Below are 72,089 nucleotides of genomic sequence, written 5' to 3' on the forward strand. Positions count from 1 at the left end.
CAAGTTTTTTTTATTGTTTTTTCCTTCTGTTTTCCTTTTTTAGGAAGTTAAATCCTTTAAGTTGACAGGTTTACCACGTTGTAAGTGTTACCTTAGATTCTATAATAGTTGTTTGCTCTATTAGGATATTATTGTATACCCCAAATATGTCTCATTCATTTTTTTATTTTTGGCCCAATTTTCTATACCCTATAAATGGGACTAAACCAAGGGCCTTCATTTATTTTGATTAATCCCAACCCTTCATCTAAACCTTAAGCCCCATTTCTCTTCCTTTCCTCTTCTTCCACTATCACAGTTGTTCCATCATCTCCTTCATTTTTCTTTTCTTTTTTTCTTATTTTATTTTTCCCATTTATCCCATATCCAGAGGAATTGCTCATACCCACACTTTCTTCCTTCATTTCCTTTTCTTTCTTTTATTCTCTCCCCTTTATTTTCTTTTTCCCTCTCACGGCCAACATTACCGCCCTCTGAAACCATCATTTTCACATCCAATGACCCCATTTCATCCTAGATTGGCACAATCGTTGTGACGGGGTTACTGCCCTTTACCACTGGCACTGCCTTTGACCATCGTCGTCCCACTCTAACAGGCGCCGATCCCATACCTCCTCACTTTCTCATGTGACTACCACATTTATTCATTTTGAGATTGAAATGAAATAAAATTCTCATGTTGATTTACACAGTGCTTAGTTTTCTTTTTAGTTTGGGTTGTTTGTGGGTTTCAGGTTTGTAATATTTTTGTGCTTGAGATATTAGTTCTATTGGGCGGTACATGTGATTAGCTTAGGCTTGGTTGCAAATTTGATTTGGGTTGATATTATTGTATTTATGCTTTCATTTTTATATTTATTAGGCTTGCACATTGTTGTGACATATATTCTACTTATCCCTTTGGATTTTTTTGTATTGGGTTATGTTTTGGCACTGTTTTGAGAGCAAGAAAAGTAACATGGGAGCAGTTGAAAACAAGGTATGGGGCATGGACAGAAGGCTGACTGAGGACTAGAATGTTAAGATTAAAAAGGAATATGGAAGCAAAAAGGAGTAAGGGGATGACTCGGAATTCTCTCGATATCTCTATATTTTTTTGAGTTTCTCTATGTAATGAGATTGAAATATTTTGGTTTGTATTTTTTGAGGGAAGCTATGGAAAGTCAATGCTAACGAGATTATAGTGTAACGTTGTATATTTATCCCCATCATCCTCTTTATTTATTTATTTATTCTTTATATATTGATTTTTATTTCTATTTATCATTTTTGTATATATAGTTTTTTGTTAGTCAATGTAAATATCAGTTGTTTTTTTTAATTGTGTATATCCAATTTCTATTTATCCTATAAATATCTCACTTTTATCTTTTATTTTGGTATTTATCTGTGTTTATTTGGTAAGTATGAATTTTTATTATTGTTGTGCATATCATCGTTCTTATTTATTTATTTTATGTTAGGAAAATCTGTTAGAAAAAATATAATCTTTTTGCTTGTTTAATATTTTGAGAGAACTGTTTTTATTTAATTTTATTAATAATAACAAAATTGAAGTTTTTTTTTTTTTTTAAAAAATAAGTTTTAAAATTTTATAATATTTTATTAAAAATAAATAAATGGAAATTCATATTTTGAATTAATTGTTTTTCTTAATGAACCGATCTTTTTCTTTTTCTTTTTTTCTCTAAATTTCTTTTTTAGTAAATACTTAACATTTCCCCTAAATATAAAAATTTTCTTAGATAAAATAGGATTAATATTTCTTTTGTTAACATGTTTTTTCTTTTTTTCTCTAAATTTCTTTTTTAGTAAATACTTAACATTTCCCCTAAATATAAAAATTTTCTTAGATAAAATAGGATTAATATTTCTTTTGTTAATATGTTGAAAATATTTTTTTTTATTATTTGAAATTATTATTACTTTTTTATTTATAATAAATTTGGAGATCAGGTTAAAGTAGGAAATTGTTTTTTATTTAATAAATAAAATCATTTTTATTTTTATTTTTACAAATTCCAAACATAAATAAATATATATATATATATATATATATATATATATATATATATATATATATATATATATATATATATATATATATATATATATATATAGATAGATAGATCAATCAATTGAAGTAACTTTTTTTTGTAAAATTGAAATTTATGCTTTTTAATATGAAATCTTGTATTTGGGGAAATTGATATCACTCTTTTTATATACAAGTTTCAAATATTCTTTTAAAAAAAAAATTCAAACTTTTTTTATTTTTTTTATTTTACAATGATACAAAGAATTGAAATCATTTCTTTTAGAAACTTTATTTTATTTTATTTATTTATTTATTATTATTATTATTATTATTTACAAAATTACAAAAAATAAAAATAAAAATTGATCAAGATATCTTTTGTAAATAAATGTAATTGGAATAGAATTCTTTTGTAAATAAAATTGTGAAAATTCCTTTTTTTTTTTTAAGATAAACTTGCTTCTCTTTGAAAGGTAAAAAAATTCAACTTTTTAGGTAAGGTTATTATTATTTTTAAATAATAATTAAATCAAAATTGTAGAGATTCTGTTTTTAGAAAAATAAAAAATAACAAAAACAAGATTGAAACACCTTTTGGTGGATAAAATATGAAAAATTGGTCTTTTTAAATAAAATTGGGTAATTTTTTTTAAAATGATTATTTATTTATTTATTATAAATTCCAAATCTTTGAAGATAAGTAACATATTCGAAATCTCATTTTATAAAATCAAGGGTAATTTTTCTCCTAAATTCTAAAAAAATTAAATAAACCTTTTTTTTTTCAAATCAAACAAAGGTAAAATCTTGTATTTATTATTATTTTTTATTTGGTTGTTGAATTAATAAATTTGGATTGATTTTTTAATATTTTCATAAATAAAGCTATAATAATAATAATAATAATAATAATAATAATAATAATAATAATAATAATAGATGAACAAAAAAAAGACTATGGATTCGCAATAATCATTGAAGACCTATTTTGGTGCATTGTGGGGGTGGAGGTGTGCTTAGTACATGTATAACAATACCAAAGGTTTATAAATGAGAAATATTTAGTCATTGACTAAATACAAGTTTTAGGAGAGAGTATTAATGATAAGTAGTAGTGTAAATGTGACTTAAGACCACAACATGTAGAGTACCATGCCCCTAGGTTGAAGTAGTTAGTTTTGTTTTTATAAACAAGGGTTAGACTATCAATTGCAAACATTTAACTATTAATGATTCTATCAAACCATTTTGGAGGTGAGGATGAGTAATTGGATGCTCAATATCAATCCAGACATATAATAGTGGATGAATGATTGAGAAATAAATAATAGTTAGTGAAACATTATCAAGATGTATTGTGTTGGTGGGGTCTTACTTGGATATGTGGAAATTAGGTTCATAATTGGATTGTTTAAGCAGGGATCCTAACTAAGGCAACATACGTGTAGAAAGGATATAAACAGTTGACCACCTAGTATTATAGACATTTATTAACACCATAAAGTTATGGAATGGTCCATATGATGGGTAGATAGGTCCACATATGTCCTTATATACTCTTTTTAAAATGTTTGATGACTCAACATCTACTTGGGTTGAGAATGATCTAACCAACAATACGTCTTATGAGTAACACATGAATATTCAATGGGTAAAAGATAATGAACAATCAATATAAGTGTTCTAATATTCAAAACATCATTAAGGACCTCAAATGACCTAAAAAATTATACTAAAGCATAAAAATCTTTAGATCGCTGAACTTCTAATTTACAACAACATATGACTTGATAAGTCTTATGGTTACATGGTACAACCTTGAGGTGAAGGTTGAGAGACTTCTAATATATGCTTTTAGCCACGAATAATAGGTGCAAAGATATTCAAAATTACTTTCGTTTGTAGTTTCAATATGATATCGATTCTTACAAATATTTTTAAAACTTCACATGTTGTTTTTTTTTTTGTTTTTTTACATTTGCTAGAATATAATATTAAAGGAAATATTCAAAGAGGTGTTAAATCAAGGATATAAAGGGCAAGAAGTGCTTAAAGGATAAGAAGCACATAATAGGCAAGAAGCACATAAAGGGTAGAAAGTGCATAACATACAAGAAGCGTATAAGCAAAACACATAAAAGATAGGAAGACACTCCCATCAATATTTCCATAAATCTATAAAAATCAATTTGTGCTAATAATGTGTTGTAAAACAAGGATACATGCAATGCAAATCAAAGTAGTAGAGATAAAATATATTTTACTTCGATAATAATATATAATAGGGAAGAAGGAATCAGAGAAGAGAGTTGAAAAAGTTGAGAGAATGAAAGACAGAGAGAATGAGATAAAGTAATAAATTTCTTTCTTGCTTAGGGATGCATATTATAGGGGATGAGAAACCCTTTTATAAGCTTTCCAAATGACTTCCATTAATATTTTCATTAATGAAACTCATAAATAACATTAATGGTTTCCATTAATGAGTGTTAATGGAAGTCATAAATAATACTTAATTAACATTTATTATGATTAATGTAGTGACATTCATTACTTCAGTTATAAGAATAATTTTTATATTTGAAAATCAAATATTAACAATATTTGGAAAACAAATATCGTTTTAAGATATTTTTGAGTATGTTAGAAATATTGTTTATTTCTTTCCTTATATAATTCATCTATATTTTTTTTTGAAAGTTATAAAAAGAAGTAAAATAAAATATAGTTTTTATTTTCAAATTATCAAACTTTACACCATAGTATTGTGGTTTTCTATTTTACCTTTTTGCTATTTGCTGATTTGATAATTTTTTTTAATATTTTTTTTTGTAATATAAAATAAAAGAGAAATATATATTTCTTATAAAAATCTGCATTTCATATTTTATACTAGTTAAAAGCTAAATATTAAATTAAGAAAATAGTTGTAAATGAATAATAAATAAAACAATTTAAAAGCATAACCGTTGATGACAAGTGAAAATTTAGTATAGGAATATGAAAAATTTTGTTTGCAAGTAAAATGAAGAGAAAACTAGCATAAATATAATACAAAATCTTTTATAAGAAATACATATTTTCTCCTCTATTTTATATTACAAAAAATTTAAAATTTTAACAAATAAAAAAATAGCAAAAAAACTACGATGGTTTTGACATGGAATCATGATCATTGACATTTTAAACTTGGAGCGGTTTTATATGAAATATATATATATAAAAGGATGTTGATAAATTTTTTTTTTAATAAATATTTGGAGAAAATATTAAGATTTATGGTATGTTTGGTGATTGTGTTCAAGACACAATCGAATTGTTTTATGTTTTTAGTTTTTAAGAATAAAAAATAATATCTTTAAAGAATATTTTTTAATTATTTTTACTTGTATTTTAATGATTGTTTTAAAAAAATAATTATATAAATATGTAAAATGATTGAAAATAAGATATTAGATATAAAAATTATTTTTAAAGCATATTTAAAATTTTTTAAAATAGATTAAAAATGTTTTTAAGTTTTCAAACGGAATTTTGTTTTACAAAATATTGAAGAATAATGTTTAAAAACTATTTTTAAAAACTATTATTCAAAATTGTTTTCGAAAACAGTTATCCCTTGATTTTTGTTTTATAAAAAATACATTATTTTTGTGAAAAAATATGTCTTTTACCATATAGTTGGAGTTCACATAAAATAAGGTTATATATAAATATTTTGAAAATTACAACTATTTTAATAAAAAAGATTATATTCAGTGCTGACACAAAATAAAGTAATTTTATAAATATTTTTGAAAACTTTATTATTTTAATAATAATTAATTAAAATAATAGTAATTTTGAAAAAATCCGATAAAAATGTAGCATTAGATAAAGATATTTTTCTCAAGCATCCTCCTTTTTTTGGAGTGGGAGTGGTCCTCTATTTTCAGACATCAAGGGCCCAACTAATAACACCATAATTTAATATACCAAACACCGTGTGGGTTTTGTATTACGAAGGAACGGCGACACTGCCTGCGACAGGAAAAAATAAAAATAAATAAAGGCGGCAGAAACACAAGACAAACTAAAGGTTAAAGGTCACAACAATCCAAAGCCGGAAATGTCGAGAATGCCCCTGAGAGCGATGAACGATAGTCAAGACGGGAAATAAATGGGAGTTGGAGGACCATCAGGTGGGTCTTCTTTGCATTGTGTATCTGGTTTGTTTGCAGAGAGAAGAGAGAAGAGAGAAGAGAGAAGAGAGAGAGAGAGAGGGGTGGTGAGATCGATCTTGGATATTCGATCCATGCGACCTACGCTATTATCATCGAAACGGCGTCGTGGGCTGTTCGCGCGTAAAACCGTCGTGAAGCAGTGGTGTAATACCACCGCCCCCTCCATTACCACCATATGAGCTGGTTTGATAAGCTGCGTTCTTCTCACTTCAGCCGCTTCATTGCCGGCCTTCTCATCTTCATTCTTTATCATTCCTTCCAGTTAGTCTCCAACTTCTTGATTCCTATACAGCCTTAATTTCAGAAGTACTCGTTTCCATGGATTCCAAACAATCTCTTCAAGGTTAGTCTCTCTCTATATATTCCTCATATAAGTGCGTTTTTATTGTTCGATTTTCCTTTTTTCCTTTTGTTGTTTGGATCTTTGGTAAGGAATGAGGGAAAAGGGGAAGGAACTTGTGGGTTTTTCACCTTTTTGTTCCCTTTCCATTTTTTTTTTCCTATGATTCAATGGATGCGATTTGAAAAGATAAATGATGCGTTTGCTTCCGGGAAAATGCTTGGAAAAAAAAAATAGGGAGAAAATCAAAAGGAAGGAGAAAAAAAAAAAAAGGAAAAAAGAAAGAGTAATGTAAAATAAAAAATAGATTTAAATTTAATAAATTATTTGTAAATAATATTTCAAATTTTTTTATATAAATATAAAAATTAAATAATTTTAAAATGTATAACTTTTTACCTAATTTTAATTGTATTTAATTTTTGTTTGGTATTTTTCATGGTATGATCAAGAAAAAATAGTTGTCCTTAATATTTTTTTTCTTTCCTATTACTTTTTGGAACCAAACATACTCAAAATAAAAAAACGACAACAGGGCGTGTGATTGTGAATTTTTAGCTTGTTTCTTTTCCTGAATTCCAAAGCATTTTCAGATTGTTGTCTATGGCAGCTGCAGATAGTGTGGGAGAGAAGGTTGAATGGCCTTTTCAGGATTTTATGGCACAGCAATGATGATTTCGGTGCTGATTTTGTATTAGTAATGATCAATGAACTGGAATTAGATGTTTTGTGAAGTTAATATGGTCAAATCTTAAGTTTTTGCCCCACATTTATGCTACTAGCACTATAGGAAGGAAAGAGAGGCTGTCGGTTTGTTTATAGAGGCACTGCCAGTAAGTGAATAATTCCACACAATTGGAATTTTAGGTGTTTGACTGGTTGCATTTCTTGAGGGAGAAGGAGAGATAATTGAATAAGTGAGGTAACAGAAAAGACATGGAGAACTAGGGGTATCAATAATGTGAAGTTATATGATATGCCACTTCAATAAGGCAAGAAGTTGCTGCCACGATATGTGGAGACAATATCTACATGGGAGGGGGTGCATTGCTACAGGCTATTTCAAGGAAGGTAATGTAGGCCGTTTAATGTAGGCAGTTTAATGGGAAAGAGGGAGACAGATATAGTGAGGCAAGTAGTGTCTGAGATTTAGTAAATTGATATGTAGGTGAGAGATATATAGTGAGGCAAGTACTGTCTGAGATATAGTAAATGGATATAGATAGCCCGATTATGTCCAGATTTTTTGCTGAGTAAGTTGGAGTGATTGGCTTTTCTATGCCTGTTAATATATCAAATTGTTATCCAGTTTTGAGTTTTTCATTGATTGAGTAGTTGGAGCATTACACTGCATCTTATCAGGTGAAAGTTTTCTTTTCAGACACCATCCTCTTCTTTTGTGGACTTGGAATTAAATGGGTAATCATGAATAGGGCTTGGAATTAAGATGATATAAGCCTCTTGGATGACATTATGTTTCATGAAAGGCAGATTCACTGAAAGCTTCAAACTTTTGCCCTGGTTAGGTTCTGGGCTATGAAATATTTGGATCCCTACAGGGTGCTAGCTTAGAAGAGCCTTTCAGAGATAGTTGAGTCAAAAGACTGGTAAGTTGGAAGAAAGGTTTTGCATTCCTGGGTGGTAGGACTAATTTTGTAGTTGGTACTGTTACCAATTCTCTTATATATCTGACTGAAAATCTCATTAATGCTGTAAACAGACAGGTTTGGCTGGGGGCTGGGCAAAAAGATGTAGCTCATGCTTGTAGAGATTCTTTAGAAAGGAAGCTCCTTTTGGTGCTTGCCTTTTGGTCCTGACTCAAGTAGCAAGAGGTTGGGGTGGGGATGTGGGAGGTTCAGGTTCAGTTCCTAGAATAAGAAAATAATAATACTGTTGACTATCACAAAAAAAAAAAGGCTCCCTTTGCCATTTGATAAAACAGAGAAACTAGGGCTTCCAAAATATTGGGTGGCATTGCCCATGAATGGGTAAAATCACCAGTGTCCCCTGAAGTTCATTGCTCAATGGTATGGTGGTTACCTTCCCTATTTTAGGTGCAGTATGGTTAATGGGTTGAAAAATCAAATTCTTTAACTTTTGATCTGTGATGGCTTTTCTTTGCCTTTATCGTGGTTTACACACACACACACACACACGCACACGCGCATACATACATACATAAGATATTGATTAAAAAAGAGACTTACCTAGGATTTACCATCAACCTAGATATCAAAATTGTCAGATTCCCTTGTAACCTGAACAGTTGTACCAAAGATGTTTATATCCCATTTTTGTTTAATCTTTTGAACCTGAAATTTCTCAGTTTGCCTTTGTGATTTCTTTTGTCTGATGATTAGGTGCTTTTGTCTCATTCATTGAGAGGCGACGTAGGTTACTCTCTTCAATCCCTTCAGTCATTGTGATTGGTGGTGGTATTTCAGGGATAGCTGCTGCCCATACTCTTCATAATGCATCTTTTCAGGTGGTTATATTGTTAAGGCTAAATGCCTTTTACTTGTGTGATAGATTTTGTGCTTCTTTCATCAATGGATTATTGTTATAATCTTGTCCAGGTGGTCTTGTTGGAATCACGGGATAGACTTGGTGGCCGCATTCATACTGATTACTCACTTGGTTGTCCAGTAGATATGGGAGCATCATGGTGAGTTGATGCTTTGTTATCTGGATTCCTTTTGCTACTCTTTGTTGTCTATGCGAAATTGGATTTGGTATACAAATGGATTTCTTGGTACTCGAATGTGCTTGTTCACATAGGTCACTACTCTTGGTTTACTGCCTGAATTAGCTAAATCTTCAGTCAAGATTATCTTTCACAATCAAGTAGTGCATGCTAAAAGCTTGCTATGCAAATTTAGCAAGATACCATGCACTCAGTGTTTGTTAGCATTTTGCATACTTGCCCTGTTATCTAAGTTTGTTTATTTATTCTAAAATTATAAATTGCATCTGGCTTGAGACATAATCATGTCACTTCTAGTTTTTATTCTTGGATGTATATCAGCTATGCATATGTGGAAGCAATTATGAACTGTCACGTGCAAATATCATTTGAATGATTTTCTTTTGGACTTTATTCAGGCTTCATGGTGCTTGCAATGAGAATCCCTTGGCTCCATTGATATGTCGTCTGGGCCTTACATTATATCGTACTAGTGGGGATGATTCTGTGTTGTATGACCATGATTTGGAAAGGTAATTCATTTGCTTTCTATGTGTTTGTGTTTGAGATCCAGTCGGGAGGTATATTGTACTCTAATTTAGTCGTTGAGGGTGATGTTCTCACTTCAAAAATGAGATTAGATTGCTTCATACTAACTCTATGCATGTTGTAGCCTTAAAGCTTTTTCTTGGCTAGTGCTGCATTGGGCTGCATGTCTGGGTGAAGAATATTGTCAGAGGATAAGGATTGTCACTCTTGGCAATATTCTTCTGTGTGACTTGCAGATCTATATTTAGCTTGTATTAAATCAATGAATGACGCAATAATTTTTTATGACAAATAATATAATAGATTGGACTGGCTGCTGTATATATACAAAATTTGAGCTATCATTGTGCTCTGAGGTAGTGGATGAATTCAGCCAGGTCTAGTTCTTTGCATTGATCATAGTCATGGTATCATACCACACACGAACATATAATATTTTCTCCCTTGGGAGTATGGTTTCTTGTGTGTTCAGTTGAACTATTATTTTGAGGATCTGGATTTGGTCCTTTCAGTTGCACACTTTTTGATATGGATGGTCATCAAGTTCCTCAGAAGATGGTTGTTGAAGTTGGAGAGACATTCAAGAAAATTCTGAAAGAGGTATACTTCTTTTGGAAAAGTTCTGCGAAACTTTTCATTTTTAGTTAAGAATTTTATCATGGGGAACACCAGCATATGATTTATTTATTTATTTTCACTCCTGTAGACAGAGAATATAAGGATTGAACATTGTGATGATATGTCTGTTCTACAAGCAATTTCTATTGTGCTGGATAGGCACCCAGAGTTGAGGTAGAAGAATTTGGAACAAAAATTATTGCATTAGTTTTTTTGAGCATGGGATCTGTTTGCACCACTAATATAACTCCCATATTGTAGACAAGAAGGGCTTGCCAATGAAGTGTTGCAATGGTATATTTGTAGAATGGAGGCTTGGTTTGCTGTTGATGCAGATATGATATCACTGAAAAGTTGGGATCAGGCAAGTGAAACATCTGTTACTTAACAGTGTTATTGTCTTTAATTCCATTATACTTCTGTTTAGTCATGTATCTGTTACTGTTTTGGTGATTCATATGGTGTAGCTCGCTATAAGACCCCTTATGTTTTATGTTGTAGTAATATCATACATATTTAAAATAAAAAGTACTATTGAATTGAGACCCAAGTGTAAATCTAAGAAATTTCAGTAAGAAATTTTCTAATGGCATAGAGCTTCTTAGATGGGCAACTGTTATTAAAAGCCAAGTACATGAAGGCTGAATAAACCAATGTAGAACACTGAAAATAAACTGGAATGAAAAAGATTTATTGAATTAATTGGCTGAGGCGTGTTTGATGTCATTAAGGTAGATTTTCCCCTCTAAAACTGTCGACTTCCACCATTGTACCATTGCCTGCTGGTGATGGTGCACTCCAATTACATGTAGCAACACGGCTCTCCTGAGAATTCCTCCAGGCTTGTGATAAAGTAACAAAGAAGCAAAAGCAGATTACAGAGCACTCTCTTCTTACAGTTTTTTACAGGAGAATGGAAATAAGTCTGTTTTTTCTTTGGGTGGGGGGAGATGGACAAGATTTATTCAACCAAGGCTGTGATGGGAAAAGGGAAATTGTTGCTTGTTTTTGGGCAGAAAATCAGCAACTGAACTGACTTTTAACAGGCGCTAACTCCACTAATTAAGCTACAGATATAAATAACCTCCATCAACCATGGTTTGGGCCAAAATCCAAAATAACAATTTGGGCCAAAATTAGGTGTAAGGGAATGGAGCAAAAAGTGGCCCAATTTGTACACACCTCCCAGGCCCCACCCCAACTCTCTGGGCATGTGTGGATGGGTAAAAGTTCTCTGGTTTGTTGAAATCCCAGTAGGTTGGCTTCAGCCTTATGTGCGGATGTAGGCCTACACCATCTTTCTACAAAACAATGAAACTTAGATAGTGGTTTTAAATATAGACCACTTTTTGACTCTTACCCTTTTCAATGTGTGATAAAGAAATTACACCAAATCATGCAATCCTCCTACAGTTATTCAATTAATGGTCCATATGTGTTTCTCATAGGTTAGATCTTGCATTTACTTGTTCTCCCATATTTTTATTTGATGCTTCCTTGTTTGTATTTTTTTTTTTTGGTTTTAGGTATACCCCCAAATTTTATGAACCTTTAGTTTCCTTATGCTTTTCTGGTTAGTAATAGTTGTCAATAGGGCACAACACTTGTACATGTCAATTATACTGGAAACTGCCCCAAGAAAAGACAAGACAACAAAAATAGCAAAGAAATTTACCTTTGACTGCACTCTTCTACAAAGTCCACAAACAGAGCAAAACCTCTATATATTACTGACCTTCACCAGAAATGGAATATATAAGAGTTGACTTTAGTTTGATTATTGAAATTATTCTACCTCAAAAGTCTGCCTATTTTTCTCTTCCCAAATGCACAAAAGAATTCTGCAAGGGGTTGTGTTCTGGGCCTTATTTGTCCTCTGACCCACCCAGTTATCCCTTTCAGAAGCTCCTTAATGGACCTTGGAATCATCTAACAACACCGGTGGCAGAAATAATCAAGCACCTTGATGGTGTTAGAATGTAATGGATGATTACTCACTAACTTCCATGCATCCTCATGCGTGCAACACCTATCAGTTAGTCTTGCTGCTGTAAACTGATGGTTAGTAATGAGGATCTGGTTTGACTTGGATTTTGTAATAAAAACAGGAAACTTAATTTTTGCAAATTAAGGTTGAAAGGACATTTGCTTCTTAAACAAAAACAAATTCATAAAGAAACAAACTGCTATAGTGATAGTGGTTTGGTTGATCCCATAGAGAATTAGGGTTTGGCAATTCAGTTGCTTAAGTGAAATTATTTTTTTATTGTTTAGATTTGAGTTAGTTAAGTAAAAATAAGAACTTTCTAAATTAAATCAAATAAAGAAATTTGAAGGAAGGGAAAAACAATTAAACAAAGTCCTCCAGAGGTGGTCATGCTTCTAGGATTGAATCTTAACTTGGAATAGGATCCAGAATTCATAAAAATGGTCTCTTTCTCATTTGGTTCTCAAAATATTGGAAGCCCTAATTCATCTCAAGATTTACTCTTGGGTCTTGCACATAAATGATGAAATTAAATTTCATTGAATCAAACCCTTAATGCAAGCACTCAATAAGAACAATAAGCATCAAATATGCTAAATCCTGAGAGACTTGTGGTGAATTTTAGATTTAAAACATATTGAAAAACCTAAATCTAAGGAATATGGACAAATTTACTTAGTTGAAGATCTTCCTCTCTTTGTATCCTTAGCGGTTTCAAAAAAAGTGTGGGGTGGCGGATGTTTGGGATTCGATGGTTGAGGATGGTGGTTGGAATCCTCGTTTCTCTTGGCCTTTCAATGATTTGGAGGTGAATTTGGTGGAGTGGTTTCTTTTGAGAATCCAAGAGAAGAGGGTGTCTACAGACATGGAAGATAGGGTGCGTTAGACAAAGACTAAGAGTGAGAAGTTCTCTATCAAGTCCCTTAATGTTGCATTAGAGCCAGGAGGTGCAATCCCTTTTCCGAGGAGCATTATTTGGAGCCCCCGTGTACCTCCCAAGGTGGGTTTTTTTTGCTTGGGAAGCTTCATGGGGTAAGGCCTTAACTTTGGATCAAGTGAAGAGGAGGGGGTGGTGATTAGAAAATAGATGTTTCCTTTGCCTCGTCGAAGAAGAATCTATATACCGCATTCTAATTCACTTCATTAAGGTTAGGGTTTTGTGCAGGTACTTTTTGCTCTCTTGGGTGTGACTTGGGTCCTATCCTTGATGCTAGAGACTCTCCTTGGATGGCACAACTCCTTTGTGGGCAAGAAGGGCAAAAAGGCTTGGAAGGCAACCCCTTTATAGATCTCTTGGATAGTTTGGAAGGAAAGAAACATAATTACTTTTGATAATGAGGAGTTGTTGATTCAAAGGCGGAAAAACTCTTTTTTCTAGTTTTTGGTCTTGGACTAAGTTGTTTATAGATGACGGACCTTTATCTTCAATCAACTTTTTTTATTGGTTGGGCTCTAGGTGAGGGCGTGTGAGGTTTTTTGTAGCCCCTCTTTTCTTTTTGTTTTGGCTTTAGGTGTTTGTTGTATACTTCTTGTATGCTTTAGGTTGTCCTTTAGGCACCCTTTTCTTTTTATTTATACCATCATAATTTTACCTATAAAATAAAGGATCTTCCCTTAGGAAGCAATCCCTCTCTGGATTCAAAAATCCTTGACCACGAATGGATGTTAAAAACACTTTCTTGCATGGTGATCTTTAAGAGGTCTACATGAATCTTGCTTCTGGAGTAAGATCTGATTCAAAAACTCAGGCATATTCTCTTTGATGTTCTCTTTATGGGCTTAAACAAGCTCCTTGTGCGTGGTTGGATAAATTTCGTCAACTGCTGCATAAGTTAGGTTTTAATCCGAGTTCCCATGATTCTTCTATGTTTTTTCATCGTTTTGCTGTTGGTATCACCATTCTTCTTGTTTATGTAGACAATGTCATAGTCACTGGGGCTGACACAACTGGTATTAACTACATGCCTCTTTGCATTCTGCCTTCCACATGAAAGATCTTGGCATCCTCATCTAGTTCCTAGGATTTAAGTTTATCATTCAACACAAAGTATTTTTATTAATCAACATAAATACGCCAAAGATTTGATTGCTTTAGCTAGACTTAAGAATTCAACTTCTATGGATACTCCTTTGGAAATCAATGTGAAATATTCAAACAATGATGGAGAATTGCTCTTTGATCCTACTACATATAAACAATTAATTGGGAGCTTGATTTATTTGACAATTACTAGACCGGACATCTCTTATGTTGTGAATTTAATGAGTCAGTTTATGCATCAACCTCATTATTTACATCCTGCAACTGTTAAAAGAGTAATTCCCTATTTACTTGGGACTTTTGATTATGAGATCTTTTATAAGGTCGGATCTCATCCTACTCTCAAAGCTTATATCGATGCTAACTGGGCAGTGGTCTTGATTCTTGACGATCCACAACAGGTTGGTGTATGTATCTTGGTGATGCTCTTGTTTGCATGAACAAGAGAAGGTATCCAAATCTTGTATGGAAGTAGAAGATAGAGCTGTCATTTTCTTGTTCTGAAATTGTCTTGCTTCGTTGACTTCCATTTGAATTGGGTTTCCTGCAGCCAAATCCTACACCTTTATAGGCCGATAACTTGAGTGCTATTCAAATTACTTCAAATCCTGTTCTTCATGAATGAACTAAACTCATGGAGGTGGATTGTCACTACATTCGAGATGCATATGCTGATCGTATCATTGAACTACCTCCTGTGTCCATAGAGTTTCAAAGAGCTGATAACTTTGCAAAATACTGACAAAGATTCATCAATTCTTAGTTGACAAACTGATGCTTGTCAATCACTAGCATCAATTTGAGGAAGGGTATCAAAGCTAGTCTCTCAGCATATTGTATGGCATAGTTTAAGTAGTTTTATACAAATTGTATAATTGACATGATCGCATGATTTTAGGAATTTGCTAGACTATACCTTAATTGTGGATTCCCGATCTCTGGGATTGTGATTTTAAACTTTCCTTGTACAAATTTTTTTCTCAATATAAGAAGGCTCTATATTGAAGGAAGCGATATCCCTTTCTAGAACGTTCATTGTTTCATTTATGCTCTGTTACTGGTCACAGAAACACTCAATAACTGAGTTGTAAAATCAAGATAAGTAGGTGAAAATGACCATAATAAATATAGTGGAAATTGGATGCTAACTCAAAGTTTGAACTCTCTTACAAATGACAAATTGAAGATTAGAATAAAAAAAATGTAATATTTATCTTTTTCCTTGTGTGGTGTGTTAGCATGTGAGTTTACCTGCATGCCAAATTTGCTGGGATTTTAATGCTCAGGGTTGATGAAGTTTATATATATAATAAGCATTATCATGATATTCACTTGAATGCTTACTTGGTTTTGGGTGCCTCTTGGTCTTCAGGAGCATATACTTTCTGGTGGTCATGGACTTATGGTACAAGGTTACGACCCAATAATAAAGACCCTCTCTAAAGATCTCGATATACGTTTGAATCATAGGTATGCTTTTAGTTTTAGCTTTTGACTTTTATATTCATTTTATTTTTGATAAGAAACTATACTTTTATTGTATAAAAGTAATGTTAAAAAAAAAGAAAAGAAAGAAGAATGAAAATCCTTAAAGAAAAGAAAAAGAAAAAAACAAACAAGAACAAAGTAAGAGAATAAAATGAGAAGGATGAGAGAGAGAGAGAGAGAGAGAGAGAGAGAGTTTGTTACGCTTTTCTTGAAAAGAGAGATCTTGAGTTAATGTTCATGCTAAATAAATTTAACAAAGCTGTAATTAGAGGCTAGACAATAAATGAAATAGCTCTCTTGATTATTAGAGTTGACTACTTGTACATTTATAGAAAAAATAATTAATTGGTTAAAAGGGATGAAATAATCCTCATATTTGTGAATTTAACCCCTCCCATGTTTTTGTTTGAAGAGTAATTCATTTATGATATAAATGCCCTTGATTATTTCAAATATTCACATGTATGTTTTAAAAGAAAGGGTTATTTTTACAAGAAAAAAATGAGAGCATTTTTGTCAAAATGAGGCCAAAAAAGGATGAACGGTTAGATTTACAAAATTGAGTTTTCAGTGACTCCTCAAGAAAAAAAAAACCTAACAACCAGATAGAATCTAGGCTAAACTAGATCCTTATTCCTATCACCTACAACAACTTTATTTTAAATTTAAAATACACGATAACAAACTTGGTCATAAACAATATTTTCTACACTCCCCCTTAAGCTTGGGAAAAATGTCTAGCATTCCTAACTTATATGTTAGATCCTCAAAGTCTTGTCTTGGCACCTTTTGTTAAGATATTTGTAATTTGTTGCTTCGTTGGAATGTAGGTGATGCATATTAGTCTTTCTTCTATCTTTTCTTTAATGAAATGACGATCAATTTCTACTTGCTTTGTTCTGCTGTGATGGACTGGGTTGAGCTATACTTATGGAAACTTTTTTGTCACAATAGAGTTTCAAACAACCATGTGAGGGCATCCTTAAATCCTTTAGTAGCAGCTTTAGCCAAATCATTTCACAAATCCCTCTACACTTTTCTTTTATACTTCGTGATGTCAGAAATTTTTTCCTAAAAAAAATGCAATATCCCAAGATAGATCTTCTATCTTCTATTGATCCAATGACAATGAAAGCTTCAATCTTCTTCTCCCAAAAGAACAATCCCTTTCATGGAGTCATCTTCAAGTACCTCAATATTCTATTTATTGCCTCTAAATGTTCTTCACATGGTGCATGCATATACTGACTTACCACACTTATAGTGAAAGCTAAGTCGGGTCTAGTATGTGTTAGGTTTATAAGCTTACCAACTAACCTTTGGTACTTGCCCTTATCTATGGGTGTCCCTCCTTTGTTCCATTTAAACTTATCGTTTAGCTTCATGAATGTTTCTATTGGTTCACACCTTAAAATCCCAGTTCCCTTCAAGAGGTCACCTTTGTACTTTATTTGTGAGACCGAAATTCCTTGTTTGCTCCTTGCAACCTTCATTCCAAGAAAGTATTTCAGCTTTCCCAGATCTTTGATCTGAAATTCTTTTGTTAGAATTCCCTTAAAGCTTTCCATCTCACTTATATTGTCTCTTGTGAGTATGATATCATCAATGTAGACTATTAGGATAGTGATCTTACTGTCCTAAGAATGCTTAAAGAATATAGTGTGATCTATTGGGGCTTGGGTGAAATTGTGGCTCTTGATTGTTTTCCCAAATTTGTTTAAAGAATAAGGTATGATCTGCTTGGGCTTGGGTGTGGCTCTTGATTGCTTTCCCAAATCCGTCAAACCATGCTCTTGGTGATTGTTTCAAATTATAAAACGACTTTTTGAAGACTGCACACCTTGTTTGAACTCCTCATCTCCTTAAATGTTGGTGGTAGGTCCATGTATACCTCTTCATCTGATTCTTTATTCAATAAAGCATTCTTGACATTTAGCTGGTGTAGTGGCTAGTCTAAGTTTACTACAAGATATAGTAGAACCCTTATAGTATTGAGTTTTGCAACAAGAGCAAAGTTCTCCTAATCATAGTTCTGAAAGGCGCGCCTAAGGCGCGCTTAGGCTCGGGACGGCGCGACGCCACCCTCCGGCGCCTCGCCTGAAGGGAGGCGACGCCCCTTCACGAAGGCACCGCTTAAGCGCGCAAGGCGCTCGCCTTCAGCAAGGCGCGAGGCGGTCGCCCGAGTCGCCTCCGACGGCCCGACCAGGTACGCGCTCCTCCTTCTCCTTCTCCTTCTTCTTCTTCTTCTTCTTCTTCTTCTTCTTCTTCTTCTTCTTCTTCTTCTTCTTCTTCTTCCTCCTCCTCCAGTCGAGTTGCAGAGACGCGGCCAGCGGCGCCAGCCTTAATTTTTTTTATTTTATTTTCTGGGCCCAAAACGAGGCCGTTTTGGACCCTGTTCACTTAAGTGCACAGGGACCAAAACGACGTCGTTTTGGAGCCTGTTCATTTAAGTGCACAGGGACCAAAACGACGTCGTTTTGGACCCTGTTCTTTTAAAAAAAAAAACAGGCCAAAACGACGCCGTTTTGGCCTGTTCCTTCCATCCAACCCCCTTTTCTGGTCTTTCTACCACCGCCATTCTTTGCCCTAGCCTCTTCCGTGCTGGAGAAGTGAAGAAGAAGAAGAAAAAGAAGAAGAAAAATAGGGGGAAAATAGGAGAAAAATAAAGGGGAAATAGGGTGCGCCTCACTTCACTAAAGCCCGCGCCTTAGATGCGCCTTGCGCCTTAGGCTCCAGGACTACTTTGCGCCTTGGTGCGCCTTGAGCCTTTTAAAACTATGCTCCTAATAATCCACTCCATGAGTATGAGTAAATCCCTTCACCACCAATCTCACCTTGCATCGCTCAATTATGCTAAATGAATTATTCTTTACAATGAATACCCACTTGTAGCCTACTGTGCTCTTCCCTCTAGGCAAACTCATCAACTCCAAAGTGCCAAATGCACTCATTTTCTCCTAAACAACCTTCTTTTGAAACAGTTAGAGCTTCCTCTATGGAATTTGAGATTTCTACATTAGAGAAATTAGTAGTAAAAGCATGAAAGGAAGGTGATAGTTTTCATAGGATGCAAACTGAGAGATAGGATGAAGTGTACATGACTTGATTCCTATCCTAGTGGAAATGGGCAAATCTAAGTCTATAAGATCATTTTCCATAGATGAAGTTGAGATAGGAATGTACTTGGGATTACCTGAATTATTTTGGTTGCCACTTCCGATTCAAAGTCTTGACCAATGAGGAGACATGGGATGTCATCCACTTTGAGGATTGGATCTCCTTGAATAAACATAAAGCCTTGGTTGTTTTAACCTTTGAAAATCTCACCCTTGCTTCTAAGTTTTCTTGATTTGGTGATGACATAGTGGGTTTGGTTGTGACAAAAGGAGAAAAAAATCAAAGGGACTAAAGTAGGATTGGGCAATGATAATTCCTTGAAATGATCTTCACTTGGTTAGGTCTCCTCTTGAAGAAAAATGGCTAGGAATAGGGTTGAGACTCAAAGGTGGTAACATCCTTGGACACCAAGAATTTTTTGTGATTATATAGTAGCATTTGTAACCCTCTTGAGTAGGTAAATAACTAAGAAAGACATTTAATGGATCGTGGTTCAAGCTTACTTTGGTTAGGTGAATGATTATAAATAAACTTTTGTACAACCAGAGATTCGAAGGGGGTGAGAGCTAATGGACTTGAAATGAGGATAGTATTTCATGAAGCTCGAAATTGGAGTTAGGTGTTTCCTTGGCTAAGGAGGCTTGGGTGGAGGAAGTGTGGAGCCACTTTGGAGGGGGAGTATGGGTTCCTCGGTTCTCTAGGCGACTTAATGATTGGGAGTTGTTTGATGTGGAGCGTTCTCTCTTAAGACTGTAAGGGAGGAGGGTTTATAGTGATGTGGAAGATCAAGTAGTTTGGACAAAGTCAAAGGACGGTAGATTTTTTGTTAAGTCTCTCCATAAGGCTTTGGAATTGGAAAGACAAGGGGATTTTCCTGCAAGAGTAATTTGGGACTCTTTGGTGCCTCTGAGGGTGAGTTTTTTTGCTTGGGAGGCTACGTGGAAAAATGTCTTAACCTTGGATCAAATTTAGAGGAGAGGGTGCCCTTTGGCTAATAGATGTTATTTGTGCCTTTCAGAGGAAGAGTCTATTGATCACATCCTCTTGCATTGTGAGCAGGCAAGAAGTTTATGGAACTTACTGTTTTCCCTTTTTGGGGTGTCATGGGTTCTCTCTTATTCAGTTAGAGAGGCGTTATTGTGGTGACTTGGGTCTTGTGTGGGAAAGAAGAGGAAGAAAGTGTGGCTTTCAACTCCCTTGTATCTTTTTCGGATAGTTTGGAAGGAAAGAAATAGTAGGGTTTTTGAAAATGAGGGTCATTCGGTTCAAGGGTGTAAATCTTTTTTCATTTGTAACCTATGGGCGTGGGCCAAGGGGCTTTTAGACTTTGGCCCCCCTTCCTTTGTGGTTTTTTGTAGATTGGGTAAGCTCTGTTTAAAGGGTTCTTTAACCTCTTTTGTATACCACTTGTATACTTTGGGGCGCTTCCTTGACATGCCTTTTTTCTTTTTATTAATATACTGCTATTTATTCATCAAAAAAAAAAAAAAAGGTAATTCAAGACCGTGGATGACATTCTATTTATCAAGTAAGAGGCAATAAGGGCAACCTCTCCCCATACATACTTAGAAACATGCATAGTGAACATTAAAGCCCGTGTAACCTCTAGTAAATGCCTATTTTTCCTTTTGGAAACCGTATTTTGTTGTGGAGTGTCTACACATGAACTCTGGTGAATTATCCCTTGTTTGGTTAGGTACTCTCCTAAGGTAGAATGAAAGTATTCTCTACCATTATCCGTTCTTACAACTTGAATTCATGTTTGTAATTGATTTTAGACTATGGAATGAAAGTTTTGGAAGATTTGGCAAGTTTCAGATTTATCCTTTAAGAGGTAAACCCAACATACTTGTGTATGCCATCAATAAATTTAAAAAACCATTTTTTATCAAAGGTGTTTGCTACTCTAGAGAGCCCCCAAATGTCACTATGAATTATGAAATATGGATTTGAAGATTTATAGGGTTGAGCAAGAAATGTTGCATGGTTGTGTTTGGCAAGTTGACATACTACACATTTTTTTTCTTTGTTTCTTTTTTTGTATAACAATGGAAACGAGTTTTTCAAATAAGAAAAGCTAGGATGGCCTAACTTACAATGCCATAACATTATTTCTTGATCACTAGAAACAAAAGCAGATTTACAACTAGAAACTAGAGCTTGTTTATTCTTGGACTCTTCCCCTTCAAAGTAGTACAAACCCTCATGTTCTCTACCATTGCCAATTGTCCTCCTCGAAAGTGGTTTCATGATATTCATAGAAAGATGGAGAGAATTTAGTGACACATTTTTCTTCTTTTTTGAGTTTGCTAATTGATAAAAGGGTTACTAGACAAATGTGGAACATGGAGAATTGAATGAAGTGTTAGGTTTTTTAAGATTTTTATTGAACCTTTTCCACCAACAATGGAAAGTGACCCATCAATATCTTTACCTTGTAGTTATAGAGACTTGGAGAATAAGAAATAAAGGAATGTGGACTATTGGTCATATGATCTGAGGTGCCTGAATCAATAATCCAGAGCTCATTTTTATTTTGACCAGCATGAAGAGTAGTAATGAATGTACTTGTTTGGGCTAGAGTGCACGAGGAAGTATGGACCACTGGTTGTCATTGAGATTAGGACTTATTTATGACCTTATATAGGTTATTTAGTTGCTCTTTAATTTGTTCCCTTTTGAGTGAATTCTCCCTTGCAATACTCTTGGATTTAGTGGTAGTGGGATCATCTATTGTTGCTTAGATACCTCTTGCATTAGGTGGTCTACTCAGTTTGCAATTTGGTGGCTTGTCATGCAACTTCCAACGGGTCTCCTTGGTGTGGTGAGGCCTATGACAATGATCACACCAGATTCTTTCTCCTCTTCTAGTTGTTCATTGATCTCTGCTTCCACAGCTTGAGTTCACATAGCCCGCTTGATGCCATGGTAGAACCTTCTGTCTTCAGGGATGTTGTGACCGAGTCTCTGCCTTCTTCCATCATCACTTTTCTTCTATTTTCTTCTCGTTTAATCTTTGCAAATACTTCTTGAGTTGAAGTTAATGGTTCCTTTCTAAGAATTCTCCTTCTTACTTCATCTAGGTCTTTATTGAGACCAATGAGAAACTCAAGCACTCTTTCCTTTTCAATAATTATTTTTTGCTTTACACTTCACTTGACACACCTCTAATAAGAGTCATTAAATAACTCTAGTGCTTGGCATAAATTCTTCAATGCATTATAGCATTGAGTCATAGATTGGCTACCTTGTTTTGTATCCCGTAGCTTTGATTTGATCTCAAATATTTGTGCCAAATTGCCCAAATCTGAGTAGGTCATTTTTACAACATCCTAAACACCCTTTGCAATTGGTAGGAAAAGGTATGTTTAGCCAACTTTAGTTTCCATGGAATTAATCAGCCACAAAATTACTATGCCATAAATTCTTTAGTGCATTATAGTATTGAGTCATGGATTCACTATCTTGTCTTGTATCCCATAGCTTTGATTTGATCTCAAATATTTGTGTGGAATTGCCCAAATTTGAGTAGGTAAATTTTAAAAGCATCCCCCAAACACCCTTTGCAGTCAACAAAAAGAGGTATTTTTGGCCAATTTCAGTTTCCATAGAATTAATTAGCCATGCAATTACAATTGAATTTTCACCATCTCATCCTTGAAAGGTAGGATCATCCTCCTTCGCTGTTTTTTTGGCCCTAGTCAGGTGTTCAAATTTTCCTCTTTCTCGAATAATCAATTTGACTGATTGAGATCATTGTAGATAACTTTTGACTTTCAACTTGTGGGCTGTAATTCGGAGAGAAGCATTCTTTCCTCCCTGCTATATGCTTGTCCCAATCATGCCCGTTTTAGCTATTAAACCCGAGGACCAGAGGTATTGCTTTGATACCATGTAAATAGATGATGGAAAATAAATAAAATAACTCTCTTGATTATTGGAATGAACTACCAGTACATTTGTTGAGAAAAAACCTAACAAACATATAGAATTTAGGCTAAACTAAATCTCTTAAAAATAGGAACCAAAATTTCAGAGAGATAAAGCTTCCTAATCACCTATAACAACTATATTTTAAGTTAAAAACAGAATAACGAACTTGATCCTAAACAATATTCTCTACAAAAGCATAAAATTTTATTTTGTTAACTAATAGCAAGATTCATAAAAACCTTCTAAAAATTTAACTATATGTTTTAGTTCCAATTACCTATCTCAATTACTTCATCAAAAGTTGCAACCAATTTGGTACCAATATACAAAACAAAATATCTGAACATGTATACAAAAAGAAGTGAACTATTTGAAATGGAATATAGAGTTGAATGGAATATGTTGTGGAAACCTTAAATTCTTTAAACCATGTAAAACAATGTGAAATCATTCTTTGGATGTGAAACTAGTAAAATAATAGGATAGGAATGGGAGATTCATAAAGAGAACTATTTGAAACATTGAAAAAAGGGAGAAAATACGAAATAATGTTAGATTCCGAGTTCCATAAAGGGAAGACCATTTTACAAGGAAGGCAAAAAAAAGGGAATAGGAATTTTTGAAGTTGTTTTAACCCAAAGTATTTTGGGATAAGAGTATAATAGCCTTTCTAGGAGTAAAAATTGAAAATTGATTTTTCTTTAGAGCTACTGAAAATTGTCAATTTATTATTCTTATACTATATTTTACTTTATGAGCTCTTTCAAAAGTTTTATTATATATGGGCTTTTTCTTTGCTTGGTCTCCTGTTTAGGGGTGGCCTATAGTCTTTATACTCAACCTATTATATGTATTATGTTTTATGAGATAACCATAGTTGTTAACTTGTAAAACACATCGTCTATCGTTTTTCTGTTTTTCTATATCATGTGTCATATTGTACCATTTATTGTAAGTTTTTTATATGGTGAAAAATCAATAGAAGAAATATGTATGTGTATATCTATTGAAAGTATGAAATATAGAGTTATATATAGCCAATTTTATGGAAGATAGTATGATTTTAGAGTTAAAACTATATCATATCATATAAAAATATTGAATCTTAAAGTTTTGACAAGTTCAAATTAGCAAAATATGACTTAAATATTTAGATTCATCATATAATCCACAAAAATAAACTTACTTCAATTTTTAGTTCCAAATTCTAACTAGGCATATGCACTTATTGAGTTGTTGATTGATATATATATATATATATATATATATATATATATATATATATATATATATTTATATGCCTTTATGTGTCATCTTCAAGGTTCCAACTTTTCAAGTTTGTCATCATTCCTTCCTCGCCAAAAAAGAAATTAAAAAAATACAATATATTAAGTAAAAAATTTTATTTACTAATCATTATCATTTCATTGTCAATATTCTAACCATTCAAATGAAAATTCTCCAATATTCATTGTAAAAATAAATTTATTTGATTTCTAATATAATATTTGACAACAAAAGTGGAGCTTTTCATATAAAATTATTTTACCTATTTCTCTTTTTATGATCAGTTTTCAAATTTTTAGTACATTTTAAACAATTAACATAATAAACTCTTTTAACAAAGAAAACTTAATTTGATTTTTCTTAAAAATTATAGTTGAAGATGTATTGTTGTATTATTATATCATGTATCATATTGTGTATTGTATATATATTATAAGATATGTTTTAAAATAAGATACAGATTGCAATATGTATTGATTTTTATAAAAAAATGTATCATATCATTATATCGTGTCGTGTATCACAATTTTTTAACAACTATGATGATAACTATAAAAATATGATAAATACTGATGATATATGTAGCATGTAACACAATGTATCATAAAGTTCTTGACAACTCTACCTTTACTGTGGACTATCTTTAACAGTTCCTTGTTATTAGTCTTGCTTCATTTTTTTTTTTTTACTTTTAATAGGTAAGTTTTTTTGGCTGCTACTTGGAATCAAACTCAAAACCTTTCCATCCCCACCTCGTTCCCTAAGCACTTGATCTTGGCCTTAAAGGTATATCCTTTGGGGTTTTTAGGATCTGTACTTGTAACTTATGCTATATGTTCATATAATCTCATGATATTTTATGCTTCCTAATATTTACATGTCCTCTTCGTCATTTTGTTTATATTGTAAATCGATGCCCTTAAGCAATTTTGTTTTTAAACAAATTCTCTAAGTGGAGATGTCTGGTATTCCTCGATAAGGAAGGTCCATATTTTGGGCCAAACAAATTATTCTAGTTTTCAGTTAATAATACCTAACTATTGCAATATGGGTATTTGTACTTATTCCTAAGAATCTTGGTTCTGTTGACATATTCATATAGGACCATCATACTTGTACGAGTCGAAGAGTCGTATATGAATTCTAATATTAAAGAAGAAAGTAGAGTGCTTCATTATCTTGATAAGAGTAGTAAATTGGTTTGTTGTACTTGCTAGGACCAAAAAAAAAAAAAGACTTGATTCTCTTTTTGAATTGATTTCATTTAGGGTTACAAATATATCCTATGGGTGTAAAAAGGTGGTGGTCACTGTTGAGGGTGGAAGGAACTTTGTTGCAGATGCTGCCATTATAACTGTTCCCATTGGAATTCTTAAAGCCAATTTAATCGAGTTCAAGCCAAAATTGCCTGATTGGAAGGTTAATGCAATTTCAGATATTGGTGTGGGCAATGAAAATAAGATTGCACTACGATTTGATGATGTTTTTTGGCCAAATGTGGAACTGTTGGGCATTGTTGCTCCCACTTCTTATGCCTGTGGTTATTTTCTCAATCTTCACAAAGCAACAGGTTATCCCATTCTTGTTTATATGACTGCTGGAAGTTCTGCTTGTGGTCTTGAGAAGCTATCTGATGAGCGTGCTGTAAATTTCGTGATGTTGCAGCTCAAGAAAATGTTTCCTGATGCAACTAAGCCCGTAAGTTCCTTTTTTGCCTAATCCTATGATCTTGTGCCATGTATAATATTCCTCCATTAACATATAATGTTGGTGAACGGATAGAATCTAACATGTATGTTCAATGTTACTAGCTGTCTCCTGCTATTTTATAAAATTATTCAGTCCTGCTATGGGTCCAATAAGATCCATTTGGAACAGTTTTGAGGATCTATTTATTGTGAGAGGATGGCTATGCTTACAAGGTGTGGCTTTCCAGTTTCTTGAGTGTGAAACCCTTGGCCCAAATCATGGATGGTGTGTTCTTGTCAATTATCACGCATTTCAGGAGTAGGTGAAATTTTTTTCCTGGGTGAAGTACCACTTTAGGCCCATAAATCCTGCTAAATAGACAATCGGTTTAAGCCCTAAACTAGGAGAAACAAGCTCACTTTTTGGTGTAGAAAATCTTGACTCACACTGATTATTTTTATTATTCTTATTGATATTGTTATTCTATTATTATTATTATTACCGGATTTGTTGAAATCTTAAAAGTTGACTCTCTTACAGATGGATTAGATGTGAAGCTAATGGAGTTGCATTTATGAACTGCATGTTTTCTGAACTCAAGCAAGAAGAATTGATGGACAATGTTTTAAGTTGTAAACTAAAGCTAATGCTTTGATCGGTATGTTTACAGGTTCAGTATCTTGTATCACGGTGGGGAACTGACCCAAACTCGCTTGGTTGTTATGCACATGATGTGGTTGGAAAGCCCGAAGATTCATATGAGAGGCTTCTAGAACCCTTGGACAATCTTTTCTTTGGAGGGGAAGCTGTTAGCTTGGACCACCAGGGATCTGTTCATGGGGCTTACTCAGCTGGAATTATGGCTGCTGAAAACTGTCAAAGGTATATCTTGGAGAGACGGGGAAACTTGGAAAAGCTCCAGCTTGTCTCTCTTAGGAGTGCAATTCATGAGGCTGCAGTCCCCCTCCAGATATCAAGGATGTGAAACATATACATTCAACAACTTGAAAAAAAAGAAAAAAAAGAATAGGTGCTATCCTTTAATTCAGTGTTTTTAACTTGTATGCTCCGCTGATACTGTGGAAAACCTTTCTTTCATTCCTTGGCTGCACAATCCAGCAGTGTGAAATTCCGAGTTTCAAAGAGATGCTCCTATTCTTATTTAACTTTGTGGTTGGCACAGCTTTCGCTCGTTTTTTATGTTCCTTTATTTGCTGCAATTTACGTTTCTATTTAGTATTTACATGGAATTACAATCTTTAAGAACCTATGGTGAAATATAAATTCCAAAGTGAAACTGCATCTCTATCCTTCCCCTTTGAATACCCTACTTGACCAACATAAAGTTAGAAGAAAAAAATAAATATATAAAGAGGAAAAATAGAAGGAAAGAGATCCATGGAAAAGTTGGAGTGAGATGTACTTGAAATCTTCCTCTGTTTTTCTTTGAAAAAAAATAATACAACGAAAATATCTTTTAGTCTTTTCCTATTTATCGTTTTTATAATATTTTTTCCTATCCAAGGTTTTGAATTTTTGGAAATATAAATAAGAAAAAAAAAGTAAACGATTTTGATATATTTTGATACTATGAAACAAAGTAAGAAAAACATTTATAAGATTTTTATGGTAATACTTTTCCTACCAACTACAAAGCATCTTTTAGATGCCGTACAAATGACCTACTTAGTTTCGAGGGGTTCCACACAAACATTTAAGATCAAATCACAAAATAAGGTAGCTAAACTATAACTCAACACTATAATGCATTAAAGAACTTATGACAAAAGCTTGATTTATTTTATGAGGTTCATTACGGGATTTCAAGGGCAGTGTGAATAGGAAAAAAATGATTGAAAAGGAAAGAGTACTTAAATTCTCATTAATCATAATAAATACCTAGATGAAGTTGAAAAAAGTAACTAATCCAATCTTAAAATGCACTTGAGAAGAGGGGGGGTGGGGTTTGGGGGGATGTTGGGTTGAATTGGGTGATGATAAAATTAAAGCTTTTTCAAACTTATACGAGAAATGAATAGAGTAATAAAGAAATGATGCAAATATAGCCAAAACAAGGAGGAGTAAGAGATAAATAAAGATTGCAAACAATGATTTATAGTGGTTCAACAATGCCTACGTTCACTCTCTCTAGCTTCTTCCCAAGCTTTGAGGTCCTTCCACTATCGTAAAAGCTCTTAAATATTTTGTAAACTTGGATTCCTAGGTCCCAATGGACCTTTACATCAACCAAGAAGTATTGCTCAACTCCATACAAACTGAACTTCTCAAGTACAATTGTAATAAATGAAGAAAAACTCTCTCAATGAGTATATATATACAAGAACGTAGAGGCTCAAGTGTATGTGCTCTTAATAAGGATGAGAAAGTTTGGATATAAAACACTTAATTGAATTCAAAAGAATTAATTTAGTAATAAATATGTTTTTTAGGTTCTTGTGTTAATCTTTAAATGCACCAAGGATTGAGTTTAAAGAGGTTTTGGAGTCAAAATAACTCGTTAGAAACAAACTTCTTAGAATCGGATGTCTACTTGTCATATGCTTACTAGCCATTAGAGCATTTAATGAGTTGTAAAGAGCTGTTAGAAGCTAATAGATATATATGGACATCCAATTGGTCGTCCACAATAGCCAAAAATCCATTCTTGGGGTAAGTGGTCATCTAGGTAGACATTCACTTGACTTCTAATAGCTAAAATGCCCCTCACTAAAGTAAGTGGTTATCCAGGTGGACATCTACATGACCTTAATTGTCAAAAGCTCGAAGATAGAGCATCTGGATGTCCACTTGGATGTCCACTTGTGCTCATGGATGCATAAAAAGGCTATTTAGAAGGGGACAACTAATTTTCAATGAGTTCCTTTAAAGCATAACTGACATTTTGAGTGTATTTTCAAAATTAAAAGAGCCTTGGTTAAGTTGGAAAACCACTTTCATAAAGACTCTTACGCTAAATGAGTGTATAAAGTAAAATCTTTGAAACATGTAAATATAAGTAACATTCTAATTTCCTTAAGTCTAACTACGGGTGTAAAGGTTTCTTCATAATTAATTCTTTTTTCTTGATTAAACCATTGGGCTCCAATCTTGCCTTATTTCTAACTGTTGTATCATTTTCATCATTTTTGTTTTTAAAAACTCATTTAGTGCTAATTATCAAGTAATTTGATGGTTTAGAAACTAATTCCCAAACTTGATTCATTTCAAATTGATTTAATTCTTCTTGCATAGCAATTAGCTAATATTCATCATTTTCAGCTTCATGAAAATTTTTAGGTTCAATTGAGGTAAGAAAGAAAGATTATAGCAAACTTCCAATCCCTTGGTAGTTCTTGACTTTGCTCTTGAAGAGGTGGAGGAAGTGCTAGCGAAGATTTTTTTTTTTTTTTTTTTTGCTTCAATCTTTTCTATTTCTTGAGTGTCTCTAATTTGCAATTTCTCTTCCAAACCTACATCATCATCAACCCTTGCTCTTTCTTGAAAAACATTGTTAGATTCATAAAAACTAAAAGGATTAATTCTTCCATTACAAAGGTATTTTTATTAAAAACTTTATAAGCCTTGGTTAAAGAGGGGTACTTAATAAAAATCCTAACATTCGATTTTGAGTCAAATTTTCCATAAATGTCTTTAATATTAAGTATAAAGCATTTACACCTAAAGCCTTTAAAAAAAAGAAATGTTGGGTTTGTTTTTCCAATGATCATATAGGGGGTTTTCTTTAAAATAGGTTTTATTAACACTCTATTTAGAACATAACATGTGGTATTAACCGCCTTGACCTAGAAATATTTTGGTTGATTATTTTCATTATGTTAGGACAATAAGTTTTGTATAAATGTTGACAATTTTGTTCTATGTAATGTTTAGTCATAGAAGTCTTTTTAGATAGTGACTTGCTTTCCCTTCAAGATCAAGGGTTGTTGTTTGTCCAACTAGGAAGTCACAATTATGTATAAAGAGGTTTCGTTTGTGGAAAATTAGGCTTTGTTAAGGTATTAAGAGGATCGAATTTTGTTTTGAACTTAAAATGATTTAAATTTGGTGTTTGGAAGAGAGTAGGACTGCTTAAGTAAGCCATACCGCCTAAGCACCCAAGGTGCTCAAGCGGTCCATGAGTTGGCTCAAGTGGTCATGCATTTTCTGTCAAGTTTTTCAACCAATTTCAATTGAGGAACCTTCCAAAACCAAGATTCTTCAGGAATTTGCCTATAAATACCTGCCTATTAACCCTTAGAGGGTTAAGCAATCATAGATATTGGTTAGTAATCTCATATTATTCTCTAGAGAGGGTTTCCTAGAGAGAAAACCTAAAGTGCCACACCATTCTCGATCTCTCATTCAAGGATTGATTCTTTGAAATTTGTGGTGAAAACCTTTGTCCCTTCAGAGTAGTTGAAGGATCTACTATGGAGCAACAAGATTTTGTTGTGTCACGGATGTGAATCAAGTTGTAGGTATTGAAGAGTAAGTCTTTAGAGAAAAGTGGCCAAGTAAAACTGTGTAACTTGATTTCGAATAGTGGATTTAGATTAATACATCTTAGACCTCATGGTTTTTTCATCTCCACAATTAGTGTGGGGGTTTTCCAAGTAAAAAAATCTTATACCTCATTGTTTATATCTTTTATATTTGATTTTCTATATGAATTGCCTCTAATTATTAGAATTGATTATCCTTAACATTTCATTGGGTAAAAGAATTGGGTATATAACATATAAATTTTTATTGAAAAATTTTAAAACACTCATTCACCCTCCTCTAGGTGTTTCCTATTAGACTTCCGATTTTTCAATTAATATCAGAGTAGGATAAATAATCGATTCTTTATCCTATTGATTAAAAATTCTATTTTTATTGATCACATAGGATAAAAATCAATTTTTTATTGATTCTATAAGTTCAATATGGGATAATCAAAATCAAGGGCATCTTTGAATGGTCCATCCTAATTTGATGGGAATAACTATTCCCATTGGAAAGCACGAATGATGTTTTTCCTTAAAATATAAGGCGAAAGGATATGGAATTTAGTAGAGTATGGATGGGGACCCCCATTGATCCTTGATGCTTAAGATATATCAATTGGAGAACTTAAACCTAAACATGAATGAGACAAAACCGATAATGAAGGTAATGAAGACAATTGTAGAGCTTTATTTAGTATTTTTAACGAAGTTTGTCCAAATGAGTTTTGTTGGATAGCAAACTATAAACGTGTAAAGGAAGCATGGGATATTCTCCAAGTCACTCATAAAGGTATGTTTGCTTTAAAGATTTCTAAGTTGCAAATGCTTGCCACTAGATTTAAGAATATTAGGATGCATGAAAATCAAAATTATATTCCTTTTATTTTAAATTAAGTGATATTGTTAATTTCTCCTTCAATCTTAGAGAACCTATTTTGGATTCAAAGGTAGTTAGGAAAATATTAAGATCTCTTTCAAAGAGATTTAGACCTAAGGTTACTGCCATAAAGGAGAGTAAGGATATCGATTCCATGAGAGTTGATGAACTTGTAGGATCCATTCAAACTTATAAGTTAACCCTTCTCAAAAGCTTAAAGACTTTGCATTTAAGGCTTTTGAGAATGAGGAAAAAGATATTGAAATGTCATATGATATAACTAGGGATAAATTGACACATATGGCTAAAAGAATAAAAAAGATCATGAAATTTAACTAAAGGTTTTAAAAAAACCAAGAATCTAGAAAATGAAAGAGACCTAATGAACAAACACCCGAAAAGTCTTTTAATGACAAAGGAAAATGTGCCTCTAAAGGTAAGAAAATTGAATGCTATAATTGTGGAGGTTTGGGACATTATGCCAATGATTGTCCTATTCCCAAAGATGTCAAAAAGTCTATGCAGACAACATGGAATGATACTAACTCTGAAGAAAGTGCTTCAACTACTTATGAAGAAACAAGGTATGATCCAAATGACTTCTTAGCTTTTATTGCATTTATAGAATCTATGAATACAGTGATTGTGATAGTGATGATGACTTTCTTGATGAACAAAGGATTGAATTCTTGACTAATCTTGTTGTTGAGCATGAGAAACTAATTAAGAGTTATTTAAAAGATCACAATATTCTTAAAGTTCAAAAAAACAAGATTGATATGCTTAATGTAGAAAATACTAATTTGCTTGAGAAAATTAGATTTCTTGAATCCGAGCATCATTCTTGTTGGCATCTTACATATAAGTAATTGAAGTAATAACATTTTTTTTACAATTGGTCTTTTAGGGTTAAATTACTAACCTTTAGATTCGGATGTTCCCAAACCTTAAAGTAGTTGAAATTCTTGTAAACCCATGAGTTTCCGCCTGATGACTCAACCTTGTTCTTGATACACTTCTAGTGGGGAGGAAAAGAGAGTGGAGGCTATGAATCTCTTTCTCTTTGGATGGTAGAAGACAAAAGTTATGGAAACCCTAATCCCTAAGGGGTATTTATAGGGATCCTAACTAGGCTTAAGTGACTTGAGCCCATATGGGCTTGAGTCACTTAATCTAGCCTAAAATGGGTCCTAATTGATTAATTAACTAATAGGCCTTATTAATGAATCAATTAGCCTAATCCAAAGACCTTGTTTGCTTACCCCTATGCAACCTTGCATAATTACCAAAACACCCTTATGCACAAAAGTGAACTTAAAGCGAATCCAACCTTCATAATCCATGCCAACAAGGTATATAAGCTCAGAGCGGGCCTAAAATGGGTCTTAATTGATTAATTAACCCAATAAGGCCTATTAATGAATAAATTAGCCTAATCTAGAGACCTTGTTCACTTACCCCTATGCAACCTTGAATAATTATCAAAACACCCTTATGCATGAAAGTGAACCTAGAGCCAATTTAACCCTCATAATCCGTGCCAACAAGGTATATAAGCTCAAAGCGGGGACCACTGAGACCCATAAGAGTACTAGCTCCCTCAGAATCCAATTTTGAAGTTGGTTCAACATCCCATTATAGAGAATCAATTGAACTCTAGTATCCTATGTAAATAATAATGAGACACTAAGTGCTTGGGTCTGTGATCTACTATTGCATACAAGACTCCCCATGAACTGGTGTCCGTAATCTAACAAGGTAGTGCTATCACCTATCATGATTATCTCTCAAATCCTTGAGTTACAGATCCTACTTATTATGTGATCAACAAACATACTTTAGCTCCGAGGAGCATATGTCAAATTCCACTAAAGGAATTATTATGGACACATATTTCATGATCACATGTCCTTTGTAATACCCAAGGAGACACACTGTCTCAATCCCATGAGATATCATGGTGCCTATATTAAGAATATCTATTGCCACTAACCTCCATGATCAACAATGACCTAATCCATAGGGATATATGGTCACTTTAGGCCAAAGGTTAAAGCCTCTTGTTGATTTTGGCACAAACTCAATATCTTCTCAAGGTTGAGAGTCCATGTAGTATAGTAGCTTGGTGAATCATGACAATTGATAGCCTTGTGTAATGATTCACTATAGGTCTTCTCCAGTGTATATCACATACACTAGTGCACTCACCATGGAAACCCATCCCGATGGCTAAGACAAGCCATCCCTCTAATTAGGAGGTGGTGCACTACACTGTCTACGAAATTGCTCAAATCCATGAACCAATTGTGGACAACTTATCTACTTACAAGGAATCCATGACTTTTATCTTTTGTGCAAATCCTGATGCACCTAAGTCATGTACAATGTAATAGACATGGACTGAATGCCCTAATCAATGTCAATACACCAAAAGGATAACAAGGGGATTGTTAAGTCTAACTTTGTTACATCATGTCTTATTTTTAGGGACTTAATTCCAACAATTTTCTCCTTGAGAAAAATAATGCTCTTACTCAAGAGATTAAGAACAATAAGCCCTCATCATCTATGAATGAAAAATTTCACCCTGGAACTAAAGTGCTTAATGAAATACTTGATAAATGCAAAACCCATCCTGATGAAAGAGGTTTGGGGTACATTAACAAAAATGAAACTCCCTCTAGTAGAGAAACTATGTTTGTCAAACGTAGAGATGAAACCCTTAACAAAACAATATCTCCTAAAAAGACATCATTATGCACACACTGTAAGAAAACTGGATACTCTCAATTTAGATGCTACACTAGGTTCCGAGAAAGGTTTGAATCTCAAATGAGTCGGCTTATGAATGACTTCAATTCCCTTAAAAACAACATCTTGAATAATGGGAAAGGGAATAAAACTAATAAGAAACTTAGAAGTTAACCTAGTTCCTTTAAGTCACCATATAAGATTAAACAAGTTTGGTTCAGAAAGCATAAGGTGAAATGTCAATTTGTGTTCAATGCTCTTAAGCCAATTCTTCTAGTGAGTGGTACCTTGATAATGGCTGCTCTAGACACATGATAGGTGATAAAACCTATTTTATTTATCTTGAAAACTATAATGGCGGCACTATTACGTTTTGAGATGGAAGCCTAGCTTGAGTGAAAAAGCAAGGGTAGTATAGCTATCCTAGGTTGTCCAAAACTAGATGGAACTCTCAATGTGGAAGGACTCTAGGCAAACCTTCTCAACATTAGTCAAATGTGTAACGATAACCATAGGATGAATTTTCACTATGACTTATGCGATATAGTCAATAAAGAGGAAAACATAATCATCATAGGACATAGGATAGTTGATAACTGCTATGCAATAAATCCTAACTTGAAAACACCTCTTATGTGTAGTAGGATAAAACTAGATTTGACAGAACTTTGGCATAGAAAGTTAGGTCACATAAACTATAAGGACCTTGTGCACTTAGTGAATAGTAAAAAAAATTAGAGGTAACCCTAGACTTAGTGGTGAACCTAAACCTATTTGTGGTGAGTGTATGAAAGGTAAACAAACTAAGAGCTCACACAAAAAGGTTAAGGAGATAAGAACCATGCAGATTGAAAGTATAAGTGGTAAGATATATGTCCTTATGGTTGTGGATGATTTTTCAAGATACTCCTTTGTGAGTTTTCTTAGGGGGAAAATAGAGGCTATAAAGCACTTAAAGTCTTTATTCAATAGAATGCAAGTGGAGATAAGTCACCCAATTGTAAGGACTAGGAGTGATAGGGGGAGCAAGTTTGATAATGTGGATATTGACCTCTTTTGCGAATCTAAAGGAATTAAACACGAGCTTTTAGCCCCTAAAACTCATCAACAGAAAGAGTGTCTGAAAGAAAGATTAGAGTACTATAATAAATGGATAAAGCGATGATTCACATTCATAATACCACTATGCAATTTTGTGCATAAATAATCAATACAACATGTTATATCACTAATAGGATTTTTCTTAGGCTTGGAATAAAGAAGACATCTTATGAAATATGGACTAGGAGAAAACCTAATCTTAAATACTCTAGGACTTTTGATAGTGAATGCCATATACTCAGGGATGGGGAAAACCTTAGAAAGTTTGATGCTAAATCTAATATAGGTATCTTCCTAAGCTATTCTACTATGAGTAAAGCCTATAGGGTTTATAATCAAAATTCACAAGTCATCTAGAAATCCTTTAATGTGGTTATAAATGATGCTGAGTATGATCAAGATATAATTAAGAGTCAAATTTTATCCCAGAAATCAATTAGGGATAGCCTTAAAGTTGAGGAGACTACAAAAGATAACCTTAATGATATCCTTGAATCAGATATTGACTCTAATAGGGATAAAGTTGTACCTTAGATGACACTCCTAAATAAATGAGGAATAAGCATAGATCTAAAGTACCTAAGAACCACCCAATCTCAAATATTATAGGTAAATGTTAATGAATGTGTGGTAACTAGGAGACAATCAAGATTAAATGAGATGGGTCTTGTATGCTATACCATTGGAGCCAAAGAATGTGGAGGAAGCTTTAGATGATGAATCATAAACTACTGCACTCCAAGAAGAGTTAAATCAATTCACTGGGAATGATGTGTGGTACTTAGTCCCTAGGCCAAAACTAAGAATCACTAGTATTGGGTAATAACCTATCGTATTATTCCCTAAACTAACTCACAAGGATAAGGTAAAATCAAAATTGATAAATTGCAACTCAAGCAATAATTAATCTCATTGTTTTAATGATTTACCCATTGTCCCTATAAGTTTCCTAGCCCTTAGGTTTTCATGCTTCAAGCCCCAAATTGGCTTTTAGTCTCTCATGGGGGTGATGTCACAATCACAATCCATGGAAGGGTAAAATTCCATAATTTGAATAAAAAAAGAAAAGAAAAACGATATACTTAATAAAGAAGAAAAGAAACAAACCAAAGTTCTTGTCTTTTTTTTGCCTTCAATGTCCCTACCTTAAAACTAAGAGAGTTTATATAATATCATTAATTACCTAACATGTGGTTGTTAGGAACCCTAGATTACAACGTTCCCATGCCCTGGATCATGTTGCAAATCTACTTAGACTTTCTAAATCTATCGTAGTGGATAACAAAGTATTAAAAAACAATAAGAATACCATAGAAAACATAGATCTAGAGAATAAAGCCACATATCTTTGATCCAAATGTTCATGGATCGATTCTAATTGATGTAGATAACCCTAAAGTTGTAGTAGATCTCGTAAATACCATGATCTTTCACCTAATGATTCTTTCTTGTGTCTAAGAATTGAGATGGTGGAGATCTCAAGGGTAAAGGCTAGGTTCTCCTTCTAGACTGAAGGGGAGAATTACAAGACATTGAAACCCTAACCCCTAACCCCTAAAGGGGTATTTATAGGCTTCCTACTAGGCTTAAGTGCCTTAAAACCGCCATGGGCTTAGGTCACTTAATCTAGCCCAAAAGGTTACTAATTGATTACTTAAACATATAAGGCCCTAATTAATCAATTAGCTTAGTCCAAAGATGCCACTCACTTATCCCTATGCAACCTTGCGTAATTACAAAAACACTCTTATGTACAAAAAGTGAACTAAAAACCCATCCAACCCTCATAAACCGTGCCATCAATGAATATGAGCTCAGAGCAGGGATCACTAGGACCCATAGGAGTACTGCTTTCCTCATAATCAAATTCTGATAACATCCCAATATAGAGAGTCAACTGCACTCCAGTACCCTATGTAAATTACAACGAGACACCAAGTGCTCGAGTCCATGACCTACTATCTACTACATGCAGACTCCTTATGAACTGATGTCTATAATCTAACAAGGTAGTGCTATCACCTATCAAGATTACCTCTTAAATCCTTGAATTACAGATCACACTTATTATGTGATCAATTGACATACCTTAGCTCCAAGGAGCATATTGATGTGTTGGTTCGCAAGTATACAAATCGTTCAAGTAATATAATTGTACCTAAGTACGGATATCGAACCCACAAGGACTATGCTACTAATTACTAAAATTTATTATTTCCACTACTATTTGATCAACCGAATATTTTAAGTTGTAGAAGAAAGCAACTTAAACAATTTAAGAAAATAAATTCAAACTCTTTTGATTTAAACGATCTAGGGCTTTTGATTTCACTACAAACACTTTTCATGCAATTGATTGCTTGACCTAATTCCTATTATGCTTTATTTGGAGATTTAATTCCCTAAGCCAACCAATATTTTCTCTCGAAATATATTAGATTGCTCCTTAAATTACTAACCCAACATATCTCTATGTGAATTTAAGTCTAAAGGAGTAATTAAGATCTATGGAATTATTATAGATTTAACTATTAATCTCTTAGAACATGGTAATGTATCTTTACTATTCATTCATTCCAACGTAATCTATTATATGGATCTAATTTAGATTCTAACTCCCTAAATCATAAAATCAATCAAAACTTGGGCCCTTAAGAATTGAGAGCATTAAGCGCAGAATAGATACACAAATAAATTGATGCAAAACAGAGAATTAATTTAAACCAATCAAAAACATAAATCGTGATTGAGCTACATCTTAGCCCTAGACAAAGGAAATTAGTTCATCTTAAGATGAAGAACAAACATCTTGAATTACAATCATAAAGAAAAGGGAAGAATAAACCAGAAAAATAGAAGGAAATCTACAAATCCCCTTCTTGTTCTCCAAGCTCTCTCTTCTCCTAGGTCTTTAAGATCCTCCTTTTCCCAGGTCTCCAACATCCCCAAATAAACCCTATTTTCGTCTATTTATAGCCCCAGTATCGTAAATTGACGTCCCACCTAATTCGGATATGAACATAATGAGATAAGGACAAATAGTTTTCAAAATTTAAATATCGGGTCGCGGCGCTCAGTGTCACCCGCTACGACGATTTTGTCTCGGGTCCCTAACTATGATTTTCCACATGTGTACGCCGCAACGCTTAAGTCCTTCTCACAACGATGTTTTCCTCTTGAGTGAGTTACGCAAATTGTCATGTAAGAGGCCGCTGAACTTCATATTTTTCTTCCAATTTTGCCTCATATTGCTCCTTTTTCATACTCTTGGCTATTTGAGACCTAAAACAATAAAAATAATGATTGTTGAGAAAAAATTACTCTTAAACTAATGAAATATCAAGTTAAATCATAGATAATAAGTCCCTCTAAATCGACTTATCACATATGTCAAATTCAATTAAAGGAATTATTGTGGCCACATATTTCATGATCACATTTCCTTTGGATCACCCAATGGGACACAATGTCTTAATCCTATGAGATATCATGATGCCTCTATTGAGAATAGTTGTTGCCACCAGCCTCTGTCAATAGTGACTCAATCTATAAAGATGTATGACCACTTTAGGGTCTCACCCATAGGTCAAAGCCTCTGTTGATTTTGGCTTGAGCTCAATATTCTCTCAAGGTTGAGGGTCTATGCAGTTTAGTAGCTTGGTGAATCATGAAAATTGATAGCCTTGCGTCATGATTCACCATAGGTCCTGTCTAGTGTGCATCACATACACTAGTACACTCACTATAGGAAACCCATCCTGATGGCAAAGAAAAACCATCCCTTCAATTAGGAGGTGGTGCACTACAACCTCAACTAGATTGCCCAAATCCATGAACCATGTGGACAACTTATCTACTTATAGGAAAACCATGACTTGTATCTTCTGTGCAACTCCTAATGCACCCAAGTCATGTACAATGTAAGAGACATGGGCTGAATACTAAAATCAATGTCAATATACCAAGGAGATAACAAGAGGATAGTTAAGTCTAACTTTTTTACATCATGTCTTTCTTTTTGGGGCTCAATCCCAACAAACTCCCACTAGCCCCAAAAACAGACTAGGTGTTGTAGAAATATTCTACTCCACAGTCATATCACCTCTGTGTACTATCTCACAATAAGGTAATACTTCCTCTTTATGCATTTCCTCTTCCAATGGTACTTCAATTCTTTAGACTATGCCACCATCCTATTGTTATCACATAACAGTATCTTAGAGGATATAGCTAAGGGAACTACCTATAAACCAAAAGGCTTCCTTTGTTGTTGTAAAAGCAATAAAAACTACTTAGAGTGTACACAAACTTAGAGGTAAAACTGCAAGAGTCCTTATTAGACTAAAAGTCCAATTTCCCAATATGAAAGGAGTACCAACTCATCTCAAAGACTCCAAAACATATAATCCCTCGTTCTCTAAAGATACTAGAGTATATGTTTGACAGTTGCCCAAAGGTCTAATTAGGAAATGGACAAATATCCACTCATTATTCCTACAACAAAACAAATATTTGGTCTAGCACATAACATCACATACTTAAGGCCATCCATAACAAAGGCATTGGATATTGCCTTAATGCGATCTCTTTCCACAAATGTCTAAGGACATTGATCTTAAGAAAAAAACAACTCCAAATCCAAAGAGTAACAAACCCTTCTTGGAGTTTTGTATCATGTACTTGACCAAATGCTCATCTATATAGGTGACATGGCACAATTTCCTCGTTCTTACAATCCTAAAGGACCTTAACCCCAATAATATATTGTGTCTTCCTCTAGATTTTCATCTAGAATTGAGTAGACTACTAGATCTTGACTGATGACAATATCCTTACATCATATCCAATGAGTATATTATCATATACCTGCATGATCTTAGAGCATCACCACTCTTCTGTCGTGCCTTCTTGTACACACAAGACCCTTTGCTATGAAAATGTTTGGTTGTTATATCTTATAAATGAGATACATTGCAATAGATAAGAGTAATTTGATGGATTTGAGTTTGACCATTGTTAAAAAGGTTTAACATAGTTGAAACAAAGTTTCAAACTATAACCTTTAGCTACAGTCTTAGCTAAATAAAACTCAAGTTTTCCATATACTCTTGTGATTCTCTTGTAGACCAACTTACACCTATGAGTTTTATTCCTTTAGGTGCTTCTACAAGAACCTAAACTATGTTAGAATACAAATATTCTGACTACCTCTTCATAGCTCCTTGCTTTAAGTGAGCACAAACATTGCTCACCACTTCATTATAATTTTTGGGATATAAACCTCCCACTATGATGAGACACTAGTGTACTAGAAATCATAGGAATGTATGTCTTTAACCTTCTAGATCCATAGTATTCTATGCAATGTGCGACTGTCTTCTAATATATCCTCCAATTTGTATCATTCTTTGCCTTATTCCTTATCATATAGTCTTCATAAAAAATCTAACATTTGTATCAACAAATATTTTCTTATGAACTTGACTATAAAGGTAATAACCTAAAAATCATCATAGATATCTTATAAACTGATATACCTCTTAAGAAAAAGAGGTATTACAGGGTTTATAAGACATATCCCCAAAAGAATCAGGGAAAAATATGAGAAACCTATCTATGATCTCACTATGTCCAACTAAGTTTGATATCTCCTTTCCACCTCTTCATTTTGCAATGGAAACCTTGGTGCACATGACTAGGAAATAATCTGGTGCTTGATTACTGCCCAAAAAGTGCTATTTTGCGCCTTTAATTCATTATGTTTTAAGCACTTTTGTGTAGTAGTTCTCCATTTTTATTCCAATTGGCATGTTAAGGACCTAGAAATGACTTCTAATCATATTTGTGGCTAGTTTTAGTGTTTTGACAGCTTTTTGGATCATTAAGACAAGCCAAGTAAAGGAGAGAAGTAAAGAGGAAAACAGAGTGAAGAAAATAGAGGACGGCAGCTTCAGTCTTCATTAGCACTTTTGGAGTACTTCCCGAAGTTCATTTTCTACATGCTATATACCATTTCAAAGCTCAGGAAGTCAAGAATCCAATGCTTCAAACCGTGTACGATTTGGAGCTGAAATGAGGAAGATATGGCCTTCGGAAGACAACTGCACCAAGCAAGTGCGAATTTCGCACCACCAACCAAGCATGTGCGAATTTCGCACCACCAGCCCATGCAAGTGCGAAATTCGCACCAGCCCATGCATCTTTGGTGCGAAATCTCCTCTGTTCTGCCGACTCCACATGAGATCTTTTCTTATGTATTTTTGATGTAAATTCCTTTCTTATCCCCGTGATTAGCCAATCACAGGCTTTGCTTTGTAAAGACTATAAGAGGGGTGGAAATCATCTCTCGAAACTATGTTATGTTTTACACTTAGTAAAATACAGGGCTCTCTTTGCTTTCCTTTTCTCTCTACTATTTTCTTTTTCTTGGAAGCCAAACAACCTCTGAGGATGTTTTCCCAGAGGATGAGAGGCTAAACCTTTGGTTTTTTGGAGTGAAGGAAGCTAGGTGAAAAGTCCAGATGCAAAGGTGGAAAACTCTCGTGTATTAAATACAGGTAGTTGGAGTTCATAAATGGCTTTTAAATCTAAAGTTTTGCTTTAAATCCCTTAGAATCACTTTGAATGGCCAATACATGATAAGCTTTAGGTCTCTGTGGATACTTATTGCTAGATCCACATCAGTCCATTAGTTATCATGTACGAGCCATTGGAAAGTGGCTCAAGGTGAAGACCCATAGTGTCTAAAGCCATTAATGGAACTTGACTACCATTTCTATTGACTTTTTATGGATTAAATCTTCATTGTTAAACCTATACCGGTTCGGGAAACAACCATCCTTTATGTTGTTGTCCTCAATACAAGATGAGAAATCCGGAATTTCCACTTTGCATTCTGAACTTGATCCTAGCAACCCTTAGCTCTGGGATACTTTCTTTCTTCCATTTTTACCTAGTTCTATGTTAGTTTAGTTTCTAAAAACCACTTTCAAAACAAATTTTATTTTCTTTTAAACTTTAAGTTTTTGACAAAGGAAATCATCAGATTCAATTTCTAATCTTGAGTCTATCATTGGTAGAATGAAAACTCATCCCAGAGTTCGACCCTAGAGCTGCTATACTAGAGTAGCTTTGCTACGCTAGTATGAGGTCATAGGATTTATAAATATTTTTTGATTAAAATACCCGACTGGGCATGAATCAGTGCTCCAATGGAAAGAATCAAACTTACTAGACATATCACCTTGATCTAATTGAAGTGACTTGGTATATATACCGAATAGGTTATTCAATCCTGCCTTAAATTCAATGAATGTATCCAAGGCATCAAATCTCGTATGTACATATCCAAACCTAAAGTAATCATCACTAAAAGTGATGAAATACCCATACCCTCCCTATGCAAGGACACTAAAAGTTCCATATATTTTAGTATGCACTAACTCCAAACATTCCTTGGCTTTAGTCCTTTTGGTCATTTAACCATCTATATAGGATTTGTAGACTGAAAGACCTTCTGGAATCAATGAGTCTAGACTTTATTAGTCTTTGGATCCTATTTAGATTAATACAACATAGGTCTAGAAACCAAATGTTTACTTAGTGCTAGGTTTAATCCTGAGATCTTACTATTCTCATCACTTGGCAAAGTGATAATGGAATACATATAAAAGAAAAGGATATTCCCTCCCACTTACTTGCATAACTAACCTTATATTTGAAGGTAAGGTAAGTATAATCCCATTTTTTAACCTTTTCACTTGTTGAATATCCTATAAGGACTTATAGGCAGTGGGCTTGGAATCTATCCACCATAAATGGTGAAATCCACCACTAAATACTCAACAATGAGAAAATGATGTATGCTTTCTTTTTTCGTTTAGGTAAACTAGGAATTCCTTTTCGAGTGTTCTAAAAGGTCACAAAGGAATCACTTACCCCTGAGCTTGCTCTCTTATTCCTTCTCTTGAACTTTCCTTATTTGATATTGTTTTTTTTTTTTTAGTAAAAGAACATGAAGAACCTTTGACTTCCATATGAACACCCTATAATATTTGAGAATCTCCTTAGCTATCCCAAGGAAAATAGTAAGATCTCTAAGATTATATGAATACTAGTGTTCATAACAATCCTAAGAATAACTTGTCAAAGCTGACCTACCCTTATTACCAAATGACCATTACAAACTTGAAAAAGAATATCAAAGTCTATAGTAATAGACATGTGTTGCTATTGCAACATATTATCCAAAGATCTAAGTATTAGACACTTGGTCTTCTGATCCATCTAATACCACTTTGATATACCATTCTTTCCTTTTGCTAGGTTAGTTTATAAGGAATAACTAACTCTACCTAAACTAGCTTCTCTACAGTTGATTACTATATCTAGAATAAAGTTAGTCCAATTGATTAGTTGAGCTTAGCCTATTGTGAGAAAGAGAGTGATAATAGAACCAACATGATATCTGTAACAAATAATATAACTAAGCATATGACATAATTGAGCATTCATAGCATCTGGGAATTAATTTAGCAAAAATATAGTGCTCTCAAACTACATAACTTTTTGCAAGGTATCCTAGTATCATAAGAATCAAGCCTACATGGGGAAGGTCATGACCTGATTACTAGTTAGAGACCCTCTTAGATTGATCTCCCTGCCTTAACCATAAAGGTATCTAAAGGCAAGATGAAAATACCTTTTATTTGGCCCATGGACTATGCAAGTAGGACCGTGTGGGGCGATTCTACCACTTCATATCCAATGTCAAGTGTATACCCATTGTCCTTGAACTATCAATGTCACCAAGTAAAGAACCCCATCGTGGGGGTGGTCGTTCCCACTATAGACATATCTAGTCTTGTCCATGTGGAAAGTACATATCTCTTGATTCTTAGGCTAACCTACTGTGGGGGTGGTGATGAACCCAAATCAAGATAGGCTCGACAATGGAGGCCATGGCTTGCCTAAGGTCCTCTCCCACTTAATCTTTTGAGATAAATAATAGCATTTTAACCATTAGTAATATCCTTGATGAATAAATTATCAACTTTGAAAATTTCCACAAATATTTATTTCCTAATTGGAAACCTAGTGTAATAGGAGAACATGAAAATTTTAAAATTTCCATGAGAGTAACTTTCAAAAAGAATTTTGATAAAATATCCACTCTTAAAATTTTTAAAAACTATTTTCATACAATTCTCATTGTATACACAATTCCAATTAATAAATATTTTATCTAGGAAATGTTTCAAAGAAATTTATTTCCATCAAATTACTAAGCCTTTTGGTAATAATCTTTTAATGATAAATTATCTCTAATGAAAATTTCTGAAATATTTATTTTCTAAATTGGAGACTCTTGTTTAATAAGGAAATTGCCAATTTATGAGATTTTGAATAATTTTGAGAGCACCTTATCCAATAAAGGAACTTTTGCTTCTCATATTCAAAAATCCTCATAAGATTTACTTTCCTTATTCCTTAAACTTTTCCAAGTTAATAAATATTTCAATGGAAATTCTAAAATAATTTATTCCATTAAATATTACAAAAAATAGAAACTTTTAGTAATTCCTTAATAGATAAAATATTCTCTATGAAAAACTTAAAAAAAATGTTTATTTCCAAAAAGGAATTAAACAATCCATTTTGGAAAATATTTTCAAAATATTTGATATCTTCATTAAATTACTAAAACTTTCCAAAGTTATTTTGGTAACCCTTCTTATAATAAATTCTTTATCATGAGATTCTCCAAATCCATTAATTTCTTTTAAAACAAGACTCCTATGCTAAAAAAATTGTTATCTTATTCTTTACCATTGAATTATCCAAACAAAACAGTTTCCTCCTCTTTGGGGGGAGAGCCTCAAGGACCAACTATAGGTATAGTTTTCCTTCTCTCACCGAGAAAGAACAAGAAAACCTCCTAAAGTTTAAAAAATAGATAGTTCCAAAAAAATAACAATCTTCTTAACAACAACCAGTTTAAAAAGATAATCTTGGAAAATATCTTCTCATGAAAATAAACTAAGAATATATATATATAAAAAAATTCTTTTGGTTTTAATACTTATTTTGGTAACCATTCTTAATTATAAATTATCTATCATGAATTTTCAAAATTAACTTATTCTCTTTAAATCGGAATCTTGTGCAAAATGGGAAATATACTATTTTATAAAGATTTGAAAAAATAAGAACTTTTCCTTAAAAAAAAAAAAGATTTTATTCTTAGAGATCTCAAAGATTTGAGAAGATTTTAAATAAAATTAAAATATTTAAGAATTAATTTTAAAAAAGGTAAGAAAACTCTTAATCATTTTTCCAACTTGTCTTTTTTTTTTTTTTTTTTTTTTTTTTTAAATAAAATAAAATTTCCTAACCATGCACATTCCAATTTAAATTGGTTTTCCAATTTTGAAAAAAAATACGAAAATTTATTTCTAATTAAGGATACAAAATATCTTGAGGCCACATATGCAATCAATCAATAGCATATAATAAAAAACAAGGAAATAACTAAATAAAAAATTTTCCCATGGATTTTAGGGATCCTGTTGCATATTTGGTAATTAAAGTTTGGATAAAATCCAAATTACCAAAAATTGGGTTAATGAAAATAAAAAACCCAAATGGCCTAATTGTCACAAAAAAAATTGAGCCCAACAAGAGACCCAAAATTCAGCCTAAACAACCAAAAAGAATTAGGCTCGTAACAATCCCCTAACAGCATGCTCTTTGCACAATATTTCTTCAATCAGTCATATCTCCCTCGTTTCAACTCCAAATTGTGATCAGTTTGAAGCATTAGATTTCTGACTTCCTAAGCTTCAAAACCATATGTGATTTGCCTCAAGAAACCTACTAGAATATGCCATGATTTTGGCTCAAAGTTGACGTCATTGTGTTGTCATACACTTTGCGCAGCCTTGCTTCATTCGGTCATATCTCCCTCATTTTAACTCTGAATTGCAATATGCTCGAACCATTAGATTTTGACTTCCTAAGCTTCAAATCTATATGTGGCTTCCCCAATGAACTACTAGGAGGTAGTCCCGATTTTGAGTTTAAGTCAATGTTACTATGCTGCCATGGATCTTAAACTAAGAACTTCCAAGATTTCTTATTTTTTCTTTAACCACCATTGAATCTCGAAAAGAACTTTCAAGATTCCATCTTTTCTCTTGGGTCACCATAGATGGATGAAAAAAAAAAAACTGAAATTTTTACAACAATAAAAATCCTATGCTCCTTTAATGGAACTTATAACCCATCTATTTAAAAGTAAAGATTTTTACAATAAAATAAAAATCCTATACCCTTTATGGGGTGTACAACCCAATCTAGAGAACAATAATCAACGATCATCAATACATCCAAACATAATAATAACCCAAAATTAATTATAATAATCATAAAGAAAATTGCAACCACTATAATTACATTCATTAATCTTTTGGGCTTTGGGATGAATAAAACAACCCTGCAAAACAGAGTTAGCACACCCTACAACAAATCTAACATGCTAGAACCTACTCTAGGGCTTTGATACCAGTTGTTGGGAACCTCAGATTACTCCATTCCCATGCCTTGGATCGTGTAGGGTGCATGCAAATCTATCATAGGCTCTCTAAATCTACCACATCGAATAAACAGGTATTAAAAAACAATAAGAATACCATAGAAAACATAGATCTAGATAATAAAGCAACATAATTTGATCAAAATGTTCTTGGATCGATTCCAATCGATGTAGATAACCCCTAAGTAGTAGTAGATCTCGTAAACACCATGATCTTCCACCTAATGACTTTTCCTTGTGTCTAAGCATTAAGATGGTGGAGATCTCAAGAGTGGAGGTTAGGGTTTTCTCTCTAGATTGAAGGGGAGAATGGCAAGACATTGAAACCCTAACCCTTAAAGGGGTATTTATAGGTTTCCTACTAAGCTTAAGTGATTTAAGCCCACCATGGGTTTGGATCACTTAATCTAGCCCAAAAAGGTTGCTAATTGATTAATTAACCATATAAGACCCTAATTAATCAATTAGCCAAGTCCAAAAATGACACTCACTTATCCCTATGCAATCTTGTGTAATTACCAAAATGCCCTTATGCACAAAAGTGAACTAAAAACCATTCAACCCTTATAAACCGTGTCATCAAGGAATATGAGCTTAAAGTGGGGACCATTGGGACCCATAGGAGTACTGGCTCCCTTATAATTAAATCCTGAAATTGATTCAACATCACACTACAGAGAGTCAACTGCACTCCAGTACCTATGTAAATTACAAAGAGACACCAAGTGCTTAGGTTCGTGACCTACTATCCACTACATGCAGACTCCCTATGAATTGGTGTCCATAATCTAACAAGGTAGTGCTATCACCTATCAAGATTACCTCTCAAATCCTTGAGTTACAGATCCTACTTATTATGTGATCAACTAACATACTCTAACTCCAAGGAGCATATGTCAAATTCCACTAAAGAAAATTATGACTCCAATGAGATATCATGGTGTCTCTATTGAGAATACCTATTGCCACTAGCCTCCATCAACAGTGAACCAATCCATAGGGATATATGACCACCTTAAGGTCTCACCCATAAGTTAAAGCCTCTTGTTGATTTTAACACAACCTTAATATCCTCTTAAGGTTGAGAGTCCATGTGATTTAGTAGCTTGGTGAATCATGAGAATTGATAGCCTTGCGTCATGATTCACCATAGGTCCTATCCAGTGTTTATCACATACTAGTACACCCACCATAGGAAACCCATCTTGACGACCAAGATAAGTCATCCCTTCAATTAGGAGGTGGTGCACTATAGTATCAACTAGATTGCTCAAATTCATAAACCAGCTATGGATAACTTATCTACTTATAAGGAACCTATGGCTTGTATCTTCTGTGCAACTCCTAATGCACCCAAGTAATGTACAATGTAAGAGACATGGGTTGAATACTCAAATCAATGTCAATATACTAAGAAGACAGTAAGAAAATAGTTAAGTCTAACTTTGTTACATAATATTTGCTTTTTGGGACTCAATCTCAATAGTGGCACACTCTCATTGGCCACTTATTACAAAATAATTACCTAAAAATGACTAAAAATAAAATAAAATGATGATTTCTAGTTGTGTAGGGCTCATTTAGGGCGGATGGAGTGCCCTAGATGCAATTATCGAGGTGGAGGAGGTGAAACACCAAAGTGGCAATGGGTAAATTTGAAATTAGGCTCATTTTGAATTGGATTTCGAATTCATAAGTTGAATTTCGAAATAATTTCAAAATGCTCTTTCAACTTTGCGTAGTTGTCTTCAAATGACCATAACTTCTTTGTTTCAACTCAAATTTTCACACATTTTGAAGCGTTGGACTCCTGACATCCCAAGCTTTGAAGTGATATATAGGATGCCTAAGATGGACTTCAAAAAGTACTCCAAAGTTTGCCTCAACATCAAAGTACATGTTATCATTAGATTTTGACCAGTTCCAAATTTTCATGCAAACTTAATGAATTTGCTTCATGCCTCATTATCGATGTTTATGTTCCTTTTTTCTTCTTTTATAACAATCTATCCTCATCTTCCAAACTCATGACATCCTCATATTTCATTTCCTCAAATTCCATGAATCTTGACCCGCTCAATTTCTCATTTAATCCCTTGATTTTTCGATATCTAAAATGGTTTCAACTTGCACTATTTTCTTCCCTTATATCTTAGATAAATCTCCAAAATAAAATTTAAACTCATAACTAAGACCTTAGCATCAATTTGGGTCAAGTTGGATGATTTGAGTGTCTTATGGTGCATAAATCATATCGAATATGTTCCATTAGGGCACATATTTTGGCTCCTATCATCCCCCTTAACTTAAACTTTGCTAGTCCCTAGAAAATGGAAAGAATAAAAAGAATGAAAAATATGTAATGGAATTCATGAAACCATAATGACTCAACATAGCATGTTTCGCACACAAGATACTCAAGTAGTTAAATTTCCTAGAATTGAGCGAGATGACACAAGATATGCAATCTCTTAGTTTTCTCACCTTATCTTCGTATACATAAACATGCATCCATGTTTAAATTTCTCCTTAGTGTCTCTTGATTTTCCCTTGGTTGGTTTTTTCCACTTAAACCTCATGTGCTTAATTTTGGTGTCCCCTCATAGTATTCTTCTTAAGAATTTTGCTTAAACTCGAATTTCATAATTCTTTTAGTTAAAGAGGCAAGAAAATTTATTTTGATTTTTCTTTCTTAGTTTAGGAAATCTCTTTCTATATGGCTTAATAGGGATCCATCAGCAACTCCCGAGTTTTCACCTAAGGTACTAGGTATTGAGGACCTTTATAGGCCACTTACCCCTCAGATTCACCCCAGTTCAACGAAGAACAAGGCCGAATTTCCTAAACTGAAGTTAGCTTGTGTAACGAGCAAGATATTGATGACTCCTAACCAATAGGCACCAAGGCTAGAAGACACAAGGCCATTACCCCCTTGGATAATTACTTAAGCTTAAATCAATCATTTTCATATATAACCATAAGAGTACATAAGGCCATTTCCTTATCTTGTTACTTAAAAACAACTCCTTTTAAGCTAAAGAAATTATCTTAGTCAAGATACCATAAGGGTACATGTGCTTTGTGTGTGTTTTGAGTCTTAAACAGAAAATAACCATTAAAAAAAAATTAAAGGTATCCTAAGGATTCAATCTAACCATTTTTTCAATCAAAGGTATAAAAAGAAAAGTTAAGTAAACTAATACTCTTACTCTAATTGTCATATTTCATTTCTTAAGCTTAGTAGTCCAACCCTTGGCATTTCGAGTATACGACTTTGATCCCATTTGCTTCCTATCCACTTTCAAGATGGTTTTCATTTTTTTTTTTCATTTAGAGCCTGGAGCTCTCGACCCGAAGTCGATTTTCATTTATGACCCAGAGTCATTTCGTTTCCATTTAGAGCCTAGAGCTCTCGACCTAGAGTCGATTTTTCATTTATGACCCAGATTCATTTCTTTTCCATTTAGAGCTTAGAGTTCTCGACCTAGAGTCGATTTTCATTTATGACCTAGAGTCATTTCTTTTCCATTTAGAGCTCAGAGCTCTCAACCTAGAGTCGATTTTTCATTTATGACCTAGAGTCATTTCTTTTCAATTCAGAGCCCAGAGCTCTTGACTCAGAGTTGTTTTTCATTTATGACCCAGAGTCATTTCTTTTCCATTTAGAGCCCAGAGCTCTCGACCTAGAGTCGATTTTTCATTTATAACCTAGAGTCATTTTTTTTCCATTCAGAGCCTAGAGCTCTCGACTCAGAGTTGTTTTTCATTTATAACCCAGAGTCATTTCTTTTCCATTTAAAGCCTAGAGTCATTTCTTTTCCATTTAGAGTCTAGAGCTCTCGACCTAGACTCGATTTTCATTTATGACCCAGAGTCATTTCTTTTCCATTTAAAGCCCGAAGCTTTAGCCCTAGAGTCGATTTTCATTTATAACCCAGAGTCATTTCTTTTCCATTTAGAGCTCGGAGCTCTAGACCCAGAGTCGATTTTTCATTTATGACCCAGAGTCATTTCTTTTCCATTTAGAGCCCAAAGCTCTCGACTCAGAGTTGTTTTTCATTTATGATTCAAAGTCATTTCTTTTCCATTTAGAGCCTAGAGCTCTTGACCTAGAGTCGATTTTTCATTTATGACCTAGAGTAATTTCTTTTCCATTTAGAGCTCGGAGCTTTCCACCCAGAGTCGTTTTTTTCATTTATGACCCAAAGTCATTTCTTTTCCATTTAGAGCCCAGAGCTCTCGACCTAGAGTCGATTTTTCATTTATAACCTATAGTCATTTCTTTTCCATTTAGAGCTCAGAGCTCTCGACCTAGAGTCGATTTTTCATTTATGACCCAAAGTCATTTCTTTTCCATTCAGAGCCTAGAGTTCTCGACTCAAAGTTGTTTTTTATTTATGACCCAGAGTCATTTCTTTTCCATTTAGAGTCTAGAGCTCTCGACCCAGACTCGATTTTCATTTATGACCCAGAGTCATTTCTTTTCCATTTAGAGCTCGGAGCTTTAGACCTAGAGTCATTTCTTTTCCATTTAGAGCCCAAAGCTCTCGACTCAGAGTTGTTTTTCATTTATGACCTAGAGTCATTTCTTTTCCATTTAGAGTCCGAAACTCTCGACCCAGAGTCATTCCTTTTCCATTTAGAGCCCTGATCTCTCGACCCAGAGTCATTTTTCCTTTATGGCCCAGAGTCATTTATTTTCCATTTAGAGCCTAGAGCTCTCGACCCAGATTCGATTTTTTCATTTAGGACCCAAAGTCATTTCTTTTCCATTGAGAGCCCAGAGCTCTCGACCCAGAGTCGATTTTTCATTTATAACCCAGAGTAATTTCTTTTCCATTTAGTGCCAAGATCTCTCGATCTAGAGTTGTTTTTCATTTATGACCTAGAGTCATTTATTTTCCATTTAGAGGCCAAAGCTCTCGACCTAGATTTGATTTTTTCATTTATGACCCATAGTCATTTCTTTTCCATTTAAAGCCCAGAGGTCTCGACCTATAGTCAATTTTTCATTTATAACCCAGAGTCATTTCTTTTTCATTTAGTGCCCAGAGCTCTCGACCTAGAGTCGTTTTTCATTTATGACCCAGAGTCATTTTTTTTCCATTTAGAGCCCAGAGCTCTCGATCTAGAGTCGTCCTTTTCATTTATGACCCAAAGTCATTCCTTTTCCATTTAGAGCCCAGATCTCTCGACCCAGAGTCGTTTTTCATTTATGACCCAGAGTAATTTTTTTTCCATTTAGAGCCTAGAGCTCTCAACCCATAGTCGATTTTTCATTTATGACATAGAGTCATTTCTTTTCCATTTAGAGCTTAGAGCTCTCGACCTAGAGTTGTTTTTTCATTTATGACCCAGAGTTATTTCTTTTCCATTTAAAGCCTAGAGCTCTCGACCTACAGTCCATTTTCATTTATGACCTAAAGTCATTTCTTTTCCATTTAGAGCCCAGAGCTCTCGACCTAGAGTCGATTTTCATTTATGACCCAAAGTCCTTTTTTTTTTTTTTCCTTTTAGAGCCCTGAGCTCACGACGCAGAGTCATTTAACTCATCTATGACCCACAATCATCCTTTTCCACGTGGAGCCTTGAGCTCATGACATAGAGTTGCTCCATTTTTTATGATTACAAACCCATATTCCGAGCTTACAAATTACTACTCAAAAAAGTGCTATTTGATAGCTTGTAATTAACTCTTTTAAACAATTTTGAGTAGTAGTTATTACCTTTTAACTCAATTAACATATTAAGGACCTTTGCAATAATTTCTAATCAAATTGTGTAAGTTTTGGTGTTTTTGTTAGTAATTTGATCACCAAAGCAATCCGAGATTGAGGAGAGTTCTTTGGAATCCATGGAAAAGCAATGGAAAGCTCAGAAACATGAAGAACCTAAGCTTTGAAGCTTTATAGTCCTTTGCCATAAGCAAATCCGGATTGCAAGGAGGGAAAGCAAAGAGAAATCTACCATGAAGCATTCTAGAGGACAGCCACTGTCAGCCCCTTTTGGAGCACTTCCTGGAGCTCAATTTATGCATACTATATGTCGTTTTGAAGCTCAGGAAGTTAGCAATCCAATGCTTCAAACGGTGTGCAATTCAGAGTTGAAATGAAGGAGTTAGAGCCATTGGAATCCGATCACTCCAAGTTGAAGGCCAATTTCGCAGGGCTACGAAATCAGCCTTTGGCTGCGAAATGGTGTCCTTCATGCTGCGAAATTTTGCAGCCCTCTTGCATGGCTGCGAAATTCTCCTAAAGCTTCCCGATATTTACGACCGACATTTTGAGATTTTTTTGCTTTAGATATTTGATGTCTAAATCCCCAAACTCTCCTTGTAATCCACCTATCATAGGATTCCTTAGTCTTTAAGTAAGAACAAAGGGTAAATAACCCCATATATATTGTTTTATAATTTCCATTAAAAAGAGAGGTCGGGAGCTTGTTCTCAGACAACTTTGTATAGTTTTGCAAGGAAGTAAAATACAGAGCCTTTGCTTTGCCTTACCTTCTCGTTTTGATTGTATATATTTATTTAATTTTTCTTACTAGCCAAACAAGCTCTGAGAATGTTTCCTCAGAGAATGAGTAGCTAGGCTTTTAGTTCCTTGGAGCTAAGGTTGCCGGGTAAGGCCCCAAAGGCAAGAATTGGTATTTGTTGTTTCAACCATTAATGAAGAGAAAGTGTGACCCATTAATGATTTCTATGTTTTTAGTTAACTTAAAACACCTTCAATTCACCTGAGCCAACACTTGGTAAGGCAAGTGATCTCCATCCATGGAGATGCACTAGTTTATCTCTTGCGAGCTTTTGGGAGGTGACTTGAAGGTAGGATTTTCTAGAATTGCCAACACTTGGTAAGCTTTTGGACTCTAAGGAGACATCCATTAGTTATCTCTTGCGAGCTTGAGAAGGGAAGTCCAAGGTTAATGATCACCTTGAATGGAAAATGCTAGGTGAGAGGCACGAGCCATTGCAAGTTGCATCAGTGAGAGGGAATTAGTGCTAAAATCCATTAAAGGGAAGCATCTGTACACCACCAGTTAGAGAATTAACTATATGTTAATTCTCTAATGCGAGGAAAAGAACCAAGTGACCGTAGCTCTGTTTTTGCATGAGAAGCCTCCCCTGTGAACCTAAAACTCCAAGGAATGTTTTTCTTCATAAGTAATTTCCATTACTTTCTTTGTAGTTAGCTTAAAACAAAACCTTTTTCAACCAAAGTTTATGTTTTCTTCTTAAGCTAACCTTGAAATGAAAAAGCACCAATTTAACTTTGAATTGATATCAGTTGTAAGTTGAAAACCCTTCCCAGTGAACGATCCTAGAGCCACTATGCTACATTAGCTAAAGCTATCCAAGTACATGGTGTAATAGGTTATAAATTTTGTTGATTACTCCTTGAGGACCGCAATCAAGGAACACCAGTTGGACACGAATCAAATGACACCACTGTCAGGGACCATTGAGAGGATATGACTCAGTTGAGACACCAATTGGGAACCACGAATCAAATGGCACCGTTGCCAGGGAAGGTGCCAATTTCACAGTGATATTATTTCAGCGTACTTGTGATTTTCATCACAAGTTTGGTGAATTTTCTTTCATTTTACTAACTCTTTTAGTTGTTTCTTTTACTTGTTCATATTCTAACATAGCTTTTAATTTAGTTTTAGTTAATCTAAGTCTTTTTGTAGTCTTGTTTTTTTTTTTTCCTCTGTTTTTGTTTTTTGTTGCAGTTGATACTAGTTGTGTATGCCAAATTGGATACAAGATAGTGGAGGAAGGCTTGTTAAACGTGAAACACCTCATAACAAGGAATTGGAATTGAGCTTGAACATCATGGAAACTACACCTGAAGATCAGCATAGTCACCATGGTCATCAAGACAATCCCAATGAATTTAGATCAATGAGGGACCGCATGCATCCACCTCGTATAAGTGCACCATCATGTATAGTGCCCCCTACAGAGCAGCTATTTCCTTTTACTTTAAAGGATAAGGCCAAGATTTGGCTTAATTCTTTAAGGCCAAGGAGTATCCGTACTTGGATTGATTTACAAGCTGAATTCCTTAAAAAGTTTTTTCCTACTCACAGAACAAACGGCTTGAAAAGACAAATTTCAAACTTCTCAACTAAAGAGAATGAGAAATTCTATGAGTGTTGGGAAAGATACATGGAAGCCATTAATGCTTGTCCTCACCATGGTTTTGATACATGGCTATTGGTGAGTTATTTCTATGATGGGATGTCTTCCTCAATGAAGCAACTCCTCGAAACAATGTGTGGAGGGGATTTCATGAATAAGAATCTTGAGGAAGCTATGAATTTCTTGAGTTATGTGGCTGAAGTCTCAAGGGGATGGGATGAACCGAATAAAGGAGAAGTGGGAAAAATGAAGTCTCAACCAAATGCTTTTCATGCTAAGGCTGGGATGTACACCTTGAATGAAGAAGTTGATATGAAAGCAAAATTTGCAGCTATGACAAGAAGATTGGAGGAGCTAGAACTGAAAAAGATGCATGAAGTGCAAGCTGTTGCTGAAACACCAGTGCAAGTAAAGCCATGTTCTATTTGTCAATCTTATGAACACTTGGTGGAGGAGTGCCCTGCAATTCCAGTTGCTAGAGAAATGTTTGGAGATCAAGCAAATGTCATTGGACAATTCAAGCCCAATAGCAATGCTTCGAATGGAAACACTTACAACTCAAGTTGGAGGAAGCATCCAAATTTTTCATGGAAGCCAAGAGCACCTTAGTACCAACAGCCGACTCAACCATCTCAACAAGCTTCAAGTCTTGAACAAGCAATAGTGAATATCAGCAAGGTTGTGGGAGATTTTGTTGGAGACAAAAAATCCATCAATGCTCAACTCAGTCAAAGAATTGACAGTGTAGAGAATACTTTGAATAAAATGATGGATGGGATGCAAAATGACTTATCTCAGAAGATAGATAATCTCCAATACTCAATCTCAAGGCTCACTAATTTGAACACAGTGCAAGAGAAGGGTAGATTTCCTTCTTAACCTCACCAAAACCCCAAGGGTATCCATGAAGTAGAAACTCATGAGGGAGAATCTTCACAGGTGAGAGATGTCAAAGCCTTGATCACTCTAAGGAGTGGTAAAAAGGTTGAGTCACCAACACCCAAGCCACATGTTGAAGAAGAAGAAGGAGAAGAGACAAAGAAGAGGGAGGAAATCAAAGGAAAGAAGAAAGATATCAGTGAAGGGAAAGAGGACCATGATTCAACAGTGAATGCAAATCTGGAGAAAGAACTTATTAAGGAAGAAATGATGAAGAAACACACATCTCCACCTTTTCCTCAAGCTTTGCATGAGAAAAAGGGGATAAAAAATGCATCAGAAATCCTTGAAGTATTGAGACAAGTGAAAGTCAATATTCCATTGCTGGATATGATTAAGCAAGTTCCAACATATGCAAAATTCCTAAAGGACCTATGTACTATCAAAAGAGGGTTGAATGTGAATAAGAAAGGCTTCTTGACTGAGCAAGTAAGTGCCATCATACAATGCAAGTCTCCTTTGAAGTACAAAGATCCGGGATGTCCTACCATTTCAGTCATGATTGGAGGAAAGGTAGTGGAAAAAGCTTTGTTAGACTTGGGAGCAAGTGTGAATTTGCTACCATACTCTATCTACAAGCAATTGGGACTTGGTGAATTGAAGCCAACATCAATCACTCTATCTTTAGCTGATAGATCAGTGAAAATTCCAAGGGGGATAATTGAAGATGTCTTAGTTCAAGTTGATAATTTCTACTATCCGGTAGATTTTGTTGTTCTTGATACTGACCCCTTTTTTAAGGAAGCTAATTATGTTCCAATCATCCTTGGAAGGCCATTTTTTGCTACCTAAAATGCAATCATCAATTGTAGGAATGGACTTATGCAACTCACTTTTGGCAACATGACACTTGAGCTTAATATCTTTTATATGTCTAAGAAGCTAATCACTTCAGAAGAAGAAGAAGGTCCAGAAGAGGTATGCATTATTGACACTCTAGTGAAGGAGCATTGTAATTAAAATATGCAATGAAAGTCTTGAGGATCTTGAAGAAGGGTTGTCTGAACCCGCTGATGTGCTTGCTATTCTACAAGATTGGAGGAGGAAAGAAGAGATTCTACCTTTATTCAATAAAGAGGAGGCACAAGAAGCTGCTAAGGAAGAGATCCCAAAGCTCAATTTGAAACCTTTGCCCATGGAGTTGAAATACACGTACCTAGAAGAAAATAACCAATGCCCTGTTGTTATATCTTCATCTCTTACTACTCATCAGGAGATTTCTCTACTTGAAGTTCTCAAGAGGTGTAAGAAAGCAATAGGATGACAATATCTGACATGAAAGGAATAAGTCCTTTGGTTTGTACACATCACATATATATGGAGGAAGAAGCTAAACCAATCCGTTAACCTCAAAGAAGATTGAATCCTCATTTGCAAGAAGTGGTGCGAGCTGAGGTACTGAAGCTACTTCAAGTGGGTATTATTTATCCCATATCTGACAGCCCTTGGGTGAGTCCTACTCAAGTGGTACCAAAGAAGTCAGGGATTACTGTGGTTCAAAATGAAAAAGGAGAAGAAATTGCTACACGCCTCACTTCAGGTTGGAGGGTGTGTATTTACTATAGGAAATTGAATGTTGTGACAAGGAAAGATCATTTTCCACTCCCGTTTATTGATCAAGTGTTGGAGAGAGTCTTTGGCCATCCTTTCTATTGCTTCTTAGACGGGTACTCAGGGTATTTCCAAATTGAAATTGATGTTGAAGATCAGGAGAATACCACTTTTACATGTCCATTTGGAACATACGCCTACAAAAAATGCCTTTTAGTTTATGCAATGAACCTGCAACATTCCAAAGATGTATGCTTAGTATCTTCAGTGATATGGTGGAGCGAATTATGGAGGTTTTCATGGATGATATCACCATATATGGACGTACATTTGAAGAATGCTTAGTCAATTTGGAAGCGGTTCTTAACAGATGCATTGAAAAAGACTTGGTGCTCAACTGGGAGAAATGCCACTTTGTGCTACATCAAGGAATTGTCCTTGGCCATATCATCTCCGAGAAAGGCATTGAAGTTGATAAAGCAAAGGTGGAACTTATTATCAAATTGCCATCCCTAACCACTGTAAAAGGAGTAAGGTAATTCCTTGGCCATGCAGGGTTCTACAGGAGATTTATAAAAGACTTCTCTAAGCTTTCAAAGCCTCTTTGTGAACTTTTAGCTAAGGATGCTAAGTTTATATGGGATGAAAGATGTCAAAAGAGTTTTGATCAATTGAAGCAATTTTTGACAACCGCTCCAATAGTGAGGGCCCCCAACTAGAAACTACCCTTTGAAGTAATGTGTGATGTCAGTGACTTTGCTATAGGAGCTGTACTTGGCCAAAGAGAAGATGGGAAGCCCTATGTGATCTACTATGCAAGCAAAACATTGAACGAAGCTCAAAGGAACTACACAACTACAGAGAAAGAATTGTTAGCTGTGGTGTTTGCCTTAGACAAGTTTCGTGCTTATTTGGTAGGGTCTTTCATCATTGTTTTCATTGACCATTCAGCCTTGAAGTATTTATTGACAAAGCAAGATGCAAAAGCAAGGTTGATTAGATGGATTCTTTTATTACAAGAGTTTGATCTCCAAATCAGAGACAAGAAATGAGTGGAGAATGTGGTAGCTGACCACCTTTCAAGGTTGGCTATAGCACACAATTCCCATGTCTTACCTATTAATGATGACTTTCCTGAGGAATCACTCATGTTGCTAGAGAAAACTCCTTGGTATGCTCATATTGCTAACTATTTGGTTACTGGTGAAGTTCCAAGTGAGTGGAAAGCACAAGACAGGAAGCACTTTTTTGCAAAGATTCATGCTTATTATTGGGAAAAGTCTTTTCTTTTCAAGTATTGTGCAGATCAGATCATAAGGAAGTGTGTCCCTAAAGAAGAGCAACAAGGAATCCTCAGCCATTGCCATGAGAATGCATGTGGAGGCCACTTTGCCTCCCAGAAAATAGCCATGAAGGTGTTGCAATCAGGGTTTACTTGGCCATCACTTTTCAAAGATGCCCACATAATGTGTAGGATTTGTGATAGATGCCAAAGGCTCGGGAAGCTTACAAGAAGAAATCAAATGCCCATGAACCACATCCTAATAGTTGATCTTTTTGATGTTTGGGGTATTGACTTCATGGGACCTTTCCCAATGTCTTTTGGTAACTCTTATATCTTGGTGGGGTGGAATATGTTTCTAAATGGGTTGAGGCAATCCCTTGTAAACACAATGATCACATTGTGGTTCTCAAATTTCTTAAGGAGAACATCTTCTCAAGATTTGGGGTGCCTAAGGCCATAATCAGTGATGGAGGTGCTCATTTTTGCAACAAACCTTTTGAAACCCTATTAGCCAAGTATGGAGTAAAGCATAAGGTGGCTACACCTTATCACCCTCAAACTTCCGGGCAAGTGGAGCTAGCAAACAGGGAAATCAAGAACATATTGATGAAGGTGGTGATCACGAGCAGAAAAGATTGGTCTATTAAGCTTCATGATTCATTATGGGCATATAGAACAACTTACAAGACTATTCTTGGCATGTCTCCCTATCGCCTAGTCTATGGCAAAGCAGGCCATCTCCCTGTGGAAGTTGAATATAAGGCTTGGTGGGCAATCAAGAGGTTAAACATGGACTTGATCAGAGCCGGGGCAAAGAGGTGCTTAGACCTTAATGAGATGGAGGAATTAAGAAATGATGCTTACATCAATTCCAAAGTTGCAAAACAAAGGATGAAGAGGTGGCATGATCAACTAATCTTCAACAAAGAATTCCGGAAATGACAAAAAGTCTTACTCTATGACTCAAGGCTCCATATCTTTCCTGGGAAGCTCAAGTCAAGGTTGATAGGTCCTTTCATTATTCACCAAATGCATATCAATGGAGTGGTGGGATTACTGAATTCCAATGGCACAGACATCTTTAAAGTCAATGGTCATCGTCTCAAGCCATTCATTGAGCCATTCAAGCAAGAAAAGGAGGAAATCAACTTCCTTGAGCCACAAAAAGCCTAATTAGAGAAGGGTTAGATGAATTTGGTTTCACCAAAGTCCATATTTTTGTTTGATTTTGTTATTTTATAAGCTTTGTAAATTGTTTTGATTTTAATTTTCGTCTTAAATTGTGTTATTTATATGTAACTTAATCTTTTTGAATGATCAAAATCAGAAGGAATTGCAAAGAAATTGAAATAAGGAAGCTAGGAATCAAGAGGAGCTCAAAATCAAGGAGAAAACATGGTCTGCAAAATTTCGCAGCCTAAAAAGGGTCATTGCGAAAATGGCCCTTGGCTGCGAAATAATTTCGCAGCCCCCAAGCATCGCTGCAAAAATTGCTTCCTGTTGCAAAATGATTTCGCAGCCTCCTATCGCCCTCTGCGAAAATTTTCGCAGCTGCGAAGTGACCATTTGGCACATGAGTGCCATTTTGCAGTTGTGAAATGGTTGCGAAACCTCCACGCCTTGAAATCCTTCATTTCACAACCGAAACTCCATTTCGCAGGTGGTTTCGCAGCTGCAAAATGGGCTGTGAAAATGTTACAAAAATGGCTCCCTCTGCGAAATCCGCATCCCGCTGCAAAATTACCCCCTGCTGCGAAAATGAACAGTGTCCCTTGGCGTCCCTTTTAAACGGTATAAATTCCATTTTTCCTATTCTAACCGGTTATTTGAACTTCAAAAAGGTACCAAGAGGAGCCAAGCCAGAGCACCCTCCCGTCTGCCTCCTCCGCCTGAGCAAACCACGCGCACCTCCAGCCGTTTTCTCCGACATAGCCATGGCTAGAACCCGAGGAGCTAAGTCCTCGTCTCCATTGACTCGCTTGAGAATCCCAAGAGACACGCCTGTCCAAGGTTCCACCTCCAAGCCTCCGCGGCCACGAGTCATCCCACCTCCGGTCGAGGACGCACCCATCAGTTTTTCTACCAGGCGTTATAACACAAGGAGGTCACTTACCATCGCCGGTGCGAGCTCTTCTAGAGGCCAAAAATCAGGTACCGGTCCCTCAAAGAAGAAAGCCAAGGTCTCTGAGCCAATTGATCTAATAGAGTCGTATTCAGAGCCTGAATAAGAGCCTACGCCATTTCCACTACCTGCCAAAAAGTCTCCACCACCTACCAAGAAGCCTCATCCATCGTAGACACCTATAAAAGAATCTCAAATTCCCTCAGGCATGACCCTTGAGATCGTTATCAAACGACCCATGGTCACTCAGCCACCAATTGAAGGAAATTTGGATTGCAGGGCAAGACCATTCCACTCTGAGCTCTATTTTGACATAGCCACTTTTAGACTTCAGCCTAAGCTCAGGGATTCCTTCCGTCTGCTACAGAGGTATCATATGAAGCACTTGCTGACTCCCATGGATTTTTTCTATCCCCGTGTGGCATTGGACTTCTATCAGTCCATGACCACAAACCAGGTCCGGGATCTTACAGTCATCCATTTTACTATAGATGGACGCCATGGTATTTTGGGAGCTCGACATATAGTAGAGGCACTCCATATCCCCTATGAGCCAGCACGTCCAGAGGATTTTCGAGCCTGGACTCATCCTCCACAGAGCGACATCGTTCATACTTTGTCCAGAGGGGCATCCTAACGCCGCTATATCTTGAGGAAGGAACTTCCTCCCAGCATGTTCTTCATTGATGCACTCCTCCACCATAACATTTTCCCACTTCAGCATTGGGTGCAGAGGAGAGGAGTTTTGCTGGAGGCATTGTTTAGGATCTCTGAGGGATACTTCTTTGGCCCTTACCATCTCATCATGGCCGCTCTTCTATACTTTGAAGAAAATGTGCATCAGAAGAAGCTACTCCAAGCAAATGCCATTCCACTTCTCTTCCCCATACTATTATGTTAGATATTGGAGCACCTGGGATACCCAGCAGAGCCTCAGCATGAGCGTAGACGCATTTGTCGAGAGATATTCACTCTCAACAAATGGACCAGTATGACAGCTTATGGTGGTGCAGACCAGGGAGCACCAGCTGGACCAGAGCATCCAGAGTAGCCAGAGAAGCCAATTGACATACCTGTTGACACTCAGCCACCTGCTCTTGCAGTGGCCTCTAGGGAGCCTATACCAGAGGTTCCACCCTCTGCTCCTCAGGCCACACCACAGCCTCCCCCTGTTATTCCACCTATTTCAGAGCCATCTCCTTCAGCTGAGCCAAGGATAGCTATACCCATTATCGAGTATAAAGGCCTATGCCACACTTTCCAGGCATTGGCCACTTCTCAGAGCATCCTCACTCAGCAGATGACAGCTCTTCGTGCTCATCAGGAGCAGATTATTGCCACTCAGGCCCAGCACACTACCATCCTGAGGCAGATTCAGCATCATCTGGGCCTTATATCAGCTCCTGAGCATGCCACTCCTAGCCCACCAGAGCCAGCACATGCCCCTCCTTTCATAGACCAGACTATGCTTCCTGAGGAGCCTACTACAGGAGAGGCAGAGGCAGTTGAGCCATCATATCCACAGCATCCTCCACCCACTATCTGATCATTTTGATAGTTTCCTTTATATATTTCGATTATGTATTTCCTTATCATAGTAGCACTTGAAATCCCATGCTTTTGATATTATATATTGGGATTGCTTGTATTACTTGTTCTCCATTTTGTACTTACATGAATTGAAGTAATACAAATCTATCACTTTTTGATCACTCTTAGCATTATTTTATTCTTATTTCCTCTACTCATATCTTTTATTGTTTTTGAAACATGTGGTTTCTCCAATCAATACTCGAAATTGATATCACTTAGAAGGTACCACTTCCTCCCTATAATCTCAATCGCTCATGCCATATTGAGAACAATGTTCAGCTTGGTTGGAGGGAGGGTTGAGGAAGGAAGTTTTTTGTTATTTATGCTAAGTTATTTTGGTAATTTAGTTGATTTTTGTTTATTTTAAAAAAATTTTAAAAAGTTTTTTATTCTACTCTCCATGGTTACTAAGGAAAAAATTTCAAATTGAAATGGGAGAAATTGAATTTTTGTTTTTCATTTGACTTAGAGTTTGTATTATGCTTACTAAAGTTGATGAATTGTTGAATCTTCTATTGAATTCAAGCTTAGTTCTTCCACTTTAAGTTATTCACACACTGTGCACAATAGGTTCCGATTATAAGATGAAAAACTATTTCCCTCTTGACTTAGGAAAATTTAGACTTGGTACCTTTGACCTTATTTTAATAGTGTTGGGACACCTTATAAAAGGCCAATGAGCCTTTGAAAAAAAAAAAAAAAGAAGAAAAATGTTTGCTTGCCTTGAAACCCGAGCAAGGTCTGAGGGGTATATGGTGAAAATCTGTAAAACCTGGTGCCCTAAGCCTTCATTGATTGGGAGTCACCGACCTCAATGCTCGTTACAAGGGTGAATAGGTGGAGTTTAACATACTGTAGGTGCTTGGGTATTAAAAATTCATTCTCAAAGGTCCGGGGTAAAATCCGAGGGGTTAGTGGTTGAAAGATCCTTAAAGGTTGATGCCCTAAACCTTAATTGGTTGGGAGTCATTGATGGACCCCCGTTACATGGACAATTTAGAAAAGAATACCCTTGAGCCTTGTACTCCTACAATGAAAAAAATTGTGAAACAAAAGGGTGCGTTCTTAGCCTATTGAATTTGGTTAGTTTGCTAAGTGTTGAAAAAGAACTAGGTTGGGGGGAGAGATTAGTTCAGCATACTATATTTGGAAACTATCAACTAATACTTAGATTTTTATGGAAGAGTAAGGTTTGGTCCTTTGGAAGTGGAAAAGATTTTAAAGCTTTAATTTGCATAATGCCTTCTCTTTATGAATTGTGTTTAGCAAAGTATTTGATAACTTTTGTTGAAATTTGAGTTTATATTTCTTTAATGTTTCATATGAGAGTTTGATCATCATGCCACTTAAAATTTTTTGGAAGTGATAAGCATGATCTTGTAAAGTATATTGCTTTTTAGTACTTTTTCTCTCCTTTATTGCTAAGGGACTAGCAATATGTCGGTTGGGGGGAGTGATTACTACTCAAAAAGTGCTATTTGATAGCTTGTAATTAACTCTTTGAAACACTTTTAAGTAGTAGTTATTACCTTTTAACTCAATTAACATATTAAGGACCTTTGCAATCATTTCTAATCAAATTGTGTAAGTTTTGGTGTTTTTGTTAGTAATTTGATCACCATAGCAATCCGAGATTGAGGAGAGTTCTTTGGAATCCATGGAAAAGCAATGAAAATCTCAGAAACATGAAGAACCTAAGCTTTGAAGCTTTATAGTCCTTTGCCATAAGCAAATCCGGAATGCAAGGAGGGGAAGCAAAGAGAAATCTACCATGAAGCATTCTAGAGGACAGCCACTGTCAGCCACTTTTGGAGCACTTTCTGGAGCTCAATTTATGCATACTATATGTCGTTTTGAAGCTTAGGAAGTTAGAAATCCAATGCTTCAAACGGTGTGCAATTCAGAGTTGAAATGAAGGAGTTAGAGCCATTGAAAGCCTATCACTCCAAGCTGAAGGCCAATTTCGCAGGGCTGCGAAATGGTGTCCTTCATGCTGCGAAATTTCGCAGCCCTCTTGCACGGCTGCGAAATTCTCCTGAAGCTTCCCAATATTTGTGACTGACATTTTGAGATTTTTTTGCTTTAGATATTTGATGTCTAAATCCCCAAACTCTCCTTGTAATCCACCTATCATAGGATTCCTTAGTCTTTAAGCAAGAACAAAGGGTAAATAACCCCATATATATTGTTTTGTAATTTCCATTAAAAAGAGAGGTCGGGATCTTGTTCTCAGACAACTTTGTATAGTTTTTCAAGGAAGTAAAATATAGAGCCCTTGCTCTGCCTTATCTTCTCGTTTTGATTGTATATATTTATTTAATTTTTCTTACTAGCCAAACAAGCTCTGAGGATGTTTCCTCAGAGAATGAGTGGCTAGGCTTTTAGTTCCTTAGAGCTAAGGTTGCCGGGTAAGGCCCCAAATGCAAGAATTGGTAGTTTTGTTGTTTCAGCCATTAATGAAGAGAAAGTGTGACCCATTAATGATTTCTATGTTTTTAGTTAACTTAAAACACCTTCAATTCACCTGAGCCAACACTTGGTAAGGCAAGTGATCTCCGTCCATGGAGATGCACTAGTTTATCTCTTGCGAGCTTTTGGGAGGTGACTTGAAGGTAGGATTTTCTAGAATTGCCAACACTTGGTAAGCTTTTGGACTCTAAGGAGACATCCATTAGTTATCTCTTGCGAGCTTGAGAAGGGAAGTCCAAGGTTAATGATCACCTTGAATGGCCAATGCTAGGTGAGAGGCACGAGCCATTGCAAGTTGCATCAGTGAGAGGGAATTAGTGCTAAAATCCATTAAAGGGAAGCATCTGTACACCACCGGTTAGAGAATTAACTCTATGTTAATTCTCTAATGCGAGGAAAAGAACCAAGTGACCGGAGCTCTGTTTTTGCATGAAGAGCCTTCCTTGTGAACCTAAAACTCCAAGGAATGTTTTTCTTCATAAGTAATTTCCATTACTTTCTTTTTAGTTAGCTTAAAACAAAACCTTTTTCAACCAAAGTTTATGCTTTCTTCTTAAGCTAACCTTGAAATGAAAAAACACCAATTTAACTTTGAATTGATATCAGTTGTAAGTTGAAACCCTTCCCAGTGAACGATCCTAGAGCCACTATGCTACATTAGTTAAAGCTATCCTAGTACATGGTGTAATAGGTTATAAATTTTGTTGATTACTCCCTGAGGACCGCAATCAAGGAACACTAGTTGGACACGAATCAAATGGCACCACTGTCAGGGACCATTGAGAGGACATGAATCAGCTGAGACACCAATTGGGAACCACGAATCACTTACTCTCGTAATGTGCCAAGACAAAATCTCTGGTCTTTTTCTTTTATTTCTTCTGTATAGTTCACTTCGTTCCACTCATTATTCATATTTTTACTCACATTCCCTATACTCGTGATCTCTACTGAAGAGGGGCATATTTGTAGACCCTCCATTTTGTCATACTAGCACATGCCCTATTATGTGTTCATTTGGTACTTTACAGCAACTCCCTTGTGACCCATTACTACTCGTGTAGCCTATCTTTTCTAAGCCACCTTGGGGACTTTGGTTGAAGGATTTATCTAACCCCATTGTGACTCTTGGTAGCCCTAATTTAGACTTAGGCTCACTTAGGCACCCTAGGTTCATTTAAGTACACTTTAGGCCCATTAGACATACCTGCCCCATTAGGCACCACCCTATGCCCACTTAGGCACGCTAGGCCCATTTAGACACACTTGGCCCATTAGGCACCACCTTAGGCCCACTTAGGCACCCTAGACCCATTTAAACACACTTGGCCCATTAGGCACCACCTTGGGCCCACTTAGGCACCCTAGGCCCATTTAGACACACTTGACCCATTAGGCACCTTAGGCCCATTTACACACACCTGACCCATTAGGCACCACCCTAGGCCCACTTAAGCACCCTAGGCCCATTTAGACACACCTTAGGCCCACTTAGGCACCCTAGGCCCATTTAGGCACACTTGGCCCATTAGGCACCACTTTAGGCCCACTTATGTACCCTAGGCCCATTCAGATCATTTTTTGCATGGAGGCATGGTTGCATGGCTTGTATGGTTTCCATGTGCTTGATTTTGCTTTTTGTTTTTTAATCTCTCTCAATTTATTAGGTTTATTCATTTATTTACTTATTTTCAGAAAATTGCATGAGCTTAATGATCATATTCATTCCATTTTTATTTATCCCTTTATTAATTTATTTTGATAGAAAGTTGCTTGAGTTGATAATTCATTTTAGTTTTGCATGTGATCTATATTTTTAATTTCATTTAAAATTGCATATTTTGGATTTTTAATTTTTAGTTACACGTTTTTTTTATTTATTATTCTAACCCTTAGTTTTCTTTTATTTGTATTTTTATTTTCCTTTTATTTTTTTATTATTTGTTTTGCATGGGACTCCACGTGCTCCATATGGAAAAAGGAAATGGAGCATGCATGGGAAAGGAAGAAACCATTTTAGAAAAGAAAATTGGTACAACCGGTTGGTAATTGGAGAGAGAGGAAGAGAGAAAAGAAAAACTCACCAGAAAAGGAAGATGGAGCATGAGTGAGTTGGATTGAAAAGAAAAGGAAGATGGTGGTCTGAAAGAAAAGGAAAAACGCATCATTCAAGGAGAGATTGGTAGCTGCATGTTAGGAAGGTTGAAAAGAAGACGATTAGAAAATGAAAAGGTGCAGCCGCATAGAAAAAGGGAAGGAGATCTCTAGAGGTAAGAAAGCACTGAGCAGGGAAAGAAAATAGGAGAACCATTGAGAAGCAAGGAGAACGGCCGCACCCTAGAGAGATTTTTCCAGAATAGCCGCACCAAGTAAAGGAAGGGAAAATGTGATCTAGAGAAGCCGCACCAAGTGAAGGAAAGAGAAAGGTGATCTAGAATAGCCGCACCCTTGAGAGATTTTCCCAGAATAGCCGCACCAAGTGAAGGAAGGGGAAAGATGATATGGAGAAGCCGCACCAAGTTAAAGAAAGAGAAAGGTAATCTAGAACGGCTGCACCCTAGAGAGATTTTTCCAGAACAGCCGCAACAAGTGAAGGAAGGGGAAAGGCGATCTGGAGAAGCCGCACTAAGTGAAGGAAAAAAGAAAGGTGATCTGGAAGAGCCGCACCCTTGAGAGATTTTTCCACAACAGCCGTACCAAGTGAAGGAAGGGGAAAGGTGATTTGGAGAAGCCGCATCAAGTGAAGGAAAGAGAAAGGTGATCTGGAGAGGCCGTACCCTTGAGAGATTTTTTTGGAACAGCCGCACCAAGTGAAGCAAGGGGAAAGGTGATCTGGAGAAGCCGCACCAAGTGAAGGAAAGAGAAAGGTGATCTGGAGAGGTCGCACCGTTGAAGGAAGGATTTGCAACCACGCAAGAGAGAGAGAGGGTGCCTTAAAAGTGATCTCCACACTGCAAGAAAAGAGAAATCCACGCTGCTATACAAGGATCTCAACACCTCGTGCTTAAGAAGGGGTGGGACTGTTCAACCGCATCTAAAAAAAAAAAGAGGAGAAGAGGTGATCTTGAGGACGTGAGATTGCTTGATTCCTTTCGGATCACAAAGAAGTTTGGCAGCCGCACCGGAGAAAGAAACAGTCCGCGCACCAACAGATCCTCCACGGGGAGCATTTTCAGCATCAACTCCACGTCACAGCCGGTGGTCATTTTCTTGCTCTTCACCACACTAGCCGCACACATTCGGGTTGCTTTGATATCATCACAACCGTCCAACACCAAGCACAACAGTCGGTGATCCTCTACTCGTTCTTCACCACACCAGCCGCACACCACCTTGCCTTGGTAGCATCACAGCCGACTAGGTAAGTTAGTTTATTTTTATATAGGCTTTCAAGAGAATTTAAGGTTTAGTTTATTTTCACTTTGGATTATTATGTTGGGTTGAGTGGTTTGACTTATTCTATTAGTTTTAGCATATTTTGTTTTAGTATGGCAGCATGAATCTCACTCTTATTTAATTTCGATTTATTACATAAAGATTATAATTGTGTTTAAAGTTAATTTTGATTTATCGTATTAAATTCAGAAAATACAATTTTATGTAATTTTAACTTTCACAAAAAAAAAATGATCTCTATTTAATTTAGTTTTGATTCAATTAATTATTTGTTGTTTATTTATTTATTTGCTACTAATTTAGTTATTCGTTATTTATTTATTTCTTTCTTTATTAATAAGATTGATCCTATGGGTTAAAGATTCAATTTCAAAAAAATCTGTTTTGGGTAGTTTGTTTCAACTTTAGGTTTAAGTAAAATCTTAGTTTGTCAAAATGATTTATTTTATGTGTTAAATATTTGATTTTAGACTTGCCTTAATTAGTGTTAAAAATATTTGTTAAGCTTAGATTTTATTTTAGTAAAGTAAGTTTATTTAAAAAATTAATTTCATGAGTTCGTATTTTGTTTTAGCTATATTTATTTATTCACGTGTTATCTATTTATTTATTTATTAATAAGATTGATTTTATAGGTTAGAAATTTAGTTTTAAAATTTTGTTTTGGATAGTTTTCAATTTAATTTTAGGTTTAAGTGAAATTCTTGTTCGTTAAATTAGTTAATATTAAGTGTTAAATATTTGATTTTAGGATTGCCATAATTGGTGTTAAAAACATTTTTAAGTTTAGATTTCATTTTAATAATGTAAGTTTATTTTTAAAAAAATCAATTTTAGGAGTTCATATTTCGTTTTAGTCATATTTATTTATTTATGTGTTATTTATTTATCCATTTGTTAATGAGATTGATTTTATAGGTTAGAAATCTAGTTTTAAAATTTGTTTTGGATAGTTTTCAATTCAATTTTGGGTTTAAGTAAAATTTGTGTTCGTTAAAATAATTAATATTAAGTGTTAAATATTTGATCTTAGGATTGCCATAATTGGTGTAAAAAAACATTTTTAAGTTTAGATTTGATTTTAGTAATGTAAGTTATTTAAAAAATTGATTCCATGAGTTCATATTTTGTTTTAGTCATATTTATTTATTTATGTGTTATCTATTTATCCATTTTTTAATGAGATTGATTTTACAGATTAGAAATTTAGTTTTAAAATTTTTTTTGGATAGTTTTTTTTTTAATTAATTTCAGGTTTAAGTAAAATTTTAGTTCGTTAAAATAATTGATCTTATGTATTAGATATGTGATTTTTAGATATGCCTTAATTAGCGCTTAATTCGTTCACCTATCCAGTTTAGGTATTTTTTATATAATTTCAATTCGTTAATAAAATTAATTCTATGATTGAAAATTCATTTTGATTGTTACTCTTAATTGATATGCTTCTTGAAAATTAGTCATTAATTCTTGGTGAGTATCTCATTAGCTTATTTGATCCGAGTTTGAATAGTTTATTGCTTTGGTAGTCTCTGGTAAAATTTACTTTTCAGAGGCCATAAGAAAATAGTGAAGATTGGCCTCCATTCTCACCACTTCAATTTTCTCGGTAGTTAAAAATTCTACTTTGTGATTTTGTTCTCTTTTGTTTTGCTTGGAATTTTGTTTCTTATGTTTTTTTCGTTTTCAAAGTAATTTCTTTTATTTTTTTAAAATAAAATACTTTTCTCGAAAGATCCCTTTGAAAATTTGTTTTAAAAATTCATTTAGAGTTCTTGGAATCAAAATCTCATTTTTTGAAAATAATATGCAACTATGTCTTGTTTGGTTTGCATCTTTCTCAGTTTTCAATAAAAATTCTGGTTTTGAATGAAATACGAATCAAAACTTGTGGTCTCAAATAAATGGGATAATTATGGGCTAGATTGTGCATATCAATTGGGGAATTGGTGAAACCCCTACATAAAAATCATTTTTTTTTTCAAAACTCATCTTTGTTGCCACATTTGCTACTTGTTGTAATCTATTTATATTTTTAGGAATTGTATACAAGATGTATGTGATAATTGATGATTTCGTATACTGTGATAATTTTTGCTATGCTAATTAGATAACAAGCATGTTAAGATTTCTTTATTTTATTATTTATGATCTAACCCCTCGTGTCTTGTGGAAGTACATTACAAGTTATCTGTGCTTTCAGGTACGCCCTTTATCACCCACTTTCTAAATTATGTGAATATGTTTGTCATTGTGAACTATGTCTATGTTTGATAGTGCTTGGGTGTTTTGATATATATGTTTCATTGTTTGATTATTTCTAATAAAACACATGTTGGATGATATACTATTTGAACTAACTTTGATGTCTTGTGATAGCGCTTAAGAAGTAGTCTAGGTATGCACCCTAAATCTCCTTCATGATTGTGATTGGTTTTCTTGTTAGGCATGTTATTTTTTAAATCACCTAGCCTACCTAGATATCTATAATTAACTAATTCATTGCCACATTTTCCTTAAATTAGTCAGTAGAGACCTTTATAGGGCTTAGAAGGGTGCTACCTTTTAGAGGTACCTTCCCAACAGGTAACCTGATTCCCGGACCTAGACTCGAGTTTTTCAAAGACATGTTTTTACAAAAACTATGGAGTCATTTTTTAGGGTTTTATTTCTTGTTTTATTTTTCCTTTAAAATAAAATAAAATAAGTGGCGACTCTGACTTTTCCAAAATAAAATTTTCACAAGTAAAAACGAGTCTTGCCGATCGAATGGGGGCGCACGTGAGATATGTGGGTCCACATTAGGATAAAGTTTTAGATAAAAAAAAATGCTCATAATTGGATTTGGATCTTCTCATATTAATTCCTTACGGTGAAGAACATGCCTAAAAAAAATTAGAGAATCTCTCCTCATGCTACTACTCATGTGCGCTATTCCCTTGCACGTGGATTGTGCACATCACGCGTAATTCTGTGCATGCGGCTTGTGCTCATCCCGTGCGATTCTCATGCATGCGGTCTGTGTGATTCCAGTGTGCTTCTTGTACACATAAGATCTTCTGCCTAATGACTCTTTATTGTGTTTAGGCATTGAGATGGCAAAGATTTCAAGGGTGGAGGCTAGGGTTTTCTCTCTGGAATGAAGAAGAGAATGACAACATATGGAAACCCTAACCCCTAAAGGGGTATCTATAGGCTTCCTATTGAGCTTAAGTCACTTAATCTATCCCAAAAAGGTTGCTAATTGATTAATTAACCCTATAGGGCCCTAATTAATCAATTAGCCAAGTCTAGAGATACCTCTCACTCATCCCTATGCAACCTTGCGCAATTACAAAAATGCCCTTATGCACAAAAGTGAACTAAAAACTCATCCAACCCTCATAAACCATGTCAGCAAGGAATATGAGCTCAGAGCAAGGACCACTGAGACCCATAGGAGTATTGATTCCCTCATAATAAAATTTTTAAGTTTACTCAACATTCCACTACAGAGAGTCAACAACATTTCAATACCCTATGTATATTACAACAAGACACCAAGTGCTTAAGTCCATGACCTACTATCCATTGCATGTAGACTCCCCAGGAATTAGTGTCTGTAATCTAATAAGTTAGTGCTATCACCTATCAAGATTACCTCTCAAATCCTTTATTTACATATCCCACTTATTATGTGACCAAATGACGTACTCTAACTCTAAGGACCTTATGTCAAATTTCACTAAAAGAATTACTATGGCCATAGATTTCATGATCACATGTCCTTTCGATCATCAA

The 72,089-nt window shown here is 34.9% G+C and overlaps 1 protein-coding gene across 1 annotated transcript; it reads left to right on the forward strand.

Moving 5' to 3' along the window:
- Nucleotides 1-6,234: 6,234 nt before the first annotated feature.
- Nucleotides 6,235-27,184, forward strand: LOC117912466 (probable polyamine oxidase 4). The gene is made up of 10 exons (XM_034827046.1): nt 6,235-6,604; nt 8,962-9,086; nt 9,178-9,266; nt 9,704-9,817; nt 10,346-10,433; nt 10,540-10,625; nt 10,713-10,815; nt 15,852-15,949; nt 25,573-26,002; nt 26,664-27,184. Exons 1-10 carry the CDS (start codon nt 6,580-6,582, stop codon nt 26,976-26,978), a joined length of 1,473 nt encoding a protein of 490 aa, XP_034682937.1. The 5' UTR covers nt 6,235-6,579; the 3' UTR covers nt 26,979-27,184.
- The last annotated feature ends 44,905 nt before the right edge of the window (nt 27,185-72,089 follow it).

The sequence above is a fragment of the Vitis riparia genome, chromosome 4 (assembly GCF_004353265.1).
Source record: "Vitis riparia cultivar Riparia Gloire de Montpellier isolate 1030 chromosome 4, EGFV_Vit.rip_1.0, whole genome shotgun sequence".
Taxonomy (NCBI): domain Eukaryota; kingdom Viridiplantae; phylum Streptophyta; class Magnoliopsida; order Vitales; family Vitaceae; genus Vitis; species Vitis riparia.

What these genes read in the sequence shown, in the direction of transcription:
- LOC117912466 (XM_034827046.1), top strand. Translation starts at nt 6,580, where the DNA reads ATGGATTCCAAACAATCTCTTCAAG. An exon ending in GATATACGTTTGAATCATAG is followed by an intron (nt 15,950 to 25,572) that starts GTATGCTTTTAG and finishes GATTTCATTTAG; the next exon opens with GGTTACAAATATATCCTATG. An exon ending in TTCCTGATGCAACTAAGCCC is followed by an intron (nt 26,003 to 26,663) that starts GTAAGTTCCTTT and finishes GTATGTTTACAG; the next exon opens with GTTCAGTATCTTGTATCACG.